Source organism: Centropristis striata, chromosome 17, assembly GCF_030273125.1.
Source record: "Centropristis striata isolate RG_2023a ecotype Rhode Island chromosome 17, C.striata_1.0, whole genome shotgun sequence".
Taxonomy (NCBI): Eukaryota; Metazoa; Chordata; class Actinopteri; order Perciformes; family Serranidae; genus Centropristis; species Centropristis striata.
In genome coordinates this window covers 6673486-6745574 of record NC_081533.1, presented here as the reverse complement: position 1 = coordinate 6745574, position 72089 = coordinate 6673486, and the positions used below count along the sequence as shown (strand labels likewise).

Below are 72089 nucleotides of genomic sequence, written 5' to 3'. Positions count from 1 at the left end.
TTCTCAGGCCTGCTATCCCTTTCCACCTGCTTTGTATCGACCTGTCTGCTCCAAATCTCTGGCTGCCTCCGCTGGGCTTGAGTACGTTGTAGATGTTCCATCCTCGTTGAAGACTTTCAATTTTGCGGGTGCCAGGATATGTGTCTTGATATCTTGTGCTTTCAGATACTCCCGGATCGGTTTATACAGAGCTCTCTGCTGTCTTGTTTTAAAAGTGAAGTCATGATCGAAGTAAATGCGTACTCCCTTAAACAGGACTTCTTTCTTTTCCCACGCCGCTTTGAGCACTCTTTTCTTCGTGTCAAAGTTTAAGAAAGCCACCATAATAGGTCTTGTAAAGTTAGTTTTTTCCTTATGTATGCGATGGGCTCGCATAATGTTGAGCTCGCCCATCACAAAATCTCAGCAATTAACTTTTGGAGGAAGGTTGTCATGTTGCCACCTTCACTTTTTTCCTGGATGTTATAGATGCAGAGATTATTTTGCCTGGATTTACTCTCCAAGTAGTCCATTTGATCTCCAATCTCCTCCAACCGAGTCTCAACATATTTAGCCTTTTTTTGCTACTTATTCTCGGCGTCATCAATCTCACTCACAAGTGTCTCCAATTGATCCACGCGAGTTATTGTTTTCTCCATGTCCTTGCGTAAATCCGCTGTTTGCTGCATAATTGTCTTAATGTCCCGCTCTGTATCTTGGCGGAAGTCATTAAGGTCATCTTTAAGTTCCTTAATTTGTGTAGTGAAGGTGTCCTTCAAGTCCGCAAACAAACGCCGCATCTCATTATTCTCTTCCATGGTGAGGTTCGCCTTTAACGCTTTCTTTTTTGGCTTTACTTCGTCAGACTTGGTTGCTCCAGAGCGCAAATTCATTCCTCTTCAAGCTATTATTTTTACATTTTATTTTCCTTTCCCATTTCCAATTTTAGACCACTTTTTCAGGGTTTGGTGAGGGAGCGAAATCACGTTGCGGCCATTCTCCTCCCCCTGCGTAACGTGCCAACCAAGAAGAGCCTGGAAGAAAACACTTTCAGTCTCCAACCTCGAAAATCCCCTTCTGAGAAGGGAGAACTGACCGCAAACGCCCCGGATCGTCACCGATGGGATTTCCAAGAACGCAATTCAGCTAAATTCATCAGGTGAGCACTGAAATATTGACATTTAAGTTTCCTTTACTTTAAAAATTGTGTTTAAAATTGGCATACCATTTCCGTTTCTCATCTTATCCACAATCAATTTGCTTTTTTTCACTTGTAGCATAACAAAATGAAGTGATTAGGTTTTTTATCACTGGTCCCCTTAATTCGAAGTGACTAGTTTTTTCCTTATGAAATAATCTGCCGCTTGTAACATCAATAAAGTGACTGATTCTTTCCTTACGAAATATCCTGCTTTTTTTCGCTTGTAGCATAAACGAAGCGAAGCAATATAGAGACGTCTGTATTGTTTAATAGTCGTGCGCAGCCTCCATTTGCAACGGGGAGTAAAAATTCCGTTGAGGTTGGACCTCTGGTGGGGTCGATTGTGGATATTATGAGAAGGAAATGTAACAGTACAGAAACAACTCCCTCTTTCATGTGAAAACAATGAAATGCAAATGTCACACACACAAAGAACATCAGACTTGCAGATTTCTTCTCTGTTTCCACAGTTGGCAGCTTTGAAGCTGGATCCAGACCCCCCATTCATCCATCAGCCCCACCACCATACAATGCAGCGCCCCCCGATGGACAAATGGAACTGAAAGTGAATTGGGGTTGTCAGAGAGGGATGGACTCCTGCTGACAAGCGAAACAACCTGTGAGTCCGAAAGGAGGTACTGCACCACACCCACACACATTGGCCCTCATTTATCAAACGAGCGTAGAAACGAGCGCAGATCTCATCGTATATTTCATCTTCCGACAGGGTTCATGTGTGATCTATCAAACATTCGTATCTTTCCAATCACAGCGTAAAAAGGATCGGCTGTTGATAAATGTGGCGGCTGGAAACAAGCGCCATTTAAATACCACGTCCTAATATATATAATATTTATATAATATAAAGCGATTCAGATGGCTCGCCTCCAGAGTTCACGACACCGAAGGGCGTGATACGGTCAAAAAGAGGATTTTTTTCCCCCTAAAGTTGCTTTATTAGCAAAGTGCACCGTTACAAATAACAATAGGGGCAATATAGACATATTAAAGAAATACGCAGAAACAGAGGTTTATGAAATAAAAGTTCTTATAGTTATAAACTCAAATAAGTTCAGTGAATATTTTACATTTGGAGCGTCCAACAGCTGCAACACAACAAACTGGTTTTGTTTGGCAGCATGAAAAGTGAAAAGGAAGGAAATCAGTGGTGCTGTCAGCAAAGTAGCAGTGGAGCATTCAACTCCTGGTGAGGTTTGAGTAATTAATTCATATATTGTGATATATAAAGCCTAATAATCTATGTAATATCTGAATATTGCTATTATTATGATGCAGATATATTGTTCACCTCTTTACATTTACTAATAATGATGTCCCAGTCAGAGGAGCGTGTGGCAGCGCTGATTGGAAATGTTTCTATTGGGTCAGAACCGCTGGTGAAGGAGACGCTGACGTTCCGGTGTCGGAGCTGGATAACAGTAAACAGCAGAAGATTTAACATTTAAGAGACATTCAATATCCTCGACTAGTATTCTGTTTCAAGAATTTCACGATCGTAGGGTGTATTTATTTTTGGATCATGTTTTAATGATAAATGATGTAGTCTAAACATGTTTTGCTTTGTCACCATTAAAAATCAAAACACCACAGAGTTTGATCAGCTCCAGGCCTCGATACTTCACGCTGATTCAGATTTGCGTACACGAGCTGAGAGCAGACTGAGATTTGATCATACCCTCCGGTCACATCCACATTCATAAATGTCGATGCTTGTGTAGAAATGATCGTACGCCCGATTTACGCTCACTTTCTGTCGTACGCTCGTTTGAAAACTGAGGGACATAGTGAGCAGATTAATATACAATCTATTGAGAAATCAGACAATAGAGATTTACTTTAGCACATGTACAGTTCACATCTGATCATTTCAAGAAGTTTTCACAACATAGATCTCCTACAAAACCAAAACTATCACAAACAAAGTTGCAATTTGTATCACAATCGGTACGTTATCTTGATCAAATAATCATTTTAGAAGGCCGCAAATTAGGTCCGGACCGCATCCAGGCAATTCTTAATGTACCAAAACAAACAATAAAAAAACAAAACAAATTACGTGTTTTATAGATTTAGAAGGATATTGCCGTCCATTAATTATTATTTATTTATTTATTGCGGAGATCTCCCAACCCCTGTATGACATCAGACATGGGGAAGACATTTGGCCGTGACTGACTTTTCTTTTTTGACTTGGACCCCTGAGTAGGGTTGTCACGATATTAAAAATTTTCAACTTGATACCGATACTCAGGAAAATATTCGATACCCGATACCATTTTTGATACCACAAGGATAAAAACAAAGACCCCAAAATTTAACAGACATATTTTTATTAACAAGAAAAATGCAACATAAAAATTAACAGAACCACAGGTTAAATATTTATAATAAAAACAGTTCAGTGCAAAAAGAAACTGCAACTATGATAACAAGCTTCAGGTCTGAGGTAGTGCAAAAAATAAATAAATACAATAAACAATAACAATTAGAACAATATTTTGGGCTGTCTGTGTTGCTGTTTGGTTGCAGGTCGGCTTTTCTCTGCTTCATTCTGGGACTTCAAGAGAGAAAGTAACACTTTTCAGTCACCAAAATTTATGTAAACTTATTAACTCTATGCTTATGTATACTGACACTGTGTCAATTAACGTAATATGGGCATACTACATGCCTTATTTATTTATTTATGTTGTTTATAATCATTAACGCCTTTAATTGCTAGCTGCGGCTAATGGCTAAAAATAACACGGCCAACATTAATGCGAGCAACCGGCCATGATAACATCAGTAATAGGTCAGTTTGAAACGAAGGACACTAATCTGTTGAAATTCACTGTAAAGGCCAGGGTGTCGATACTTTTGAAAATGAGTATTGTATCCGGATACAACGTTATAGTATCAATACTTTTTTGAGTATCCATACTTTTGACAACCCTACTCCTGAGGCAGACACTGCTCTCACTGACTTCTGAAGTCTTGCCTACCTCTCTTTGTTTAAGACTTCCAGACCTGACAAAAACCTTTTAACCCTTTTGCTTCACAAAATGATGATTACATTTACTGTTCTTAAAAACCAATCAATTTTGCTTCCTACAGTTTCATGATGAGGACCACAGTCCTGTCTGGAGGTGTTTGACACTGTGTCAAAACCATACAATGATTTCTTTTGACACCCCTTCCTAATTCTGATGTGGATGTTTTGAGCCATGAGGTCCATCCTATGCTACTCCTTGTGTGTACCATGCTGTATAAACACAGTGTAGTTGACAGTGCAAGACTGCCTAACAACCCATCTGCACAGGCAGCTGAATTATCTCCATTAACACTTGCTTTCATTTTAAGAACAGGACAGAACATCACAGTCTTACTGACTCTCAGTATGCTTTCAATGAGTGTCATCACCCTCATGCTTTCTTACTTCTAAGGAAAACCGATCGCTCATAAACCTCTCATCATTAACCTCTTATCTGCATTACTCCTGCCAGCATTTGCTGCAGTGTGTAAATGCAAAGCTCATACAGGTTCCACCAATCCAGTGTCACTTAGGCCGTGTTCAGACTGCAGGCGAATCTGATTCATATCAGATTCCTACTCAAATCCGATTTTTAGGGCTGACTGTCCACATTATTTTTAGCAAGTGTCCAAATTGGATATGGCTCTGTTCAGACTGGGCCACATTATTGACTGATCTGACAGGTTGCTGTAGTAACGGCGTCAGAGCGTCTGACGTCATATAATTGCGGTGGCGACAAGAACAACAAACATGATGGAGGCAGGTCACCTCAGTATATTGGCCTTATCACTGTCCAGTAGAGGTGCAGAACATCTCAGACGCACCAGGGGAGAAACCGGGCGGATGGACGCCCCCGTCAGGCCCGTATGAGTCGGGCGCAGCAGACGGTCAAGACAGTCAAAACCGATCTGAGTGTTTGGAGCGGTTCAGACTGAGACGCATCTGTCCAAATGCGATCTGAAACTACCTCCCGAAGGTGGTTTTGATCCGGTCTGCAAAAATCGTATTTCATGTGATTTGTGACTGTTCAGACTTCAAAAAACCCATCCAGTTCCAATCTGGATGGGACAAAAACCTGATTATGGCTGGCAGTCTGAACGAGGCCATAGAAATTCCACTGCTGATACTGCTGCTAAAGCAGCTGCTTTGTCTCCAGTGTCCCCCATTTTGCAGGTGCCCTTTTTCTGTCCAAAATGATGTTTTTTCCCTAATGATGTTTCCATATTTCAGACAGAAGCTGATGACAAGGCAAAAGAAATGGTGCACACAAATCTCAACTGGAGTCTGAGTGAATGCAGATGGCCTCCCAGTACTTCCACAATCCATTTTTCCTCTTTTTGGCAAAATTGACCCATGGTCATGTGTCAAAACGGGGGATGGTGGATTATTTTTCGAATTTTGCTGAGAAATTTCTTTAAGAAATGTTTGTGAAAGTTTGTGCTACTAATAATATTGGCAGAGGGGTGCAAATGCCTCAGTCAGCAGACCATAAATCTGGAAGACCATTTGAACATTTAATGATGGACTTGAACTAACTGGAACTAACTCCATGTTGAGGTGTTGTTGTGCAATTAACCATGCTCTGCAAGTTTATCTTTCCAAAGATGAAAGCTGCCTTTCCTGAACCGGCGTCTTCACAGTAGCAGCCCCGGTGGAGAGGACCATCAGGTGCTGCTGACGACTCCAACTGCTGTCTGAGGAGCTGACATCAAAACACAAAAGAAAATACAAAAAACACATAAAAAAGACATAAAAACACACAAAAAACATTTTAAAAAAACGGCAAACAACACACAAAAACACATTTGTTTTTTGTTTTTATACAAAAAACACAAAATTTTACACACATATAAAACGGACTAAAACACAACAACTATTTTTTTTTCAAAAGACACAAAAACACACTCAAAACACATACAAAAATACACATAAAAACCCACAAAATATTACACAAAACACATAAAAACACAAAAAATTACAAAAAACACACAAAAACACTTTTTTAAACAGAAAAGACACACAAAACATTTTGGTCTCCAGACTGGTGGAACAGAAGAGGGCGGGCATTTGACGGAGGTGTTTCCCAGCGGGGATTCCCTCTGAGGGAGCTGGTGATGTAAGCTGAGGTCCTGAGACACAGACAGAGAAGAGAGGCGTGCGTGCGTGTTCAGACTCGTGTCATTGAGAGTTAACAGGTCTCAACTTGTTTCAGCAGACAAAATAAAAGTGATCTCAGTGTGTTTTGTTTTTTGTTTATTTGACAAACAGTTAGCCTGGTTACCATGGTTACAGATCAGATATGACTATCCACAGTGGCGAAGTTTAGTCATCACAGCAGCTCCAGACACAGACACACACACATATAGAGACACAATATAATGATGTAAACAATAAGACACATACATTTTATACACATACACACACTTAGAAACATTAACAATATGAACAACTCATCGTTTTTTTTCAGCACAACCTATGTGACCTGATCATTTTTTCATTTTGACTTACTGGATCAACATTTTGAAGACAAATAACACACCAAAAACATGCAAAAAATGACATAAAAACACCAAAAACACCCCAAAAATGACAAAAAAAAAAATCTCACATCAAAACACACACACACAAAAAAGACATAAAACACACAAAAAAACATAAACATAAAAAAAGGTAAACCTCACACAAAAACGCATTTGTTTTTTTTTTTTTTACAAAAAACACAAAAAAATGCAAAAAACACATGAAATATGGACAAAAACACATATAAAACACGCACAAAAACACACAAGAACACACAAAAAACACAAAAACATTTTTTTTTTACAAAAAAAGACATAAAACACACTCAAAACACATACAAAAATACACATAAAAACACACAAAATATTACACAAAACACATAAAAACACACAAAAACACTTTTTTAAACAAAAACACACAGAAAAAGACACAGAAAACATACGAAAACACACAGAAAAACACTTTTTTTTTTACAAAAAACAAAAAATTACAAAAAACACATAAAACACACACAAAAAACACATAAAACACACACAAAACACACAAAATATGACAAAAACACATAAAAACACACACAAAATGCCAAAAAAAACCACATAAAAAACACACAAAAACACATAAAACACACAAAATATGACAACAAACACATAAAAAACACATAAAACACACAAAATATGACAACAAATAAAAAACACAAAATATGACAAAAAACACATAAAACACACAAAAAATGACAAAAACCACACAGAAAAACACACATTAAAAAGACGGAAAAACACAAAAACTGAGGGCAAAGGGTTGTCTTGTTCCACATTCTGATGCTCAGTTATGGGATCACTGAAGGTTATAAGTTATAATGTCAAGGGTCTTAACAGTCCCATTAAGAGGAAGAAATCCTTAATCAATTAAAAAGAGCAAATTGTCAGATAGCCTTCTTGCAAGAAACCCATTTATCAGAAATAGAACATGATAAACTTAAAAAATCTTGGGCAGATAAAACATTTTACTCATCACATCAATCAGGTAGAAAAAGAGGGGTATCCATATTAGTCCATAGACAGGTTCATTTTATAACCTCTAATGTTCATAAGGACTCTGAAGGGAGATTCGTTTTAGTAAATGGATCTATAGATGGCATACAAGTCTCACTGACGAACATATATGCCCCAAATGAGGACAAGCCCAGTTTCATTACTACAATCTTTGCCACAATATTACAACACAGCTCTGGTATTCAACTAATGGGAGGGGATTTTAATTGTGTCATGTTTCAACATATGGATAGACAATCACCATCAAAAACACCTATTTCTCGAATGAGTAAAATACTCAAACACCTGTCAAATGAGTCAGGATTAGCGGACGTTTGGAGAACTAAATTCCCCAAAGGTAGAGATTTTACTTTTTACTCCCATTCATATTCAAGAATTGATCTTTTTTTCACCCCGAAAGCAGAGCTACATAGGGTAGAGGACGTCAAGATTTTGCCAATAACAACATCATGGGACATAGGACGTAGTTTACGGGAATTTACTACTTTCATAATAAATGAAATAACGGACTATCTTGTTATGAACATCTCTCCTGAAATATCCCCCGTCACCCTATGGGACTGTGCTAAGGCATACATTAGAGGCTGCATCATCTCATTTGCAAGTGCAAAAAAAAAGGACAGGATATCAAAGCAGCGTGAACTGGAACATAAAATAATACAATTGGAACGACAACACAAAAGAACTCTAATCCCCAGTTTGCTCAAGGAACTCAAAAAAGCACACAGAGATCTAAACAATCTGACTATGGAAAAGACTGAAGGTAATTTAAGGTTAACTAAGCAGAAATATTAAGAAAACGGCAACAGAGCAAGTAGACTATTGGCTTTACGACTTAAAAAAACAATAATCCTCTAATATAATACACAAATTAAAGTCTAGTAATTTAACAGTCAAAAACGGATTAAATTGCAGGGTCTTTTGCTGAATTTTACAAATCCTTATACACAAATACAGACACCTGCACTGATGATAAAGAACTTGCACAATTTTTGAAAGATATTAACCTAAAACAGCTGTCAGAGCCGGTGGCAAAGGAATTAGATGAACCTATCAAAGAATCGGAAATACTACAGGCCATCTCTACATTAAAAAATGGTAAAAGCCCTGGACCAGACGGTTATATCAATGAATTTTACAAAACATTTAAAATGATAGTGACACCCTTGCTGCTAAAAGCTTACCACTATGCATTCCAATCTGGAACCATGGCCCCCTCTTGGAGGGAAGCGACAATAGTTGTAATACATAAAAGGACAGGACCCTACCAAATATGAATCATATAGGCCAATATCCTTGCTGAATACAGATCTATGCATATTAACATCCATATTAGCAAGGAGAGTTAATAAAATTATAACAAACATTATTCACCCAGATCAGACGGGATTTATTATTGGAAGATACTACGGCGACAATATTAGAAGATTGTCAAACTTGATGACCCATCCAGAGACTAAAGGGAAGGAAGCAATGCTATTATCACTGGATGCCCAGAAAGCGTTCGACAGAGTATCCTGGCAATACCTTTTTCAAACATTGAAACGATTCCAATTCGGCCCTAAATTCATCAAGTGGATACATATTTTATACTCCAATCCACAAGCTGCAGACTAAATGTGAATTTGTATATATATGTTTGTATAAGCTGCAAAAATTGAAATAAAATTTAAGTTTAAAAAACAAACACATAAAAACACACCGAAAAACATATACATTATATACATATACATCTTTTATATAAACCACACAAAAAATGACAAAGAAACACACATAAAAATGCACAATTTTTTTTTACAAAAATACACATAAAAAACACAAAATATTACACAAATCACATATAAAAACACACATAAAACACAAAAAATGACAAAAAATACAAAAACACACAAAAAATGACAAAAAACACATAAAAAACACACAAGAACAAACATAAAAACACAAAAAACAAAATATGACAACAAACACATAAAACACACAAAAAATGACAAAAAACAGATACAAAACACACAAAAAACAGATAAAAAAAACACAAAAAGCACACATAAAAAATACATAAAAACACAAAAAATGACAAAAAACACATAACATAAAAAACACATAAAAACACACAAAACATTTTTTTTTTTTTACAAACATGACAAAAAACACACATAAAGCACACATAAAGACACAAAAAATGACAAAGAAACACACATAAAACTCACAATTTTTGAATACAAAAAACACACAAAAATTGCAAAAAACACACAAAAAACAGAAAAAAAAACAAAAAACACACATAAAAAATACATAAAAACACAAAAAAATGACAAAAAAACACATAAAGCACACAAACAATTACAAAACACACATGAAAACACAAACATTTTTTTACAAAAATGACAAAAAACACAAAAAACACATAAAAAAATACATAAACGTATTTTCAATCAATGAAAAACGCACAATTTATTTTTTTTAACAAAAACAAACACACAAAAAACACGAAATATGACAACACATAAAAAACAAACTATGACAAAAAACACATAAAAACCCATAGCACACAAAAAATGAAAAAAAAAACCCACAAAAATGGCAAAAAAACACACAAAATATGACAACAAACACATAAAAAACACAAAACATGACAAAAAAAACACACAAAAAATTACAAAAACCAGTTAAAAAACACACAAAAAACAGATAAAATACCACAAAAAAAACCCATAAAAAATACATAAAAACACACAAAAACAAAAAGTAACAAAAAAACACATAAAGCACACAAAAAAATTACAAAAAGCACACATAAAAACATAAGGCATAAAAACGCAAAAACACATAAAAAACACACAAAAACATTTTTTTACAAAAATGACAAAAAACATAAAAACACAAAAAAGACAAAGAAACACACAAAAAATTACAAAAAACACACAAAAAAACAGATAAAAAACACATTAAAAAATACATAAACGTATTTTCAATAAATAAAAAACGCACAATTTTTTAAAATAAAAACAGACACAAAAAACACAAAAATAGCAAAAAAACACATAACACACAAAAAATGACAAAAAACACATAAAACACACACAAAAAATACAAAATATGACAACAAACACATAAAAAACACAAAATATGACAAAAAAACACACACAAAAATTACAAAAACCAGTTAAAAAACACACAAAAGACAGATAAAAAAAACACAAAAAACACACATAAAAATACATAAAAACATACAAAAACAACAACAAAAAAAAAACACATAAAGCACACAAAAAATTACAAAAAGCACACATAAAAACGCAAAAACACAAAAAAACACACAAAAACATTTTTTTTTACAAAAATGACAAAAAACACACATAAAAACACAAAAAAGTACAAAAAACAGATAAAATACACACAAAAACACAAAAAACACATTAAAAAATACATAAACGTATTTTCAATAAATAAAAAACGCACAATTTTTTTTTAACAAAAACAAACACACAATAAACACAAAATTTGACAACACATAAAAAACACAAACTATGACAAAAAACACATTAAAAACCCATAGCACAAAAAAAAGAAAAAAAAACACAAAATATGACAACAAACAGATAAAAAAACACAAAATATGACAAAAAACACAAAAAATTACAAAAAAGTTAAAAAACACACAAAAAACAGATAAAAAAACCACAAAAAGCACACATAAAAAATACATAAAAACACACAAAAACAAAAAATAAAACACAAAGCACACAAAAAATTACAAAAAGCACACAAAAAACATAAAGACATAAAAAACACAAAAACATTTTTTTTTAACAAAAATGACAAAAAACACACAAAAAAGCACACATAAAAACACACATAAAAAACATAAAAACACACAAAAATTACAAAAAACACAAAAACTTAAAAAAGACATAAAAACACACAAAAAAAAAAACACTTACTGTGCTCAGTTGGCAGAGCGTTCATCCAGTGACCAGAAGGTTGGTGGTTTGATCCCTGACCGTCACAGCCTACATGTCAAAGTATCCTTGAGCAAGATACTGAACTCCAAATTGCTCCTGATGATGGTGTCTTGATGGCAATGCACAGAGTAGGTTATGCTAACTTTTAGTGACACTTATGTTTTGAAAACATTGTTAATTTTTAGATGACAGCAAAAAAAAGTTAAAAAAAAAAAAATCCCAGCAAGATTTTATTTTATTTTTTTACCAATAATAACTATTGAAAAAAATATTCAGGTTTTACTGCTTTTTTTCTCTTGAAATGAGGCCTTATGTTGTATATTTGACTAAAATTGACCAATAATAATTTTTCAAAAAGATGAAAATTATATATCAATTTGTTGGTCGTGAGTTGCCTTAAAAGGTGAAAAAAAAAGTTGTTAATTATTGTTTTTGACATGTCCTAAAACCAGTCTGATGTCATGGGGTCCTTTCTGGCCCCTGAGGACCATGGGTGCTATAAATATGTATAAAACACGTAAACAAAATGTATGAAGAAAGTTGAAATGTATATTACCTATAAAGGATGCAGAGGGGCACATCTGCTGAAAATGTCCAAGCAATTCTATGAAAGTGAACCTTTCTTAATGGTATGATGAAAATGATTTGGGGTGTAAAAGGAGCCCAGGACCACAGGAGGCTTAAAGTCACTGAGCTGATCCAACAGAGTTCAGCTGCTTGATGCAGCTCTGTCTCACTTCGTGAAATAAAGATCACCAATTAGTGATGCTGCTATAAAACCAGTCCAGTCTCTGGTTCATCACTAGTCCTGCTACAACATGAAGACAACAGGACACTCCTAGCAACTCCCTAGCAACAGTAGGTGGACCTCACACAGTTCACTTAAACCATCATTAAAGAATCAAGCAGTATTCTGCCCTACCAAGACTAACTGCACTAGCTTCATTTTTGGTTAAAATTGAGGTATAACTAAAAATGAACTCCTTAAACCCTCTGGAGTCTCCAAAAGCTCCAAAGCATGACTTCTTTATGACACCCAGACTAAAAAACAAAGCAGCGTGGAGCCCTACTGTAAATTTACCTCTAAAGTTCTGGCTGTAAACTCCATGAGGCCAGTTTCAGTTTGATGAGGATATATCAAGTAAAACTGGAGACAAGCTCAAATATATTTAGTATAAAATGATAGAACTGAATGCAACCCTCATATGTTAGATTTGCAATCTTTGTTCACATTTGCAACATTTAAAATTCTTCATTGAGCATGATAGTGTTTTGAAAGTTAAAAAAAAGATTCAAAATCACATTTTATGTTAGGTATGAAGCCGCTTAAGCTCTCGGAAGGCTGCGTCCGCGTCGGTGGACCAGCGGAATGGCACCTGTGGAGAAGTGAGAGCATGGAGAGGAGCCGCTGTCGCGCTGAAGCCTCTGATAAACCGCCTGTAAAAGTTGGCAAATCCTAAGAATTGCTGCACTTTCTTGCGGCTATCGGGTGTGGGCCACTCAGCTACAGCGCTAACTTTTGCCGGGTCCATCTGAACCCTTCCAGGAGCTATGATAAAGCCCAGGAAGGAGATGGTATCGGCGTGAAATTCGCTCTTTTCGGCCTTTACAAACAACTTATTTTCAAGGAGACGTTGCAGAACAAGTTTGACGTGTCTCTTGTGAGTCTCCAAGTCGGGAGAGTAGATCAGGATGTCATCTAAGTAGACATATACAAAGTGATCTAGAAAGTCTCTCAACACATCATTTATCATAGATTGAAATACTGCTGGAGCGTTTGTGAGGCCGAACGGCATGACTAAATACTCATAATGTCCTGAAGGTGTGTTAAAACCAGTCTTCCACTCATCCCCTTCCCGAATGCGGACGAGGTGATATGCATTACGCAGGTCTAATTTGGTGAAGATCTGCGCCTGTTGAAGTTGGTCGAATACTGAAGTCATGAGGGGAAGGGGATATCTATTCTTTACAGTGATCTCGTTGAGGGGGCTATAGTCAATACAGGGGCGGAGGGTTCCATCCTTTTTTTTTACAAAAAAGAAACCAGCCCCGGCTGGGGACGAGGAGGGTCGAATCAGGCCTGCTTTCAGTGAGGCTTCAATGTAGTCTTTCATGGCCTGCCTTTCAGGCCCAGAAACCGAATAAAGCCGGCCCTTGGGAATGGTGGAGCCCTGCAGGAGCTCGATGGGGCAGTCATAGGAGCGATGTGATGGAAGAGCTGTGGCCTTACTTTTACTAAAAACCTCCGCGAGGTGGTGATAACAGCTTGGTACTGTGGTCAGGTCGATGGTCTCTGGGTCTATGGCAGGGTTAGCAGAAACATTATTCAGAGTGAGAATTTCATTCTGGGGCCGTGGGTCCCGGCAACAGATCTTACAACCCTCCCCCCACCCAATAATGTCCCCGGTCTGCCAATCTATGCGTGGGTTGTGGCGCACCAGCCACGGGAGCCCGAGGATGAGAGAGTGCTGAGGTGAGTTAATCAGGTATAGTCTAATGTGCTCCTCATGATCAGCGATGTGAATGTGTACTGGTTCAGAAATATGTGTAATGTCAAATAGTGCGCGCCCGTTAAGCGCGCTCGCCTTAATAGGCTTACTCAGCGGCTCTACCTGGAGCCCCAGTCTCTGAGCAAACCCCCAGTCAATCAAGCTCCCATCCGCCCCCGAGTCAATCAAAACACCCTGCTCAGTGTCCTTGCCAAGGTGCGTAATCGTTACGGTTGTTAACTTTCGTGGGATGGGGGTGAAGGCTGTGAAATGACTCACCACCAAGGTCGCTTTCACGGGGCAGGCGGCGATGAGGTGGCCCTGTGTGCCACAGTAAAAGCACCTGCCTTCCTGGGATCGCCGCTGCCGCTCCTCCCGAGAAAGCCGGGACCTTCCCAGCTGCATGGGTTCCTCCTCCAGTTCAGCAAAAGGGCGAGGAAGTGGCTCGGGAGGAGATCGACGTGGCACCGTGCGCCAAGGAGCCGCGGAGGGGCCTGGCAAAGTGGCTGGCACCAACCTGGACCCGCGCTGCTGCTTCCTCTCCTGCAGCCGGTTATCCGTGCGGACGGCGAGAGCGATGAGGGAGTCGAGGTCCGGAGGGAGGTCCAGCGGGACCAGAAGATCCTGGATAGGATCTGCGAGCCCTTTCAAAAAAAAATCGTACAAGGCGGCGGTGTTCCACCCGCTCTCCGTAGCCAGGGTGCGGAAGCGGATGGCATAATCACAAACTGAATCAGCTCCCTGCTTCAGCCTGCAGAGTTCCCGAGCCCTCTCCTGATCTGTCGCCACCGGGTCAAAGACGAGTCTGAGAGCTTCGGTGAATCTCCTCTGTGACGCACACACCTCGGAGTCTCTGGCCCACTCCGCGGTGGCCCACGCCCGGGCCCTCCCCGTGAGGTGAGACATCATGAAGGCAACTCTGGATCTCTCAGTGGGAAAATCATGGGGTGAGTGTTCATAATGCATTTCGCATTCCGTGATGAAGGACCTACTTAGTCCGGGGTCCCCGGAGTACCGCTCCGGGAGAGCCAGCCTGGTGCATGCGCCAGAGCGCGTGGATGAGGGAGAGGGCTCCGGAGATGCCGCGGGCGGGTCAGGCGCTGCTGCCGGGTTCTTGGCGAGGATGAGGAGAAGCTGCTCCACCTGGGAGCCGAGGAGAGCCACCTTGGACATCACGGTGGCCTCCTGCTGCGTGAGTTTGGACGCCTGGGAGCGCAGCGCCGCGGTCAGCTGGTCCTGCTCTGCCGAGTCCATGCTTGCCAGTGTGTACTGACACGGAGGGGAAACCCAGGAATAGGACTCGGATGCAGAGTAGTTAAGAAAAACAAGGTCTTTATTTGTGTCCAAGAAATACGGAGCTTCAGGTAACAAAAGGCGCCTCAAAAAACGAGGGATTTACTAAGAGAGAACCAAAACTAAACTGAGGAGATCTCTAAGCAAAAAAGGGGCAAAAGGCCAACAAAAAATCACTCTTTACGAGGGCTAAGGAAAAACAACAAATTAACTAGACTATGACTGTGGCAATACTGTGGTTCAGAGCTAGTGGTACGGACAAAAGACATGACACACTGGCACAGGACAAAGGGGAGACACAGACTATAAGCACATGAGGGTAATGGGGAACAGGTGGACACAATCAGGGAATCAGGGAAGACAATCAGACTGGAGACACATGAGGAAGGGCAAGTGACCTGAAACGAGAGGAGAGTTACTTTTCAAAATAAAACAGGAATTGACAAGACAGAGACAGGACAAAAACGCAACTTGACAAAACACTCACCGCGGTGTGACAAGGTATACTAAAGGACTAAAAAAGACACAAAATGACCAAAAAAGGACACAAAATGACCAAAAAAAACAAACACAAGAAGACATAAAACATCGTGACCAAAATTGTTACACTAAACACAGAAGACATAAATAAAATAGAGTCACACTAGAATAAAAACCAGAGTTGGATGACAGGATCACACACAGTCACAAGATCACATTAACGTTATGTTGGTTTTTCTTTGTTTCTTTTTGGTTCAAAATGTTGATCCAGTAAGTTAGAACAAAAAATCAATTATTGTTAGGTCATATAGGTGAGGTTGTGCTGAAAAAAATATACCAATATGGCATTTAAACATTTTTAGTGGTGTATATAGGCAGGATGAAAAGGATTCAGAAATTGACTAAATAGCCCCAGACTCCATAGAGTTAAACAGTCTGAGTGAATGTAAAATGAGCCCACAGAGACAGAACTGATCCTCTGTGTGTCCAGATGCTCCTTCCAGTCCCATGATCTAAAGCAGAGACTACGTGGAGCTGGGAGAGAACAACACCCTGATCTGTCATGTGACTAGTTTCTATCCTGCTCCTGTCAACTTCTCTTGGAACCGAAGGAACCAGCGTCAACGTTCCCTACTCCAGCAAAGAGGGTTTGTAGAACCTGATAATGTAATAAATTCCCGTTAATGTAATAACCCTGTTAATGTAATAAAAATGTGCACTTGAGTCCATTGAAAATGTAATAAAACCTGATAATGTAATAACTTCTCGATAATGTAATAAAGTGCATTTCCCAATAATGTAATACACTTTTTACCAATAATGTAATAAAGTATTACATTAATGGGAAGTTATTACATTATCAGGTTAGCCTGCATTTCGCAAGTCCTTATAATGTAATAATTCCCCAATATTGTAATAATTTAACAGCAGACCACCCATTACTTGGGTTCAAGTGGTGATACTGTGTAGGCAACTCTAGCTCAAGAGCTCTAGCGCCACCAACAGATCAAAGTTGAATGGTTATTAACTTTTGACCCGTTCATCCGTTTTTCACAAAGGATGTATCACTGGAACCCTTGGGCCAATCAGAGCTCAATGCATCCTCAATGGGGTTTTTCGGACATATTGGATTTTTCCGCCATCTTTGATTTGATCAAAAACCTTTAAAAGGCCTCTCTTATCACAAATTTTGTCTAACCTTCTCTAAACTTGGCCCAGATGATCTTCCGACCGTGACACACAAATGCATTCAACATCTTCTTGAAATTCAAAGGCACTTGGCTGTGACAACCAATCACACTTAATGGCTAAGTCGCCAAACAGGAGGTTAGCCTATTTCTCAGCAACCCTTTAACATATCTTAACCAAACTTGGTATATAGAGTCATGACGTCATCGTGGGAACACCTAAACAATTTGGTGACCTTTGACATCTAGGGGGCGGTGCACTATCGTAAATGTGGTTTAACTCCTATATCTTTACATAATTGGATTGCAAGCTTATTTTTCAATGTCTGGTGATATTGCCAGACCTCTCCAAATAGCTCCAAAACTATTTTACACATCAGAATTTGGCTGCCATTCTGTTCTTTGAGCATCCTGGTGTTAAACTTTAACTCTTATTGACATTAAACCGGCTAAGAACCTAGGAAAAAAACCTGGTCTCAACCAGCCTTGGTGCCATCAACTATACATGCCCCTTCGTCATTGCTTGCAGCTTTTATACGTTTTTGTAATGGATTATTTTGTATTTCAAACTACATGTAACTACTTGTGCCTAGTGCTTTCAGAACATTTTCACATAATCAACAGCAATATTAGGCTACAAAGCACTGCTCAAACAGTGCAGTAACACTTTACTTTTTACTAAGTACATAGGTTGGATACATTGTATTAGGGACCCTGTAAAATAAAGTGTTACCAACTGTGTTCTGAGCTCGTTAAATATCACTGGCAAATTGCAGTGGACTCAAAATGCAACAATTTTGTATTTGTTTATTTATCTAATTTCAACACACAACAAAAGTAACCTATATCCAGAAAAGCCAGTACTATATAGTGTTACCAACAGTGCTCTGAACTTTTTAAATATCATTGGCAAATGGCAGTGGACTCCAAATGCAACAATTTTGTATTTGTTCAGTTAATTTCAACACACAACAAAAGCAACCTATCCAGAAAAGCAACCTCATTTTAGAGCCACCATTTTAGAACTTCTTTATGGTTGATGTCTTCATCATGGCTATTTTGAACATGGATTTGAACTTTCTTTCGGCATCCATATACTGAACTGGTGTATAATCCATAAACCAATAGCAAATAGACAATGTATTATCGTTATTGAATGTGAATATTATATGGAATAACTTCACTAACCAAAGCCTCATTTGCCCTCCATGTTTTAGTAGATAGACTAATTGAAGTAAATATAGAATATAAAATACATTTATAACTAGAAAATTTCCTCTGGGGAAATTTTGAAAGGGCCACGGGGGCTACTGCCGGTGTGTGTACACTATGATGAGACTCTTCAGAGATTTCAAACTATGCCCTTTAACCTCAAAATGTGTGTGTGTGTGTGTGTAGCGAAAATCGCATAAAGTTACGAGTGTGTGTGTGTACACCGAAAATCGCATAAAGTTATGTGTGTGTGTGTGTTTGTGTGTGTGTGTGTGTGATTAAAATCACATAAAGTTACCTGTGTGTGTGTGTGTGTGTGTGTGTGTGTGTGTGTGTGTGTGTGTGTGTGTGTGTGTGTGAGTGAGAGAGAGTGTGAGTGTGTGAGTGTGTGTGAGTGAGAGAGAGAGCACTTACGCGCGTGTGTGTGTATGTATATGTAACTGTAATCACATCAAAGATCAAAGGCAATCAGATCAAAGCAATCAACAGAATTAACTGACAGCAGCCAGAGGTGGACTGGAATTTCTGGCCTCGAACAGAAAGCATTTTTGGCAAAACCATAATACCTAACATTGATCCAACTTCACTTTGAGCGTCCTGAGTTCTTCGAGAACGTCTACATATGTTTTTTTTTTTTAAGAAAAATGAAAAATGGCTTTGTTAGAGCGATCTAAAAAAACTGTTCGATTTCCCTTTTTCCGAAATCTTCCTGCGTTTTTAATATGGGAGCCAATGAGGCTGTTGGTGGCGCATCTATGCGTCCTACACCCAAACTATAACTCTGACAGCTTTACCAGAGGATTGTGAGTGAGAAGACAAATTTTCCTACGTTTCTATGTATAAATTATTTCTGTAGAGTGGAATTTGCGGCCTGGAGCGCAGTTTTCAAATTTATTTTTTGACAATTTCTTCTCTCCCTCTACACTCTGGCGATGATGTCACGCACTGTGACACGAACATTCCGTGCAATACACACCCATTATAATCTCAGAATTTCTCCAAAAATGATCATGGTCATTGAACAGGGATTGATAAAAAACTATATGACCTATCAAAACGTGGATTAATACACCGATACACAAGACTTGTGTCTACTGTTTAAAGTTTAAATGGAGTCTCTAGGTAAAATATTGCCGGAGAAGTAGACGTTTAAAAATCTCAAATTATTGTTCTTTTTCGCTCATTTTTTGTCGGCCGTCCCATTCATTTCAATGCAAAATTTTGGGCAGTTTTCGTAACATTCGTATTCTGTAGAGAAAAGTAATAGCACACCGATCCCGACCAAACCGCACGTTTTGATATATAATTTGTCCTGCAACTCTTCAAGTTGTAGGACTAGTAGCAGGACGAAATTGCGTCCGGAAGAGGAAGAAGAAAAAATCCACAGTATAACTGGTCCCTAAAGCTATTGCTGTATGGGACCAGTGCTCGGTGCGATTGCCCCGAGGCCCTAATAATAAAAGGGACTTTATACACTGGACAGCTATCGATGAGCCTTTGGTACCAGCATGTAGTTAGAAAAACGTAGGTAATGCAATACTTGTAATGTAATGCTATATTTTTGATTATTCGTATTAGTAGTAATAATATATTACTGGAGATGATTAAAGACAATAATAGACAATAATTAATAATAATAACAACTAGAGTGGATGCAATATACTGGCTAAAATGTTGCTATGTTGCTGAGCTCACTGAGCTAGCTGCTTAATTTGAAACATGTGTATCAAGGACATATAAGGAGAGACCTTTGACCTTCATCATCAAATCAATTAATCTTTAATTCCCTACAAACACTCATACAAATTTGCATCACTTGCACCAATACATTCTAGAGATACTGCACTCAAGATTATCATGGCTGTCAGAGAGCTAAATGGTTTTGAATTTGAAAAAGCTGTTTGACACATTTGTTCAACTTGGTCTGAAAATCATATGCCAAGTTTCATGAAAATTGGACAGAATATGTGGCCCCCTAGAGGTCAAAGGTCACCAGATGTTTTGGGTCATATGATGATGTCATGATGTCATATGTACCAAGTTTGGTTAAGGTATGCTAAAGGGTTATTGAGAAATGGGCTTACTTCCTGTTTGGCGACCTCACCATCAAGTTTGATTGGCTGTCACAGCCAAGTGCCTTTGAATTTCAAGAAGATGTTGAATGCATTTGTGTGTCATGTTCGGAAGATTATCTGGGCCAAGTTTAGAGAAGGTTAGACAAAATTTGTGATAAGAGAGGCCTTTTAAAGGTTTTTGATCAAATCAAAGATGGCGGAAAAATCCAATATGGCCGAAAAACCCCATTGAGGATGCATTGAGCTCTGATTGGCCCAAGGGTTCCAGTGATACATCCTTTGTGAAAAACGGATGAACGGGTCAAAAGTTAATAAACATTTGAGGAAAACTGTTGCGACAGACCAGTACATTTATAAGTTAAAGGGCTTTTAGAGGTGCAATTTCGATAGCTGAAGTCGGCAATACTACCTGGTTTGCCAGAGATCATCACACAAAGTACTAATTATTATTATCTCAGCAGACAAGTAGGCCTACCCTTTAATTCAATTAAACACTATAAATCATATTTACTTTAATCAAGTGTCATTAAAGAGCTGTGTCAGAGGTAAAAGCCAACAACATATATTTCACTGACACTTTGTTCCCATTGATGTAGGCAAATGGACCTCTGAATCCTGCTCTCTTCCCCTCCCCGCCTGTTCTGGGCGTCCTTGTCTTCTTGTGTCAGATCTTCCGTTATTCTTATCTTTCTTTCTTTGAGTATGGCAGAAGTTTTAGCATCTTTCCAGATCTTGTCTCTATGGGACCGCAGCAGGAATTGCATGATGATCCGGCGGCTGGAGTTCGCCTCCTCAGAGCGGGGACCCAGCCTGTGAGCGATGTCCACAGAGAGGTTCAGTTGGTCAGCGATGTCAGGGGAAATCTGGCTGAAAAGGTCTATGATGATCCTCTTGATGTTTTCTCCCGGTCGTTCGGGGATTCCAGCGACCCGGAGATTTCCAGCGACCCGGAGATTCCACTTTCTTTTATAAGTGTCCAGGTCGTTGCACTTTCCCCGGAGCACAGTATTTTCTTTCTCCAGAGTTTTGACTCTAGATTGGAGGGTCTCAACTTGTTTGGTGACATCTTCTACCTGTTTCCCCAAAAATGAGTCAGTGACACATTTTAAGGTGTTGCTATTGTCTTTAACTTTTATTTCCACTGATTGGAGCCGTCTGAGCGAGTCTTGTTGCATTTTCTCAATTCTCTCCATGATTGCCAGCAGCAGTGAGTTAGTCACAGGCTGTTTGTTCTGCTCCTCGATATCTGCTTTTGACTTTTTACTTGGTCTCTTTGTAATCTCTGGAGATGATTGTGAGGAGTGTTCTTGATTTAATAAGTCATCCATGACTCCCAGCTGGGTCTCCAAGGCTCCGCGTGCATATGTGTGCATATTATCGCAGCGCTCCATTTTCAGATTCAAAACTTGTCCAGCACACATACAAACAAATCCAACCTCCTGTTCAATCAACTGGCTGTTAGCGCGAGTGTGGTGAGGCTGGAGAAACCACCACTCCGAATCACTCCTTAGCTGTAAATAACTGTTTCAAGCCCTTAGGTGTGTTTAGCAGTTCATTAGTTCAAGGAAAATTCAATAGTGTTCATTTCTGCTCGTCATGTCGCAGAGCTTGCGCTGATGACTCACCCACGGCATGCCATTCATCTCCTAGCCACTCGAGGCTTCCCGGCAGCAATACTAATGTGTGCAGCCAAAGCAACTGACAGCTGATCCTGCTGTGATCTGCTGCCGCCGTCATTAGAAACGGACGTCGCTTCACGTGACGCTTCGGAGGGAAGGACGTCCCATGTCTCTTAAATCGTTTCCCCTCTCCTCGCTTCCCTCACTTGCGTCTCTCCATGCATCCCCGGTGGGCAGGGCTAAGACCAGGCGGCAATCTCCATGCCTGAGCATGGAGGCCAACCAGAAAGTGCATTAAGCCTGCAATTCACTGAAAATTCCAGTAGGGAGTGCTAAGTTTGGCTGCAAAAAAAATCTGCCCATTCATTTCAGTGCAAAATTTGAAAACTTCTCACTTGATTTATTACCTCAGGAAATTTTTTCAGGACAACATTATGGTCTCAATCGCTTGTAAAAAAAATCATCTTCAAGACAATTTCATGTCAATAGTTCTAATAATGGCCCCATTTAGTAGAAAATAGAAGATAAAGAATCGTATGATTTGGGGCGTTGCTACAGGTCACTGACAAGGCGAGCTGTCACCAGGAGAGAAGCAGAGCAATGCGTATCCAAGGCAACTTGTCTATAAAGTTATATATAACGTTATATAGATAGAAAAGAGGACGTTTACCAATTTGGTCTCATAACTTTGACCCTTTCACACTGTTTTTTCACTTAATGACAGTTTATTTGAATGTTTTGTTCAGTAAAAATGTCTTGTTCAGCGTTTGGTTGGACTAACAGACACTCCAAGGAGTCGCTGCTCAGTTTTCTGAGGTAAGAAAACATTTTGTTTTTGTTTTTTTGCTAGCCAAAACTAACTAATGCTCCAGTTAATGCTAACATGAATTAGCAGCGGCTTCTCTCAGTCGGGTTGCCGGTGTAGAGAGGCATGTAGTCAGTGTCGTCAGATCCCTCGCGCTCCGACACAGTCCAAATATGGTCTGCTCCGCGTATCGGAAACAAGATGGCGACGCAAGATGGCGACGAGTATAACGCTGAACTCGAGGCTTTCAACGGGCAGTCCACAAACCAATGGGTGACATCACGGTGACTACGTCCATTATTTATATACAGTCTATGGCTAAGACACAAGTGAACGGCGCAAGTGAGGGATGCAGGGATGCGAAATAGACGACATGGGACGCACCTATAGACGACATGGGACGCACCCAGAGAGTTGTTGCGCCTGTTGCTGTTGTTTGTTTACTCGCGCGCCTGAATCTGCTTCACTCGGTTGCTGAATATGTGCGCGAAGATCAAACAAGTGCGCGTGGCAGTTGAAATCTGCACGCGTGCAGATGTGTTATCGCTCATGCGACTTTTGACTCAAATATGACGACATAGATCTCTGTTTGTTTACAACAAGCACCGGAGTGAGCGGTGTCAGTGGGGTGAAAAGACGAGTGAAAACCTCTAACTCAACAGACATGGCGTTTTTTCAAAAAAAACACAAGACCTTATAACCTGACCATACATTGTCCAATCTGCCTCAAACTTGTCATGCATGATGATATTTCATCATTGACCAGTTCTATCTACATAACAATATTTCATACATTTCTGCCCTTTGTGATAAGCCACGCCCCTTTCATAACTAATAAACAGTTTGTCCTAGAAACTTGTATAAGGTGTCAGATTGCTCTGCATAGAGTTCCTGTTGAAGTGGTGGTTGATTACCCCGCCCCTTTTGATTAGCCACGCCCCCTTTTACTAACTAATGAATCGTTTGTCCTAGAAACTTGTATGAGGTGTCAGATTACTCAGGATAGAGTCCCTGTTTAACTGGTGATTGATGACCCCGCCCCTTTTGATTAACCACGCCCCCTTTTATAATGAATGAACCGCTTGTCCTAGAGACTTATGAGGCAGGGCTGGACTGGCCATCTGGCATACCGGGCAAATGCCCGGTGGGCCGGCAAGACTTTTGGGTGAAACGACTTGAAAAAAAAAAAAAGAATAAATAAATAAATAAATATATATATATATATATATATATATTTTTTTTTTTTTTTTTTTCATATATCTTTTGGGTTGACTGATTGCCCAAAGGCCAATAAAACAGGTAGAGAGAGGGCTGAAGGCCAAGGCCCCCTCCTCCTTGGCCCCTTCTGCTGTCAATCAGCCAGTCACGTCACGGCCCGGCAGTCTCACTGGCCAATGGTCAATAAAAATCAGGTAGAGGGAGGGTCGAGAGTCAGCCTCCTTGGGCCCATTGGCTGATGTTTCTGTCTCCTGATGTTTTTGTCTCCAGGTGTTCCTGATGTTTCTGTCTCCAGGTCTTTCTGATGTTTCTGTATCCTGATGTTTCTGATGTTTTTGTCTCCAGATGTTTCTGATGTTTCTGTCTCCAGATGTTTCTGTCTCCTGATGTTTTTGATGTTTCTGTCTCCAGATGTTTCTGTCTCCTGATGTTTCTGTCTCCTGATGTTTTTGATGTTTCTGTCTAAAGATGTTTCTGATGTTTCTGTCTCCTGATGTTTCTTTCTCCAGATGTTCCTGATGTTTCTGATGTTTTTGTCTCCAGATGTTTCTGATCTTTCTGTCTCCAGATGTTCCTGATGTTTCTGTCTCCTGATGTTTTTGATGTTTCTTTCTCCAGATGTTCCTGATGTTTCTGTCTCCAGATGTTTCTGTTTCCGTCTCCAAATGTTTCTGTCTCCTGATGTTTCTGATCTTTCTGTCTCCAGATGTTTCTGATCTTTCTGTCTCCTGATGTTTCTGATGTTTCTGGCTCCTGATCTTTCTGATGTTTCCTTCTCCTAATGTTTCTGTCTCCAGATTATTCTGTCCCAAGATATTTCTGACTCCAATGTTTCTGATGTTTCTGTCTCCAATGTTTCTGATGTTTCCGTCTCCAGATGTTTCTGTCTCCAGATGTGGAGGCGGAGCCTCATGTCTGTTTTTTCTGTTTCTAGATGTGGAGGTGGAGCTTGATGTTTCTGTCTGTCTCTCACCTGTCTGTCTGTCTGCCTCCTGTCTGTCTCTCTAGTGGCTTTCTCTCACCTGTCTGTCTTTTTCCTGTGTGTCTCTCACCTGCCTGTCTCTCTCCTGTCTGTCTGTGTGTCTGTCTGTCTGTCTGTCTGTCTGTCTCTCTCTCACCTGCCTGTCTCTATCCTGTCTGTCTCTCACCTGTCTGTCTCCCACCTGTCTGTCTCTCTCCCTGTCCGTCTCTCACCTGCCTGTCTCTCTCCTGTCTGTCTGTCTGTCTGTCTGTCTGTCTCTCATCTGTCTGTCTCTCTCCTGTCTGTCCCCAGACCCGTCCATGCCTCTGACAGAAACAATTTCGCCATTGGAGCCTCAGGACTGATCCTGGGTCTGGTCTGATCTCTGGCTGGATTCATCTACTACAAGATGAAGTCCCGAGGTCAGACCAGTACACCTGAACCAGAACCAGATCAGACCTATACACCTGAACCAGAAGCAGTTCAGACCAAACCAGTACACCTGAATCAGAACCAGATCAGACCACTTCAGACCAATACACCTCAACCAGAACAATTTCAGACCAGTTCACCTGAACCAGAACCAGATCAGACAGTACACACTTTAGATTAAGTGTCAGTCTGTATTGAGACCTGTATAGTCTGGACCATCTTTGGACAAGTTCTCAGATGGTTTTGATGGTTAAACATCCTCCTCCTCTCTAAAATGGGCATATCTGGCTTGACTCTGGCCTGGTTTGATTCCTACCTGAAAGGACGCTCATTCAGTGTATCCTGGCATGGACAGTTATCTACTTTGCATTGCCTCTCCACAGGGGTTCCCCAGGGCTCAGTGCTAGGACCCCTGCTATTCACTTTCTACACCACCTCTCTGGGTCAGGTTATCCACTCACTTGGCTTTTCCTATCACTGCTATGCAGATGACACTCAGCTCTATCTGTCATTTCCTCCTGATGACCCCTCGGTCTCACGGGTCTCTGACTGCCTCTCAGACATCAACACATGGATGAAGGTACATCACCTCCAGCTGAACCTTTCAAAAACTGAACTGCTGGTCCTCCCTGCTAAACCAACCAAGAATACACCACGACATCAACATCAAAACTGACTCCCTGTGTCTTGCCCCCGCCAGGGTGGTGAGAAACTTACTTTACCAGTCATGTCGCCTCTGTTGCCCGGTCATGCCGCTTTGCACTTTACAACATCAGAAAAATCAGACCTTACCTAACTCAACATGCCACTCAACTCTTGACACAAGCTGTCGTCATCTCAAAACTTGATTACTGTAACGCCCTCCTGACAGGCCTGCCAGACTGCACAGTGAAACCGCTTCGGATGATCCAGAACGTGGCGGCGCACCTGGTCTACAACCAGCCAAAAAGGTCACATTTCACACCACTGCTCATCGAGCTCCACTGGCTACCTGTTGAAGCATCAAATTCAAATCTCTAATGCTGCCTACAAAGCTGTCCCCGGTACTGACCCAACTGCCTGAACGCCCTGATTCAGGCATATGCTACCTCACCACTGTTGCGCTCTTCCATTGAACGCTGCCTGGTTCTGCCACCTGTTCGTCCAAGCCAATCCAAACTCTTTGCATTTCTTGTTCCCAGTTGGTGGAACCACTACCAGTTCCTACAAGAGCAGGGGCATCCCTCTCTACCTTTAAAAAACTCCTGAAGCCCCAGCTCTTCATAGAGGACCTTCTCTCCTAGCACCACACCACAACTCTACTAGAATCCTCACTAGAACTTATTGCTGCACTCTTAGAGCACTGTACCTTGATTGTTTCCCTTTTTCTGTAAGTGACTTTGGATAAAAGCGTCTGCTTAATGACTCAATGTAAATGTTAATATCAGTGACTTGGCAAAAGGACTTCATTCATAACAATAAAGTTATAACAAAGTAATAATGATATAATAAAATGTTAAAATACAATAAATGTATAATAAAATAATAATATATTATTAGTCTTGTGGTTTATTTTGGCTCTGAGGAGTTTTAGTAACTACGCTAAGGTAACTTATTACTTTTAGTAACTCAAAGTGTACGACCTCGTTAGATACAATCTGAGTATTAATATTATTTTTATTTTTATTAACATTATTAAAATTATTTTTTGACATTTTGAACCCTGCAAACAAACGGCACACCTGTTGAGCTTTTATTTTGAAATAAAATGAAAACAGAAATGATAAGTGCTTCTTCATGATGTCACAGCTGCAGCGTGATGTCACACATCAGGCTCCGCCCCCCAGGTATAACTTCATCACCATATATGGACGTGGAGAACACGTTCTCTGTGGTTCATTTTTTATTAGAAAAAAGTGACAATAAAAACTGATCAATCATCAATAAATATTCAGTCACTATGGTAACCAGCCGATGATGTCACAACAAAAGGATCAGCATGCAGCAGGTTGTCATGGTTACAAGCGTGACCTCTGACCTTCACCTTTTACCCGTCTGTGAACCGATGCTAACAACTAGCTTAGCATTAGTCATAGTGCAACTTAGGCGAACAAACACCTGACCGAGCTAACGGCTAACAGCTAACGAGCAGCTGATTGGTTCAGACCGAGCTTACGGCAAACAGCTAACAAGCAGCTGATTGGTTCAGACCGAGCCAACGATTAAAAGCTAACCAGCAGCTGATTGGTTCAGACTGAGCTTACAGCTAAGCACTAAGGAGCAGATGATTGGTTCAGACCGAGCTAACGGCTAACGAGCTCCTTATTCGTTCAGAACGAGGTAACGGCTAAGGAGCAGCTGATTGGTTCAGACTTTGATCCCTGATCCGTGAAATATATTAAAATTCAATTAAACAATATTTAATCCTGTGGATGGTCACTTTTCTCTTTAATACAAAATTTACCAGAAAAATTTAAAATAATATTAAATCTCAGTAATTTGGCAGAAATTGTAACTGTATTAATTTAATAAAACTGCCGAAATACCTTAAGACTAAAGTTGTATATTTATGACAAAAACATAGATTAAAACAACTAATGATAAATATTATTATAACAAACATTTGTGTAAAATCTGAAACATAGTTTAAACATTTGATCAAAGATTGTCAAAATCAAGTCTAATTAATTAAATAAAACAAATTCTAACTAATAATAATAATGAACATTTATATAACTGGATTAAACAGTTCAAACAAACCTGATTGGTCTGCTTGGTCTGTGGCCCTGCCCACAGCTGCTCAGCTGCCTTCCTATTGGTCAGTTTGGTCTGTGGCCCTGCCCATAGCTGCTCTGCTGCCCTCCTATTGGTCAGCCCGTCTGCCCCACCCACAGCTGCTGTCCTGCCCTACTATTGGTCAGCTGGTCTGCCCCGCACACAGCTGCTCTGCTGCCCTCCTATTGGTCAGAAGTGCTGATTGTCTGAGGTTTTATTGCTCTCACAGTGTTCACGTCGCTGGTTTCATTCAAACGGTTTATAAAGTTTCAAACATTAAAGTTTTTAAAGACTGGAAGACAGCTGTGACATCATCACCCCCCCCCCCCCCCCCCCACCTGTGACCCTGAGATTCACGTTGCTATGACAACCATCCTGCCAACAACACGTCACAACGATAAAAACCAAAACAATGTCATCATCTTCATTATCAATTTCTTCGTCAGCATCTTCATCACAGTAGTGCAGTAAATACAGTGCGTCTGTGTGAGTGTGTCTGTGTAAATGTGTGTCTTTGTGTGTGTCTGTGTAAATGTGTGTATCTGTGTGTGTGTGTGTGTGTGTGTGTGTGTCTGCGTGTGTGTGTGTGTGTGTGTGTGTGTGTGTGTGTGTGTGTGTCAGTGCTCGTTGGGCATGTGTCTGATTGTGTGGAAGATCCAGTCCATCTTGGTGCTCCATCCTCCGTGATGAGCGTCGTTCATCTGTTTGGTGAAATATTCCAATGCCTCCTGCTGACTCTTCTCTGAGAGACAGACAGACAGGAGAGAGACAGACAGATGGAGAGTCAGACAGACAGACAGACAGGTGGAGAGACGGACAGGTGGAAAGACAGACAGACAGGCAGACAAAAAAGAAGTTTTTCAGCAGATTTACGTGCAACGTGCATTTACATTATCTCTCTCCCCACCTGTCTCTCTTTCTCCCCCCACCTGTCTGTCTCTCTCCCCACCTGTCTTTCTCTCTCACCCCACCGGTCTGTCTCTTTCTCCCCCCACCTGTCTGTCTCTTTCTCCCACCACCTGTGTCTCTCTCCCCACCTGTCTGTCTCTTTCTCCCCCCACCTGTCTGTCTCTCTCTCCCCACCTGTCTGTCTCTCTCACCCCCCACCTGTCTGGTCTGTCTCGCTCCCCCCACCTGTCTGTCTATTTCTCCCCCCTCCTGTCTGTCTCTCTCCCCCAACCTGTCTGTCTATTTCTCCGTCCACCTGTCTGTCTCTCTCTCCCCACCTGTCTCTCCCCCACCTGTCTGGTTTGTCTCGCTCCCCCCACCTGTCTGTCTATTTCTCCCCCCTCCTGTCTGTCTCTCTCTCCCCACCTGTCTCTCTCCCCCACCCTGTCTGTTTCTCTTCCCACCTGTCTGTCTCTCCTCCCACCTGTCTCACCCCCCAGTCTGTCTGTCTGTCTTACCCAGGGCCAGGGTCTTCCTCAGGTAGGCAATGTCGTCGAAGCTCTGCAGCTCGGGCATGCCGCAGCCCAGCAGCAGGGAGAAGAGGTTGATGAAGAGGCTGGCGTGCTGCCGGATGGCCAGGTAAGCTTTGTAACACATCTCCTGGAACCTGACACACACAAAAGTAACAGAGAGTGAGACAGGCGGACAGTGAGACAGACAGAGGACCAGTGGCAGTAAGGGGGGCTGAGACCTCTCAAACTCCTTTGTCTTGGTGGACTCCTGGACTCCTTTACTGATGACGATGAGGAAGTCCTGCGTCAGGACGAAGGGGACGCGCTCTCTCTTGTAGCCAAACTTCTTCTTCTTGTGATCCAAGAAGTGACCAAAGTCGATGTGGAACAGCTGGAGGAGGAGGAGAAGAAGAAGAGTGTTGGGGTCACGCGTACACCACAGAGGGATCTCGATCATTTGTCCACCTGGGACTAATTTTATGGAAAAGGCTAAATATTTTTCTTTTTTCAGCCTCTAAAAATGGAGCTTAGATCCCTTTTGTTCTCCATTAAACTCTGTCCCCCAGAATCCCTTGCACCTTGGAATATACCTGATGTTGAACATGAATGAATGATATGAACCTTTTCTATGCAAATAACTCACATTAACTCACAACCATTACTTAATATGAATATGGTAATTTGATGATAATTATGAAGCTAATTTTTAATCAGGGTTCCAAATTGATAGTTTAATGAGACGGATTTAGATGAATTGTCTTGTTTTGCTGAGTGGTGCACCATCGCGAGGAGACTTAGAGTAAATTAAGTCATATCAATTATTATAATTATTAATTGTTTATGATAATCATTAATAATTCTGAAAGCCATTTGAACACACTTTGTGTTGAGCTCACCTGTCCGTTCTCCTTCAGCATGATGTTGGAATTGTGTCGGTCTCCGATTCCCAGAATGAAAGTCGCAACGCAGTAACCTGCACACGACCTGGTGAACAGGTCGATGGCCCGGTCGTACCTGAGAGACAGACAGGCAGACAGACAGACAGGCAGTCAGTCAGACAGGCAGGGAGACAGGCAGGGAGACAGGCAGTGAGACAGGCAGACAGACAGACAGACAGACAGACAGACAGACAGACAGGCAGTCAGATAGGCAGGGAGACTGACAGGCAGACAGACAGACAGGGGGAAGGAGAAAGAGAGAGACAGGCAGACAGGCAGGGAGGGAGGGAGACAGGTATTCAGACAGACAGACAAAAAGGTATTCAGACAGACAGGTATTTAGACAGACAGGTATTTAGACGGACAGGCTGCCAGACATACAGACAGACAGGTATTCAGACAGACAGGAATTCAGACAGGCATTCAGATAGGCTCTCAGACAGACAGACAGGCTGTCAGACAGACAGGAATTCAGACAGACATTCAGATAGGCTGTCAGACAGACAGTTACTGACGCTTCCCCCCGGTTCTTGTCCCTGATCCAGTGGTGCAGTGTGTTGGAGTTGAACTGCAGCGCTCCCTTCAGGCCTCCTTTACACTGAATCTGCATGATGGTGAAACTGTTCTTCACCACCTCGATCAGACCCACACAGTCCCCGATGGACAGGCAGCCGTAGGGCAGCATGCTGCACACACACACACACACACACACACACACACACAGGTTAGCCAGGTGTGCTGCTGCTGATGTCACAACTGATGATGTCACCGTCCTCACCGCAGGTCCAGGCCCTGATTCTGCCAGATGTTCTCCATGATCTTAATAATCTGCAGAGTCAGCATGTCCTGCCTGAGGTCTGCAACACACAACACAAACTACGTTACCCACAAGCCCGAGCACCGCTCTGCTGCTAGCACCGCTAGCATTCTGCATTCAAACCAGTGATGTGGTTAGCACTGAGCTAGCTACCGTCTCCGTTCTTGAAGATGATCTCGTTGTTGGTGAAGAGCAGCTCAGACATGATGTCCGGGTTCTCCCAGTTCAACCACAGGGGGCGCTTTGCCGAGGACATGATCCGGCACTCCTCCAGCCTGCAACCAGAGACGACTTTACTTTACTGGACTCTACTCTACTCTACTCTATTCTACCCTACTCTACAGGGCTCTACTCTAATCTATTCTACTTTACTCTACTCAACCTACTTTACTGGGCTCTACTCTACTCTATTCTACTTTATTCTACTTTTCTCTATTCTACATTACTGGGCTCTACTCTACTCTACTTTACTTTACTCTACTTTACTTTACTTTATTTTGCTGGACTCCACTTTGCCTCACAGTCAGACAGGTGAGTTACCTGAGGTTTCCCAGCTGGTGAACAGGTGAGTTACCTGAGGTTTCCCAACTGGTGGACAGGTGAGTTACCTGAGGTTTCCCAGCTGGTGGACAGGGTTCAGAGGAGAGACAAATCCCTGAAGAGCCTCCATGTAATCAGGACGAGACATGTGTTCAACCAAGAACTTCATCTGAGTCTGACAACCAGTCACAGCACAGCAGCACATGAGTATCAAGCAATCACAGCACAACAGCATGAGTATCAACCAATCACAGCACAGAGTCAGTTTTTGTTTTCATACCTTCTGTGTTTCGTCCTTCTTCTCTTGTTTCAGTGTGTCGGTCAGATTCACCAGTTTATCCATGGCCTCCACCTGCACACACACACACATGATAAACACACATACACACACACACACACACACACACACACACACAGAGTTGTTACTGGCTGCGGTGTGTGTGTTGGTCTGCGGTGTGGGGACATACCTGCCGGTTCAGGTTCTATTTCAGTCTTACTGACCGCCAGAGGCGGTGCTTTAAGCACTGGACATTCCATCTAGCGCATGCGCAGGTCGAGTAGTTATACCAACAGAGTCACCTGTGATCCCTGGATGACCCGGGAACATCTAGAAGTTCTGGTGTCACCAGAGGATCTGTTCTTTCTATATTCTTGCGATTGCTCAAGTGTTGGTGCTTCGGATGTTATTCGTCAACCAGAGGCTGCAACTTGCTGTTTTGGAACGTCAACATCTGCATGATGTAGCCGGCGGTGATGCTGCCGTACTGGCTCGCATGTCCACTGACTGTCAGCACTCGGCCAGGTGTGGTGAGTGCTGCATGTTTGTTTATTGCTCTGACGGCGGGTGTTTTCGCCTAGCTGTGGGTGAGCGTGTGCAAGTAAGTACATGCGATCATAGCCTGTTTGCTAACCTTCATGTAACACGGTTGCTAGCGCTACTCTCCCCACTGTTTGCAGTTGTCTCTCGTACCGTGGCTTCGCAGCGCTCGATTTAGCCTGGTTGAGTAGTTACTCATTTTTTAACCATGTCTATTGTTTTCGCCAGACCGCTTTGTGTTACATTTTTGCCATACGGTGCCGGTTGTACAGCAGCTGTGTGCTGTTCTCTCTCGCACCATGGCTTTGGTGCTCTCACCTTAACCTGGTTGCGCATTTATTCATTTTTGAACCTTATCTAGTGTTTTTGCCAGACAGCTTTGTGTTACAATTTTGTTACATAGTGCCGGTTGTACGTCAGCTGTTCCTCAAGGTTTTCCCTTTCCACAGGCTATGTGTGGCGGACGTCCTCCAGTCTGTAGCACAGGGGACTGGTTTGTGACAATAGACTTGAAAGACACGTGTTTTCATGTCCCCATTGACATGCATCACAGGCGGTTCCTCCGCTTTGCTTTTCTGGGCAAGGTGTTCCAGTTCAGGGTTCTTCCGTTCAGGCTATCCCTGGCCCCATGTACGATGTATGGCGGCAGCCCTGTCACCATTGCAGGTCAGTGGAATGAAGATCCTGCCATACTTGGACGACTGGTTGGTAGTTTCCCCAACTCAGGAGCAGGCAGTCAGAGACACGGCTGTTCTTAGCCATGTGAACCGGCTTGGCCTCACGTCAACTACGCCAAGAGCAACTTTACTCCAGGCCAGGTCGTGTGTTACCTGGGGCTGATACTCGACTCTTTAGCATTGCGAGCCTGCCTCTCCACGTGTGGCAACCATTCTGCAGCTTCAAAGGCATTTCCGACGTGGCACGTTCCTGAAATACAGCCTTTTCCTTCGACTGATAGGTATGCTGACTTAAGCATCCATAGTGGTTCCACTAGGGTTGCTCTCCTTGCGTCCCCTTCAAATCCGGGCAAATGGTCTCCATCTGGACCCCAAGTGGCATATGCAGGCTGGTCAGAGTGTGTGGGCAGTGTCTTCTGGCCCTCAGACCCTGGAGAAAGAGGACATATCTGATCACGGGGATGCCCTTAGGCATCGGGAAGTTGTAACAGATGCCTGCCTTACCGGCTGGGGCGCGGTGTGGCAGCACAGAATGGTCAGAGGCCAGTGGGATGCCCAGCGGAGACTGGAGCATATGAATCATCTGGACCTCCTTGCAGTGTTCCTGGCACTCTTCTAACAGTGTTGAGAGACCGGCACGTTCTCATCCAGACAGTCAGCACCTCTACAGTTTACCAGATAAATCACCAGGGCAACACCAGATCGAGGCAGTGCCTGCGTTTGTTGCAAAGGCTCCTCACATGGGCGTTCCCCCATTTTTTGAGTCTCAGGGCTCTCCATGTTCTTGGTGCCAGAGGCCGCCCCCAGGAGAGTGGAGACTCCATCCGTAGTTGGTAGGCATGATAAGGAACAGGTACGGCAGGGCAGCGGTGGATCTTTTAGCCTCCAAAGAAATGACCCACTGTTGCCTTTGGTTCTCCTTGATGGAAAGGATCAGCCCCCTAGGTCAGGATGTTCTGGCCCATGCTTGGCTAGACAGCCTGCTTTATACATTCCCTCTGATTCCCCTGTTACTGGCGACGCTGGATAGAGTCTGAAAGGGTGGCTACAGCCTACTCTTGGTGGCCCCACATTGGCCAATAAGGCAATGGTTGCCAGCGTAACTCAGGCTCCTCAATGGAGTGCCATGGTGCCTCCCGGAGAGGTTGGACCTCCTGTCATAAGTGGCAGTTGCATATGACATCCGAACCCGGATTGTCTGCGGCTGTGTGTATGGCCCCTGAAAGCCAGGACCCACTCCTGACATCCTCTGACCAGTGAGTAGTCCACGCAATCTTGAGTTAAAGGACACCATCCACTAGGTTGCTTATGCAAACAGGTGGGAGTTGTTTCACAGTGGTGCGAGGCACGCGACGAAGTCCCGGATACTTCTTCAGTGCCAGTGATATTGCTTTTTTTGCAGTCTACATTGGACAGCAGGAGAAGTGTGTTGACCCACTACCTGCTCAAGGAGCTCAAGAAGGAGCCCAGAGGCTTCAACCACCATGGGTCCAGAGGGTACCACCATGGGACTTGCTTATAGTCCTGAGGTCCTTTTGCTTACCATTGTTCGAGCCACTGAATGAGTTGGACTTGAAGTGGCTGTCGTTGGAGACTGCATTTCTCCTTACCATTGTGTCAGCAAAGCGTGTGGGGGGGGGGCTTTGCCTTGTTAGCCAGATGTGTATTGGCATGCGGATGGGCCAGGAGTCGTTCTCTGGCCAAATCAGTCCTTCCTACCTAAGCAGTTATCCCCCCGACATGTAAACCAATCGGTAGAGCTGGCTGCTTTCAGTCCCCTAGGCTCACCAGGGGGAGCAGACATGACATAGGTATATAAGTGGTCTTGCATGCTTATAGAGCACAGAGGCTTCCTGTATGAAGGTTAAGTGCCATTCTGCCAGGAATGTGGCTACATCATGGGCTGTCGTTGAAGGGGGTTCCTCTTCAAGACATCTGTGCTGCTGCTACCTGGTCTTCGTCGTGCACATTTACTCGATTCTACAGAGTAAATATTGCTGCTCCTCATCCTGGGGAGACGGCTGTCCTGTCGACAGCTGCAAGCCCCTAGTTGGTCGTTATCTTCGTGACATTTTTGGTATAAGTCATCCAGTGCTTAAGCACCACCTCTGACGGTCAGTAAGAATGAAATAGAACAAGAGTTACATATGTAACTACAGTTCTGTGAATTCTGGATGACCGCCAGAGTTCTCTGTCACTCGGATCTCTCAGTTCCGCGAGAAGATCCAGTTGGAACAGGTCCTCTAGTAACACCGCAACTAATAGATGTTCCCGGATCATCCAGGGGTCACAGGTGATATGGTTGGTATAACTACTTGATCTGCGCATGCGCAAGATGGAATATCCAGTGCTTAAAGCACTGCCTCTGATGGTCATCCAGAATTCATAGAACCGTAGTTACAAACATAACTCTTGTGATTCAGTGTGCGTATGTGTTGGTCTGCAGTTTGGGGACCTACCTGTCGGTTCAGGTATTCAGTGTGTGTTGGTTGGTCTGCGGTGTGGGGACCTACCTGTCGGTTCAGGTGTTTCAGGTACATGCCACAGGCTCTGCAGAAAGCTTCCAGCAGCAGGCCGAAGCGCCGGGACACCGTCTTGTTGTGCATCTCTGACCTGAGGACACAAGTCAGTCAGTCAGTCTCAATGCTTTAACTCAAGTGACTCGGTGACAAGTCCTCACAGGACACGGAGACAACAGGTCCTCACAAGACTAAGAGACAACAGGTCCTCACTTCAGGTGCCAGAAGAAGAAGTGTCCTATCCTCTGATTGGTCAGAGCCTTCTTGATCAGGAAGCGGGCCAGAGGATTGTCCAGGTACATCTCGTACTTCAACACCTGAGGACACGGCTCAGAACGTCAAGAGCAGGAAGAACCGACACCACCCTCAGTCCTGATCCTGATCCTGATCTGACCCTGGCCTGATTCTGATCCTGATCTGATCTTATCCTGACCTGATGTGATCCTGATTTGATCTGATCCGATCTGATCCTGACCTGAACTGATCCTGATCAGATCCTGATCTGATCTTTTTACTAAGTGAACAGGAATCAGGGTTAAATGCAGAGGTTGAATTTCCCCATTGTGGGATTAATAAAAGTAATTAATCTTAATCTTAATGTGTAACGTTCGGCTTCATGAAACCAGGCAAAGAGATCAGCTACTAACAGTCTCACCTGTCTCCCTGTGTCTTACCTGTCTCCCTGTGACCCACCTGTCTCACCTGTCTCACTTTGACTCAACTGTCGCACTGTGACTCACCTGTACGAGCTGCAGCAGGTACTGGGACAGCTTGTCGTCACTCAGGTTCTGCACCAGGCAGCGCAGAGCAAACTCTCTCACCATCGGGTCCGGGAAGTTACAGTCCAGTAGCTCCAGAGCCGACTCCGGCTCCATCAGGGGCCACTCCTTCAGCAGGCAGTACATCTGCAGAGAAACAGACAGACAGGCAGTCAGGCAGACAGGTATCACATCTGCAGAGAGACAGACAGACAGTACATACGTAGAGAGACAGACAGGCCGTACATCTGCAGAGAGACAGACAGGCAGTCAGACAGACAAGCAGCACATTTGCAGAGAGACAGACAGGCAGAGAGAGAGACAGACAGCTGGTGAGACAAACAGGTAGGCAGACAGACAGACAGACAGACAGACAGAAAGACAGATAGACAGGTTCTGTACCTGGGACACTTCGTCTCTGGAGTTCCATTTGACAGACTGAAGCAGTTTAGGAAGAGACTCTGGGATCTTTACACAGTAATGTCTGGGAGAGAGAGACAGGCGGAGAGGGAGACAGGTAGAGAAAGAAACAGGTAGAGAGGGAGACAGGAAGGGACAAAGGTGGACACAGGCTAAGACATAAAGAAAGACACGTTAAGACTCATCACTACTCCTTGTTAAGCCCCGCCCCTCACATTGGCCTCCATGTTAGGCCCCGCCCTCACCTGTGCCTCCACTTTAAGCTCCGCCCTTACCCGTGCCTCCTTGTTAAGCCCCGCCCCTCACCTGTGCCCCCTTATTAAGCCCTGCCCCTCACCTGTGCCTCCACAGGAAGTCCTTCTCCTGCTCCGACAGCTCGTACAGAGGATCTCTTGAACACATAGAGCGAAGCTGCTCCGCATCTGCTGCTGAAACACTGCTGTCACACGCCAGGCGACTGCTCTGAGGGACAGACAGGTGGGGAGAGGGAGACAGGTGGGGAGAGGGAGACAGGTGGAGGAGAAGAGAGGGACAGGACAGAGAAGTAGCCAGGTGGAGAGAGAGACAGACATGTGGGGAGGGAAAGACAGGTGGAGGGAGAGAAACAGACAGGTGGACAAACAGACAGTTGGGGAGAGAGACAGACAGGTGGAGAAAGGGACAGACATGTGGGGAGAGAGACAGACAGGAAGGGGAGAGAGACAGACAGACAGGTGGAGAAAGGGACAGACAGGTGGGGAGAGAGACAGACAAGTGGAGAGAGACCCAGCATTCGTGTTATGCACGCACTTAAGGCTGTGCAATTGGGCTATAAGTTGAAAGGGGTGTGTTCAAAAATATAGCAGTCTGCCGTTGACAAAAAAAAATAAAATATAGAAATGTATGTATATATATATATATATATATATATGTATATAAATATATGTTACCAGTCTGTGGCAGTAGTTGAAGATGTGTATATTAATGAATATATTAATATTTAGATGTATATAAATATATATGTTACCAGTCAGTGGCAGTAGTTGAAGATGTATATATTAATGAATATATTAATATTTAGATGTATATAAATATACATGTTACCAGTCCGTGGCAGTAATTGTAGCCCAGCTCTCGGCTGATGGTCCAGTTGGCGTGTTCTTCTATCTGCTGCTCGTCAGGAAACACGACCGTCTGATTGAACCAGGAGAACTCCAGCTCCACACAGGGCGTCTCCTGCAGAGGACCATCAGTCAGTTTGTTAGTCCCTAGATCCACCACAATCCTCTGTCAGTCCCTGGATCCACCACAGTCCTCGGTCAGTCAGTCCCTGGATCCACCACAGTCCTAGATCAGTCAGTCCCTGGATCCACCACAGTCCTCGGTCAGTCAGTCCCTGGATCCACCACAGTCCTCGGTCAGTCAGTCCCTAGATCCAACACAGTCCTCGGTCAGTCCCTGGATCCACCACAGTCCTCAGTCAGGTGTGTTTACCTTGTTGGGGTTTGACCCGGCGACCCCGATGGGGTTCAGTAGGTCCTCGAGGCCGTGAGGGACCGGCCACAGACTGAGCGCCACTTTACCAGAAACCAGAATGTCTGTGTAGTCAAACAGGTTCACGTTCCCCCAGGCCAGAGGACAGTGCTCCTGAGAGACACAGGTGGAGAGACAGGTGAGGGACAGACAGGTAGAGAAACAGGTGGAGAGACGGGTGACAGACAGATAGGTAGAGAGACATGTGGAGTGACAGAGAGGTAGAGTGACAGATGGAGAGACAGATGAGGAACAGACAGGTGAGGGACAGACAGTTGGAGAGACAGGTGGAGGGACAGACAGAGAGAGAAAGACAGGTAGAGAGACAGACAGACAGGTGAGGAGACAGACAGGTGAGAGACAGAAAGGGAAAAAGAGACAGACAGACAGACAGTTGGAGAGACAGACAGGTGGAGAGACAGACAGGTTAAATCAGTGGTTCATTATTAACTCCTTCCTGTGTCCTTGTCTCCTGCCTGTCTCACCTCCTTGGCTCCTTTCCTTCCCTTTACAGAGCAGATAGACAGGCAGAGTCTGGCTGAGCGGGGCAGATCTGCCAGGTACAGGTCATAGGCCAGCCACTCGTTCCACCTGGGGGACAGACACAAAGGTGGGGGACAGACAGGTGGGGACAGACAGGTGTGGGGGGGCAGGTGGGGACAGACAGGTGGGGGAGCAGACAGACAGGTCAAGTTAACTGTGTACATTTAGTGCACACTATGTGTGTGTGTGTGTGTGTGTGTGTGTGTTACCTGGGGTTCGAACAGGGGACTCTCTGTGTGTTGACGTTGTCACAGAGCGGCTCTCCACCGTGATAGATACCGGTCCTCACATATATCTACACACACACACACACACACACACACACACACGCATTATTATGTTATGCACCAGGCTTATTCTTATGCTTCTTCCGTTTCTTCCGTGTTTTTTTTTGGTCGACTAGTCCTCCCAGAGTTTTGGTCGCACATACACTAAAAGGGTATCAAATCAACTGGCTTGGCCATCACAAGGGTGCTATGACTTTTCTAAGGGTTTAGACAAACGTTTTTCAAATTATTTGGCAAAAAGACGCAAGAAAATTACTTCCTCCTCTTTTACATTTTGAAAACAGTTGTACAATTGTAACCTAATAATTTATGGGTGAGAATTAGGTCCAGAGGCAAGCACACTCAAAAATTCTTTGGACATTTTCTAGTTGTGTTTACACTAAAAACATTCAGATTAATGGGAACAGATAGGGACAAAGACAGGGGCAGACAGGGACACAGATGGGAACACAGACGGAGGACACAAACAGGGACAGAGTCGGGGACAGTGTTGGACAGACATGGACACACATGGAGGAGACAGACATGGACACAGACAGGGACAGTGTTGGACCGATGTGGACAGACAAATACAGTGTTGGACATACAGAGACAGTGTTGAACAAACTGGGACACAGATGAGTACAGTGTTGGACAAACAGGGACACAGATGAGTACAGTGTTGGACAAACAGGGACACAGATGGGACAGACGGGGACAGACAGGGACAGATGGGGCAGACAGTGACAGACGGGGACAGACACCTTGTCGATGTCTCGGATGTTGACGTTGACGTAGGTGGCGCAGAGCAGGCGGACCCTCAGTAGCGTGTTGAAGGCCCACAGAGAGCGAGGAGGAGAACCGTCCCCTCCTCCAGGACATGGAGACGGCTGAGGAGTCCGACGGCTGAAAGACAGACAGCAAACGTCTCTCACCTAGACACAGGACACCTGGACACAGGACACCTAGACACAGGACACATGTACGAGCTGCTGACAGCTGCCAGGCCTCTGATTGGCTGCCTTACCTGTATGAGGGCGTCACGAAGCCGGATGCGGGAAGCTGAGAGTACAGACTGTCTTTGGAGACCAGCATCAGGTGAGGAAGACGACCCACAATGATACAGGATCGGATATACTGCAGAAAGACAGGTGGTAGACAGACAGGTGAGACAGGCAGAAACAGTGAGACAGGTTGGGTTCTTGAGGGTTTTCAGATTGAAGCTGGTACCTTATACTGACTGAGAGGATACTTCTCCAACAGGTACTCATCACAGCCACACACCTGAAGAGACAGACAGGTAGACAGACAGGTGAGTCAGACAGACAGCTGGGACGAACAGACAGGTAAGACAGACAAACAGGTGTACCTTAAGGATGTACTGTCCCTGGTACTCCTGGACACAGAGGCGGAGCTGTTGGGGGGACAGGTGCATGGATCGGCTCTTCTTCCTGATGGACTCTGCTATCAGCTGCTCAGGTAAACTGTCGTGACTCACCTGTGCACAGAGACATACCTTTAGACTCCCCTCGCCCGAGACTGCCTCACACTGAAACTGACTCAAACAGCTTCAGTTACCTTTAGGGTATATTTTTGTTTGGAGTTGGACGGAGACACAATCACCCAGATGGTCACAATCAGTCTCCCTGCAGACAGACAGGTACACAGAGAAAGAGACAGGGAGGGATACAGAGTTAGGGAGAGCATCTGCTCACTTTAATTTTGTTTTTATCCCTGCAAACTGAAGATCCTGCAGGGGGATGGGGTCAGGTGCAAGGGAATGGTGCAGGGGGATGGGTACATGGTGCAGAGGGATAGGAACAAGGTTTAGGGGTGTGTGGGCAGGGGGATGGGTGCAGGTGCATGGATGCAGGGTGCAGGAGGGTGGTTGCAGGATGCAGGGGCAGGGGCATGAATGTAGGGTGCAGGGGACAGGGGGATGGATCCAGGGTGCAGGGGGGATGGATGCAGGATGCAGGGGATAGGGAAATGTGGACGGGGATAGAGGGATGGATGCAGAATGCAGGAGGATGATTGCAGGGTGCAGGGGACAGGGGGATGGTTGCACGGGACAGGGGGATGGATCCAGGGTACAGGGGATAGGGAGATGTGCAAGATGAAGGGTGCAGGGGACAGCCCCTGCACCACCCCTCTGTCTGGGCATGGATGCAGGGTGCAGTGGACAGGGGGATGGATCCAGAGTGCAGGGGGATGAATGCAGGCTGCAGGGGACAGGGTGATGGTGCAGGGGACAGGGGGGTGGATGCAGGGTGCAGGGGATAGGTGGATGGTGCAGGGGACAGGGGGATGGGTGCAGGGGATAGGGAGATGTGGACAGGGGACAGGGGGTGGTTGCAGGGTGCAGGGGGATGTGTGCAGGGGGATGGGGTCAGGTGCAAGGGAATGGTGCAGGGGGATGGGTACAGGGTGCAGAGGGATAGGAACAAGGTTTAGGGGTGTGTGGGCAGGGGAATGGGTGCAGGGGCATGGATGCAGGGTGCAGGAGGGTGGTTGCAGGGTACAGGGGGATGGATCCAGGGTGCAGGGGGGTGGATGCAGGCTGCAGGGGACAGGGGGATGGTTGAAGGGTGCAGGGGGATGGATGCAGGGTGCAGGGGATAGGTGGATGGTGCAGGGGACAGGGGGATGGATGCAGGGTGCAGGGGATAGGGAGATGTTGACAGGGGACAGGGGGTGGATGCAGGGTGCAGGGGGATGGATCCAGGGTGCAGGAGGATGATTTATTTTGCTTAGAGACATGAGGTCTGTGTCCATGTCACAGATGAGCACCTTTGTCCAGCTTGCTGTAGATGTGCTGGGGCAGCTGGGGGCTGGACTCCACGTTGGGGGGGTAAACATACAGCGCCTGGCTGTGGGCCCCACCCCCCTCCCTCTCCTCCATAGCCTCTCTGCACACGCTCAGTATGGAGCGGCGGAAGTCCTGAACCTCCGGGTCCTTCATCATCTCAAACTCACAGACCGGCATCCCGATGGCAAACCCTGCACACAGGACAGAGTGAGGCAGAGTGGGGACTCTGGGAGGCGGAGTCTGAGACAGGACTGCATCATTGGCTGAACAATGTTTGAACACTGACCAATAGCTGCACAGATATTTGGTCTGTGATGATGACAGGTGATGACAGGTGTTACAGGTGATGTCAGGTGATGACAGGTGATGCCAGGTGGTTAAAAGTGTTACAGGTGTTACAGATGATACCAGGTGTTACAGGTGATGCCAGGTGATGAGCTGATGACAGTTGATGAGAGGTGGTTACAGATTTTACATGCGATGTCAGGTGGTTACTGCTCATGACAGGTGGTTATAGGTGTGTTACAGGTGTTTCGGGTGTGATACGGATGTGTTACAGGGTGTTACAGCTGATGACAGGTGATCACACTTGGTTACAGGTGTGTTACAGGAGTGGTACAGGTGTGTTTCAAGTGTTACAGGTGTGGTACAGGTGTTAGGGGTGTGTAACAGGTATCTGTAGTAAGATGCTGCAGATGTTTTATCAGTCTGTGGTGGTAGTGTGTTGTTTTATGCTGCAGTCTGCAGGGGAGGCAGCATCAGACACAGAGATGCAAGGCGGTTGGACAGACTGGTCTAAAGAGCTGGTTCTGTGGTTGGAGCCAGGTTGGACACACTGGAGGGGGTGGTGGAGAGATGACCTGTCAAGATGTTGGAGGCCATCCTGAAATACCCAGATCATCCGCTACACAAAACCTTTATGGACCAAAAAAACAGCAGTGGACGGCTCCTCTCTCTCCGTTGCAGGACGGAGAGATTCAAAAGCTCCTAAAGCCATCAGGCTGTCTCATTCTAACAGAGATTCTACCAGACTAACTGAATTTCCCCTCGGGGATAAATTAAGTAATTTTGATTGATTGATTTGGTTTCATTGATACAGGTGTTACAGGTGTGTTACGGATGTGTTACAGGTATGTTGCAGGTATGACAGGTATGTTAGGGTGTGTTACAGGTGTGTTACAGGTGTATTACAAGTGTTAAAGGTGAGTTACAGGTATGTTATAGGTGTTACAGGTGTGCTACAGGTTTCTTATAGGTGTTACAGTTGTGTTATATGTGTTACAGCTGTGTTTTAGGTGTTACAGGTGCATTACAGGTGTGTTATAGGTGTTACATGTGTGTGACAAGTGTTACAGGTGTTTTGTAAGTGTTACAGGTGTGTTACAGGTGTGTTATAGGTGTGTTACAGGTGTGTTACATGTGTGTTGTAAGTGTTACAGGTGTTACAGGTGTGTTACAGGTGTGTAATATGTGTTACTGGTGTTACAGGTGGTACAGGTGCGTTATAGGTGTTACAGGTGTGTTACAGGTGTGTAATATGTGTTACTGGTGTTACTGGTGTTACAGGTGGTACAGGTGCGTTACAGGTGTGTTACAGGTGTGTTACAGGTGTGTTACAGGTGTGTTAGAGGTGTTTTATATGTGCTACCGGTGTGTTACTGGTGTTACATGTGTGTTAAAGGTGTGTTACAGGTGTTAAAGGTGTGTTACCTATCTCTCGGTTCAGGATTTTCTCCTCCCGGTTGCCGAGCGGCTCAATGACCTTCAGGATCGGATGAAACAGTCGGAGGTCACACAGCCGCCGCGTCTCGTCGTAGAACTCCTCCCTCTCCGCCTCCTGGGTCACGCCCACAAAGATGTAGCACGACTCCTCCTGGCCAATCAGAGGCCAGAGAATATTACCACCGGCTGCGTTCCAATACTCATACTACATATGTACTGTGTGTACTCTGTGTGTACTCTGAGTGTACTTTGTGTACTGTGTGTGTACTGTGTGTATTCTGTGTGTACTGTGTGTACCTGCAGCAGGTGGTACAGCGGGTACTTCTTAGCTTCAGTAAAAAGTTGCTGCTTGATGCTAATGAGAGGAGTTTCTCTGAGACACTCGAGACTCACCATCATCCCTGGACACAGAAGCAGACAGCGTAGAACCAGACAGAGTAGAACCAGATACGGTAGAACCAGACACGGTAGAACCAGACAGAGTAGAACCAGATAGGATAGAACCAGACAGAGTAGAACCAGGCAGAGTAGAACCAGACAGGGTAGAACCAGACAGGATAAAACCAGACAGAGAAGAACCAGACAGGGTAGAACCAGACTGAGTAGAACCAGACAGAGTAGAACCAGACAGTGTAGAATCAGACAGAGTAGAACCAGACAGGGTAGAACCAGAAAGAGTAGAACCAGACAGAGTAGAACCAGAGTAGAAAATATGTTCTAGTCTTTTCTAGAAAACAAAAAAAGATATTAGAATAGAACAGATCCAGTTTCCAACAGGAACAGAGAACCAGTCCGTAGCCTAGGTTAGATCCCTGAGATCTCCCTGGGAGAAGCACGCAATCAGCTCCAGAGGACGACTTCTCGCCACGGCACGGGACCGGTAGCTCCAGGTCGACCTCGAGATCCCAGGAGACACTGAACCACGTCACTCCGCCCAGACTCGGAGTTACATCATCAAAGCAGCTGTCCTGATGGAACTTACCGTCCCCGGGGAAGACGGGATCGAAGACGACGCGGACACAAGATGGCAATGTGCACAGACAGCTGCAGAACCCGCTGTGAACCAGAACATTTACCCTGCTGGAGACCAAAACTCCTCCGAGGAAAGAACTGAAGCATCCGGGGGACTGACCCCCACCAACCGGGAGAGGAGCACAAAGTAGAGTAGTGTCGAGTAAAATGAAGTAGATAAGGGTAAAGTAGAGTAAAGTTGAGCAGAGCAGAGTAGAGTAAATTAGAGTTGAGTAAATAGAAAATAGTAAAGTAGAAGGGAGAGTAGAGTTGAGTAGAGTAGAACACACAGAGACGAACCGTTGGGCAGGCAGCAGTCCACCAGGATGCGGGGGGGCATCAGGTGGAGCCCCCACAGTTCCCCTGACGACGGCCTGGGCACCATGGCAACTACCAATCACAAGCTGTCTCACCTCAGAGCTACCTGGAGAGACAGACAGGCAGAGAGACAGGTGAAACAGACAGACAGACAGACAGACAGACAGACAGACAGACAGACTCTTTTGTCCAGACTAATGATGTAAATAATACGTTTTTGGAGTTTTAATTGTTTATGAAGTTTTTATTAAATAACAGTAAAAAATAAAACGTGAAAGTGCTTGTTGTTATTAGTAAAGTGTTTATTTATTTATATTTCTCTCTCTTGGTTTTGAGTTTATTTAATTTATTCCTCTCCAAGAATTGCCACCTTACCGCGGTGGAGGGGTTTATGTGCCCCAGTGATCCTGGGAGCTGTGTTGATGGGAGCAGTAGCTCCTGGTAGGGTCTCCCGAGGCAAAATGGTCCCAGGGGAGGGGCCAGACTAAGAGCGATTCAAAGAGCCTTATGAAGCGGGAACACGGTCGTCAGTGTACCTCGCCTGGCACGGGTAACCGGGGCCCCCTCCTGGAGCTAGACCCGGGAGAGGAGCACGCATTATCAGCTCTCTGCCGGAAAACTGTGGACTGCCCCCTCTGGGTGAGGAGAGAGGTGCTGCCTCAAGCGAAGGAGTTCAAGTATCTCGGGGTCTTGTTCACGAGTGAGGGTAGAACGGAGCGTGAGATGACACAGGTGGTTTGGTGCGACGTCAGCAGTGATGCGGGCGTTGTACTGGACCGTCGTGGTGAAGAAGGAGCTGAGCCTGAAGGCAAAGCTCTTGATTTACTGGTCCATCTATGTTCCAACCCTCACCTGAGGTCCTGATCTTTGGGTAGTGACCGAAAGAACAAGATCGCGGATACAAGCGGCTGAAATGAGGTTCCTCTGTTGGGTGGCTGGGCTCAGCCTTAGAGATAGGGGGAGGAGCTCAGACATCCGGAGGGAGCACGGAGTAGAGCCTCTGTGGCTCTCCTTCGCGTCAAAAGGAGCCAGCTGAGGTGGTTTGGGCATCTGGTAAGGATCCTCTCAGGCGCCTCCCGTTAGAGGTGTTCTGGGCACGTCCAACCGGTAGACCCAGAACACGGTGGAGGGATCTCTCTCCTGGCCTAGGAATGCCTCGGAGTCCCCCAGGAGGAGCTGGACATTGTGGCGGGGGAGAGCCCTGCTTAGCCTGCTGCCCCTGTGACCCGGCCCCAGATAAGAGGACAAGAATGGATGGATGGATGGATAAAAACATGAAACTGTTTGTTGTTATTAGTAAAATGTTCTTCTCATTGTCTCATTGTGTTTAGTCTATTTAATGAATTCACTTTGTGTCTATAAAAAGTTTTCTATTATTATTTTCTTTTAATCTAATAATATATCTAAACTTCTGTCAGCTCTGATCGTCTCTTTGTGTTTTCAACGACGCGTCAAACAAAGAGCAGAAAGTAGGACACACACACACACACACACACACAGACACACACAGACACACACACAGGGACGACTGCTTTTGTCTGTCCGTGTGTGTGTGTGTGTGTTTCCTGTCAGGACTTCCTCTCTGCTGACTTAAAGCTGCAGAACAGAAAATAAACTAAGGATTTCAGTTTGTTTACAACAAAGAAATAAAGTTAACAAAACTATTTATTTTCTGTTTTTCTGAAATTATGATTTAAAGAGCAGAAACCTTCAGATGTCTGTTATAATAATAATAATAATAATAATACAAGTTATTTGGAAGAAAAACTTGAACTTGTAAATTAATCAACTTTAATAGTAATATTTTGAGGTCAATGTTTTAACTTTTCTGTTATATTTTTACAATTATTTATTTTTCTAATAAAATAAACCTTGATTGTTGTTGTTGTCACCAGTAAACAAACACAGTGAAGCTCTGTGCTGACCTCCCACAGCAGGTAAACAGGAAGATGACGACATAACTTAACAATAAATAATAAATCCTGACGTCACCCCCCCCCACCCGTGACGTCAGACTGTGATATGGTTGCCATGACAGCGGAGCATCAGTCTTTGTTCTGTCACTCACCTGAGCTCGTGCCTGTCGCTCCAGCAGCGCGTGCCTCCGCGCATAGCGTCTATCTGTCTCTCCGCCTGTGTGTCTCTCCTGCAGCCTGTCTGTCTCTGTGACCGCCTGTCTGTCTCTCTGACAGCCTGTCTGTCTCTCTGACCGCCTGTCTGTCTGTCTGTCTCTCTCTCTCTGGCGGTCTTTGTCTCCGGTCTGCCGGTGGATCTTCAGGCTCCGCAGCTTCTGTCACACAAAGACTCGACACACACCGGAGACCTGTCTGTCCGTCTGTCTGTCTGACAGCCGGTCTGTGTGTGTGTGTGTGAGCAGAGGAAGCAGAACAATGTGCTGAGGAGGAGGGTCATCCTCTTCCTCTTAAAGGGACCGCAGCCTCACACGCTCTGTGTGTGTGTGTGTGTGTGTGGGGGGGGGGGGGGGGGGGGGGGGGGGGGGTCCGGGTAACGTGTTACGTGTGACAGCCAATAAGAGAGCAGGATTAAATTAATCCTCAGCCTGTTTTTATTTTACACATTTTTTGTTTACCATCAGCGTGTGTGACTGAGTGTGTTGTGTGTGTGACTGACTGAGTGTGTGTACGTGTGTCTGTCTGTGACTGAGTGTGTGTGTGTGTGTGTGTGTGTGTGTGGTGAGGACGTGAAGACAAACAACAAAGAATCAAACCGTAAAGACTTTGAATTGTTTTTAATGAAATATATTTTATTTGTAACATTCATTTGTTCGTTAGCTTGACCGTGATCAGCAGTTAAACTAGTGAAACCGCTACATCATTTATATTGTGATAAGTTTATTATCAAACAATAAAATATGTTAAAAGCTGTCACATTATTTTATTATCACAAAATAAAGTTTGTTTCCTGAGATAACAGAATTATTTTCTGGATATGTTTCAGACAAAATTAAACTGTTTTTCTGAAGAAAGAAAATTATTTATAGAAAGTGTGATGACTGGTTCACCAACATGTCACAATAAAGAGATTTATCTGATTTAATGTGAATAAACAGATCTAAAGGAGCTGAAATAACCACAACATGGTGCTGAACTGATGCTGTTAAAACCATGGTTTTCTGGATGGAGTCTGGTTCAGCAGAGACTCACAATAAGTCACACAAACCAACTGAAACATGTTAATTATTAATAATTATTATTATATTCATCATTAATAAACTGAGGTCTCCTCATAAATACAGATTTATATCTGATATAAAACAATTAATGCATCGACTTAGTGTCGCAGCTTCTTGGTATTTGTTTTTATGTGTTGTGTACTGTGTGTGTTTTGTGTTGTGTACTGTGTGTACAATGTGTGTTATGTGTTGTGTAGAGTGTGTACAGTGTGTTATGTGTTGTGTACTGTGTACAGTGTGTGTTATGTGTGTTGTAGAGTTTGTAAAGTGTCTGTTATGTGTTGTATGTTGTGTAGAGTGTGTGTTGTGTACTGCGTGTAGAGTGTGTGTTATGTGTTATGTGTCGTGGAGAGTGTGTGTTATGTGTTGTGTAGAGTGTGTGTTGTGTTGTGTAGAGTGTGTGTTACGTGTTGCGTAGAGTGTGTGTTATGTGTTGTGTAGTGTGTAGAGTGTGTGTTGTGTTGTGTAGAGTGTGTGTTACGTGTTGCGTAGAGTGTGTGTTACGTGTTGCGTAGAGTGTAGAGTGTGTTATGTGTTGTGTAGAGTGTGTGTTATGTGTTGTATAGTGTGTGTTATGTGTTATGTACTATGTGTACAGTGTGTGTTATGTGTTGTGTAGAGTGTGTGTTATGTGTTGTGTAGAGTGTGTGATACCCCTAAATTCCACTGAATGCGTAACGGCTGGAGATCCGTCGTCGGAGCCGTTACGCGCTCATAATCAATGTGTGAGATTCCACCGACTCCAGATCCACTGTGTAGTGAGTCCGATGTCGCATGGCCATCCGTCAGCCCTCGCAACACTTGCGCAGAGCTTCTATTTTTGTTGGATGACGGAGCACGGCACATCAATTTAGCACAGAGCAGATCGTTCGGGGCAGGAAGTCGTGCACAGACACAAAATAAAACATCCGGTATATTTTCAAAATAAAATACCTCGCGTTCACGGTGGCAGACACTGTGCACTGTGCACAGAGTGTCCGGTGCTTGTTGTAAACAAACAGATATCTATAAGTGAACACCTCCTGCAGCAGCAGCACATACACACTGTACTGCAACAGAGCTAACTGTAGCTAACTGCCGCTAATGAGGTCGGCTGGCTTGTTAACAAGAGGCTCTTGTTAACAAGCCGGCCGATCGTTAGTGCTCGTTAAGACCGAGTCGCTGGATTTGTCTCCAGTCATTGATGAGGACATGTTGATTCTCTCCCGGTTATATCACTTGATTACGCATGAATTTGCGAGGTCTCGTCCTCGGGACTCCGCTGACCGCAACAGCTCGACACAGACGGATCCGGTGTGTGTTGAAACCGTTGCGGACGGACCCGTTGCGGACGGACCCGTTTCGGAGTCGTATTGCATCCAGTGGAATCCCGGTGTTATGTGTTATGTACTGTGTGTAGAGTGTGTGTTATGTGTTGTGTAGAGTGTGTGTTATGTGTTATGTACTGTGTGTAGAGTGTGTGTTATGTGTTGTGTAGACTGTGTGTTATGTGTTATGTACTGTGTGTAGAGTGTGTGTTATGTGTTGTGTAGACTGTGTGTTATGTGTTATGTACTGTGTGTAGAGGGTGTGTTATGTGTTGTGTAATGTGTGTACAGTGTGTGTGAGGGCTCTGAGGATGTGGTTCTCTCTCTGCAGCTGCTCGTTCTTCTCCTGCAGCTCTCTGATCTGATCCCTCAGCAGCTCCACCTCCTCCCTCACCGCCAGCATCAGGTGGCTCTTCACCAGGTCCTACACACACACACACACACACACACATACACACACGCACACACACACACACACGCACGCACCATAGACTGTATATAAATAATGGACGTAGTCACCGTGACGTCACCCATTGGTTTGTGGACTGCCCATTGGAAGCCTCGAGTTCAGCGTTACACTCATCGCCATCTTGTTTCCAATACGCGGAGCAGACCATAATTGGACTGTGGCGGAGCGCGAGGGATCTGACGACACTGACTACAGCCTCTCTACACCGGCAACCCGACTGAGAGAAGCCACTGCTAATTCATGTTAGCATTACCTGGAGCATTAACTGGGAAGTTAGTTTTGGCTAGCAAAAAAACAAAAACAACATGTATCTTTCTTACCTCAGAAAACTGAGCAGCGACTCCTTGGAGTGTCTGCTAGTCCAGCCAAACACTGAACAAGACATTTTTACTGAACAAAACTTTCATATAAACTGTCATTAAGTGAAAATACAGTGTGAAAGGGAGACCAAATTGGTAAACGTCCTCTTTTCTATCTATATAACGTTATATATAACTTTATTGACACTTTGCCGTGGATACGCATTGCTCTGCTTCTCTCCTGGTTGTCAGTGACCTGTCAATCAAAGCTAGAAACGCCCCAAATCATACGATTCTTTATCTTCTATTTTCTTCTAAATGGGGCCATTATTAGAACTATTGACATCAAATTGTCTTGAAGAAGATTTTTTACTAGCGATTGAGACCATAATGTTGTCCCTGAAAAATTTTTCTGAGGTAATAAATCAAGTGAGAAGTTTTCAAATTTAGCACTGAAATGAATGGGCAGATTTCTTTTGCAGCCAAACTTAGCACCCCCTACTGGAATTTTCGGTGAATTGCAGGCTTTATGCACTTCCTGGTGGCTTCCATGCTCAGGCACAGAGATTGCCACCTGGCACGCACCCACATACGCACACACATATCTCTGTATTAATGAGTACCAAAGGTGTAGCACCAGTGGAGCTGAGGTAAACTCACCATGGCCTGCTCTATCTTGTTGTCGATGGCGATCAGACTGTTACTGGAACTACTGTAAGACACAGAGAGACAGACAGGTGAGAGACAGACAGACAGACAATAAGACAGACAGTTTTCAGCTTGGATCTGATCACGGACTGTCTGTGGAGCGATCAGCCGGTGTTCTCACCTGGTTGCATATGGTTAGCTGGTTGCTATGGTCAACTGGTTGCTATGGTTACCTGTGGCAGAACAGCAGCAGTGACATCATGGCAGCATCGGAGCCCCGCCCCCTGGGTGGAGCTCTAACGGGGACTGACCAATGAGGGTGAGGCGCAGTAGGGAGCAGGCTCAGTGACCTCTGACCCCCCTTGGCGCCAGGCCAGGACTCCCTGGCACCCGACAGGCGACCTTTGACCTTCCTCCGAAACACCACAGATTCTGGTTGCTTAGCAACGAGCTGAAGGCTCCTAAGGGGGAGGGGCGGGGTGGTGGGGGGACGCCGCTGAGGGCGAGGACAGGGGGCGTTGTCAGAGACACCTCCAAACATCTCCAACCAAACAGCTCTCCGTCACACAGGACCGACCAATCACAGCCCTCCGTCTGTCAGGACCAACCAATTACAGCCCTCCTGTCCCCTGTCCCTCGTGAGGGTCTCCTGTTCCTTGTTAAGGTCTCCTGGCCCCTGTTAAGGTCTCCTGCCCCTCGTTAAGATCTCCTGTCCCTCGTTAAGATTTCCTGTCCTTGTTAAGGTCTCCTGTCCCTCATTACGGTCTCCTGTCCCCTGTTAAGGTCTCCTGTCCTCGTTAGGGTCTCCTGTCCCTCTTTAAGGTCTCCTGTCCTCGTTAAGGTCTCCTGTCCCTCGTTAAGGTCTCCTGTCCTCGTTAAGGTCTCCTGTCCCTCGTTTAGGTCTCCTGTCCTCGTTAAGGTCTCCTGTCCCCGTTAAGGTCTCCTGTCCCTCGTTAGGGTCTCCTGTTCCTCATTAAGGTCTCCTGTCCCCGTTAAGGTCTCCTGTCCCTCGTTAGGGTCTCCTGTTCCTCATTAAGGTCTCCTGTCCCTTCTTAAGGTCTCCAGTCCCTCGTTAAGGTCTCCTGTCCCTTGTTAAGGTCTCCTGTCCCTCGTGAGGGTCTCCTGTTCCTTGTTAAGGTCTCCTGTCCTTGTTAAGGTCTCCTGTCCCTCGTCAAGGTCTCCTGTCCCCCGTTAGGGTCTCCTGTCCCCCGTTAGGGTCTCCTTTCCTTGTTAAGGTCTCCTGTCCCTCGTTAAGGTCTCCTGTCTCTCGTTAAGGTCTCCTGTCCTCGTTAAGGTCTCCTGTCCCTCGTTTAGGTCTCCTGTCCTCGTTAAGCTCTCCTGTCCCTCGTTAGGGTCTCCTGTTCCTCATTAAGGTCTCCTGTCCCTCGTTAGGGTCTCCTGTTCCTCGTTAAGGTCTCCTGTCCCTCGTTAGGGTCTCCTGTTCCTTGTTAAGGTCTCCTGTCCCTCGTTAAGGTCTCAGTTCCGTCATTTTTCATTGTTTTTTCACACAGTAAAGTCTTCTCTTCCCTGTCTCTGACTGGCTGGTCCTCTGTGAGGTCACAGGTCCCTGATGAGGGTCTTGTCCAATCAGCAGCTATCTCAGGACATCCAGGTGACTCGTTAACTCTCAGACTGTGAGTGTCTCTGGGTGTCTCTGAGTGTCTCAGACTGTCTCTGAGTGTCTCTGGGTGTCTCTGAGCGTCTCTGAGGGTCTCTGAGTGTCCTCTCACCAGCTGAGAGACAATAAGCCACCCACACACTCACTCCCTGCTCTCTGATTGGCTGCTCTCTCCTTCCAGCCCCAGCCCACGCAGAGCCAGAGCCAATAGGAACGCAGCAGCAGATTCTCTCCCGCCCACTCAGAGACACAGAGCTTCATTCTTCACTTTCTACATTTCTACTGACATCAGAAATATGCTTCATATACAGACAGGAGTTATTAAAGATGTTGATGATGATGTTGTGGGGGTGCAGATGGGCTCGCTGACTGTGGTGTTGGAAAGGAAGATGCTGTCTAAGATGCAGGCCATCTTGGACAATGACTCCCAGCCACTCCATGAGGTGCTGGACAGACTCAGGAGCACCTTCAGTTAGAGACTACTGCTCCACAGAGACCCAGGAAGTCTTTCCTACCTGTGAGCATCAGTCTCTCCAAGTCCTCCCTCAAAATATCAGACACTCCAAATCAGGTCCAATAGCTTCCAATCTTGTTTGTGCAATAAATACGTACAGTTCCCTCACATGCATACTGCACTTTAAACAATCAGTGTCTTTGCTCTGTACAGTCTCCCATAAACACAAACTCTCTTGGAAGGTTTTAGATTTTTATGATGAATTTTTTTTCATTTAACAGTTACTTGTTTTTTTAGATTAAGGTTACTTGGTCTTTATTTTACTGTCACTGGTATTTATACTGATATTTATACCCCATGTATATAGTTTTAAAAGTGTATCGTGTTAATGTTTTTTTCTCTTTTGATGTGACCATATGTGTGGTGTTCAAATGTTTTTCTCTTCTCTTGCCATTTCTGTCTGACGTGTCGTTTGGGAGCTGCTGTGACAAACACAATTTCCCTGGTGGGATTAATAAAGTATTTCTATTCTATTCTCCTGGTCCCCTCAGACCCCCTCCTGGTCCCCACAGACCCCCTCCTGGTCCCCACAGACCCCCATCTGGTCCCCTCAGACCTCCTCCTGGTCCCCACAGACCACCTCCTGGTCCTCACAAACCCCCTCCTGGTCCCTCCTGGTCCCCACAGACCCCCTCCTGGTCCTATCAGACCTCCTCCTGGTCCCCACAGACCCCCTCCTGGTCCCCTCAGACCCCCTCCTGGTCCTTCCTGGTCCCCACAGACCCCCTCCTGGTCCTCACAGACCCCCTCCTGGTCCCCTCAGACCCCCTCCTGGTCCTCACAGACCCCCTTCTGGTCTCTCTTGGTCCCCACAGACCCCCTCCTGGTCCCTCTTGGTCCCCACAGACCCCCTCCTGGTCCACTCAGACCCCCTCCTGGTCCTCACAGACCTCCTTTTGGTCCTGAAGCCATTGTTTCTAACAGTTGAGTTCTCACAACAACGGTCCTCTGTTCGTCTTAATCCAACACACACACACACACACACACACAAACACACACACACACACACACACAGCTGACCTGGTGTGTCAGCTTTAACTCTGAAGCTCTTTAAAACCAGCAGTTAGTTAATTAATTATCCAATGAATGAATTGATGATTATTAGCGATCACTTTCATTTGTTTTGAAAGAGGAAAGAAACAAATTATTGACTCATGGTGGATAATATATTACTAATAATATATTATTAATAATTATCATGGAGTTCTTGCAGCTCAAATTTCTCGTTGAACTATTTGAAACCTTCCTGAACTTTGATGTTTCAGACATGAAACTGGTTCAGTCTCTGATCAGACTGATCAATGATCTCTGACTGGATCAATCCAATATTCTTCACATTATTTCACACAGACTGACTGGATTATTCTCACAGAGATTCAACTCAACAACCAGCTTCATAAACAGCTGACGGCGATGATTCCGTCCTTTGAAAATAAGTGAAAATTAATAACAAACATAAACAACAACAGCCCTGCAGACTGAGAGACCCACCTGGCGTCCCCCGGCAGCTCGAACATGGTCTGGTCCAGACTGAAGGCTGCTGGGGTCTGGACCGGTGTCAGACTGGGGTGGTACGGTCTGCCTGGGGGGGAGCCCGACTGAGAGTGAGACAGCCTGAGGACAGACTGACAGAGAGACAGACAGGTCAGAGGAGAGCAAGACAGCCTGAGGACAGAATGACAGAAAGACAGACAGGTCAGCTAAGAGTGAAACAGCCTGAGGACAGACCCACAGAGACAGACAGGTCTGTGGGGTGAGACAGCCTGAGGACAGACTGACAGAGAGACAGACAGGTCAGTGGGCAGGGCCACTGAGCTTTGTGCAATAGAAACGTGTCGTACCCGTCCTGCAGCGTCGACATCCAATCGGAGAGGAGGAGGGATGGTCCGTGGGCGGGGCGAGGGGGGCGGAGGGGCGGAGTCAGAACCCAGGGCTCCCATTGGCTCCTGCTGGTCTGGGAGCCGGATGCTGATTGGTTGTTGGGGGCTGGGGGAGGACAGGCCGCTGCGCGCCACCAGCCCCAACTCCCGGCCTCTGATTGGCTGAGCCAGCAGGTGGGCGGTGTCCTGCGAGTGGACTCCACCCCTGTCCATGTCCCGACCAATCATCTCCAGGGACTCCAGCGAGTGGGCGTGTCTCATGGTGTCCATCACCCGCCTGAGCCCCGCCCCTTCCTGTCGCTCCAGAAAGTCAGTGCAGGTCCAGCGGCCACGGCAGTACGGCTCACCGCGGCCGCCGGCCCCGCCCACCGCCAGACGCACCACCCGGAACCTGGAGGAGCAGCCCAGCCCTGCGGCCTCATGGGACACATATCTCCTCTTCAGGGAGGGCGTGGTTGGCTGGGAGGAGCTTCCCTGGGCGCTGCGGGGCGAGGCGCCTGATTGGACGACGGTCGGGACCGCGCCGGGAGCTGATTGGTTCAACTCGGAGGTAACACTGGTGATCTGGAAACCACTCCTCTTCTTACCCCCACTCATCCTCACTCACACACACACACACACACACACACACACACTACGGCCTCACTGCAATACACAAAGAGAAACCCGTTAATGTGACTTCAGAGGACGTTTCAGTTGCAATGACAGAAACGCTTTTCCTAACTCTTAAGGGTGAATCTTACTGATGTTTTTTTTTTAGGTTTTATTTTATTTGAATTTAGAATTACATATAATGACAAAGATAACATATAATGTAAAGTGCAGGGAGAGGCAGAAAACCCAAATGGGCTTATTTAAAGCCTCCACCCAAAATTTCATAGTTATTAGAAAGTAATAAACTGATAATAGAAAAAACAAATGTATAACATCAACAAGTTATAATGACAATAACAAAAACAATTAAAAACAAAAATGAACATGTTAAAAAAGTGTATTTGTGTGTGAACTGGAATTACAAAACAGCAGTTAAATGAGCTTTCAGACATCTTTTGAAACATTTCACAGAGATGGGGTCCCTTGCCAGATGGGAAAAGGTATTCCATAATTTGGTCCCCCTAAATTGAACAATAAATTGACCTCTGCATGTCAGAAATCTTGGAGGATGAAGATCTAAAGATTGACGCGTTGAATGATCTGAATATACCTTAAAAATAAAAACACATATTTGAGAAATATTGATGTCATGAACAGTAAGTATTTGGAGTTTCTGAAAGAGGGGTACAGATGAGGCATGTGACTCAAATCGGGTTGCCATCCTAACAAAACGTTTCTGAAGAACCAAAATTCTATGGAGTGTAGTAGGAAAGGTGCTTGCCCAAACAATATTACAATATGAAAGATATGGATAAATTAAACTATAATAAAGTGTAGGAAGACAGTTTGTAGTTACCAAATTACTAATCCTCTTAATTATACCAATAGATTTACTTATTGTTTGCTAACCCAGTGTATTTGTGCTTTCCAACTCAAACTCTCATCAACAAAGATTCCCAGGAATCTTGCTGTTGACACTTGAGGCATCTCAACAGACTGAATTATGACTTTACAAGAGTCTCTAGAGTATGTTTTTTTGCCACAAAATATTATATTGTTAGATTTTTTTATATTCAGAGATAATTTAATTTGAACCATGTAGTATATGAAGTCAAACAAACATTAACATTTTAATCAGAGAACTAACATTTGAGTGAGAATGAACTAGAGTTGTATCATCTGCAAACATTATTGGATAAAGAATATTTGAGACATTTGATACATCATTAATATAAATAAGAAATAATAATGGTCCAAGAATGGATCCCTGTGGGACCCCACAAAGTAATGTAGCTTTTGTTGGAGTAGCATCCATAAATACAAACAAACAAGTCTTCTGTTTGAGACATAGTTTTTTAACCATTCAAATGTAACATCATGAAAACCATATCTAAGCAGTTTTTTCAATAAAATATGATGGTTGACTGTATCAAAAGCTTTTGACCAGTCAATGAATACTACAGACAAATTCATTATTTTCTAATGCAGAGGTAACTTTATCAATCAAATGAAGCAAAGCCATATGAGTGGAATGATTTTTCCGGAAACCATACTGATGTTTGTAAAGAATTGAATTAGAATCTATATGAGAAAGGATCCTTCTGTATGTGATTTTTTCTAACATTTTTGAAAAAAATGGCAAAATAGAAATGGGTCTATAATTATTAAAACAACATGGATTGTCCGCTTTAAACAGAGGAATAACTTTGGCAACTTTTAAATCCTCTGGTACAACGGCTGTTGACATAGACAGAGGAAAAAATGTAAGCCAGTGGCTGCAAAACTGACGGCTTGACCTGTTTAACAAGCGATGCAGAAATGTCATCATGGCCAGCTGATGATGTTTTTAGTTCATCAATAATGTCACTTATTTCTTGAACATCAGGAGGCTTAAAGGAAGAAATAGAAGGATAGTTTCCTGTAATGAAATCCAGTGGATTACCACAGCTAGCAGGAACTTTACTAGCTAATTCATATCCAATGTTAACAAAAAAATCATTTAATTTTTGAGCTATATCAAATTAATTATTAAAAGAATTGTCACCATCTAAAAAGATTGAAGGTAACTCTGGGTAGGTCTTTTTTTCTCTATGCAGCAACTGATTTATAACTTTCCATGTGGTTTTAGTGTCGTTTGAACACCTCTTAAATTTTTCACAAAAAATATTTCTTTTATGCAGATCTAATGGAGTGAGTACATTTATTCATTTATTAGGGCCCGAGCAGGCAACGACCTGCGAGGTCCCTATTGTATTTCCAATGATTATTTATTAGGGGCCGAGCACTAACGGTGCGAGGACCCTATTGTAATTGGTCCGTTGATTAGGGACCGAGCACTAATGGTGCGAGGACCCTATTGAAAATGGTCCGTTTATTATTAGGGACCGAGCACTAACGGTGCGAGGACCCTATTGAAATTGGTCTGTTTTTTTCTTATTAGGGACCGAGCACTAACGGTGCGAGGACCCTATTGTAATTGGTCTGTTTTTTATTAGGGCCCGAGCAGGCAACGACCTGCGAGGTCCCTATTGTATTTCTAATGATTATTCTTTTTTTTTTTTTTTTTATTCTTCTTCCCAAATGATCGCATATTTCACTGTCTGAACATACCCCAAAACTCATGAAACTTGAAATATAAGTCACACCTGGCGAAAAATGTTATAATCTATTGTCGTCCTGAATTTCCACCACTAGGTGGCGCTATAACAAAGGAAAGTGCGTTTAGGCTAATAACTCCCACATACTTCATCGCACATTCCAAAAACTTATATCCACGCGTTCACTGAGTTGTGCTGAATCTTGTGATATAAGCCACTCCCATTTTCGCCTACCGTTTTTTTTCGCAAATTCGCGAAATGTCGCAAACATACTTTTTCGAACTCCTCCTAGGCAATTTCATCGTTTTGCACCAAACTTTGCACACAGCATCTATGGACCCTCATGACAAAATGTTATTAAAAGAATTTTGATTACCCAAAGAATACTCAAGTTATTACATAACAACTTCCTGCAGGTTGCACTATTTTCAACAAAAAACACAAAGTGTTGCATATCTCCACATTGGTGTGTCTGAATGACATGAAACTCAGGTTACTACTTTCCCATGAGCCCCTGAGGCTTGCTGCAAAATTTTGGACGATTACCACTAGGTGGCGCTCTTTAAATTTAAGTATTTTATATCTCCAAATCGGTTGGGTGGATTAACACCAAACTTGGTATACTTATTGTCAATACCCTCCTGAGGATAACCCTTAAAGATTTAATTGATCGGCCCCTAGGTGGCGCTCTGGCGGCAGTTTAATTTAATGAGTGCCAATGTGCCCAGACCATAAGACTTAAGGCAATGAAATTCATAGGGGTGGTATAGCCTGGCCCCTGTAACGCACAAACCCCGACGGCAGCATGCCCCGACACGCGTGTACTGCGAGGGCCCGTTCAGTACTGCACGCAGTCCTAGTTATTCTTTGTCTTCCGGATTATGAATCGCCTTTTTGGGGGCTTTATCATATTCAAAAACTCGACATTTTTGGAATATACATAAATCCCCACTGAAATGTACGTATTCTAGTGGTCACGGGAATGGGCGTGGCAAAATGACTCAACAGTGCCCCCTTGAAAGTCAAGAAAATTAAGCCCCTCGCACAGGAATGTCTTAGAGACACGAAATTTGGTACATACATGTATCATGACAAGACGCACCAAAAAGTCTCAAGAACCCATACCCTAAAACGTACAGGAAGTCGGCCATCTTGGATCGAAAATGGCGTTTCCTGCTGTTTTTGCCCATTTCCATGCCGCATACTTTAACGAACTCCTCCTACAGATTTCATCCAGTTCTCTTCAAACTTGGTCAGTAGCCTCACAAAGCCTTTGGGATCAAAAGTTGTATAAATCTTTACCGCCGGTTACACTATGTGGGCGTGGCATGGCGGCAAAATATGGCGTCTCGCCATAACACACGAGACTGCATAACTTGACCATACATTGTCCAATCTGTCCCAAATTTCAAACACGTGATTAGGGTCCAGCCCGGGACACACCCACGTGTCAATAGTGACACACTGTCATAGCGCCCCCTGCTGGCTAAAGCAAGTATTATGTTTTACACCTACCCCGAGCACAGTGGTAGGAGACACGCCATTTGGGACGCATAGGGACTGAGCCCACATCGCCACGCCCGACGTGGCCTCCCTCGACGTGCCCTCCCCCGACGGCTCCACTCTGCTCAGTCCCGTTCAGTCCTGCTCGCAGGCCTAGTTATTATTAGGGACCGAGCACTAACGGTGCGAGGACCCTATTGAAATTGGTCCGTTTTTTATTACCGAAATGAATTGCCTTTTTGGGGGCTTTATCATATTCAAAAACTTGCCAAATTTGGAATATACATAAATCTCACGTGAAATTTACGTATTCTGGTATTCGCGGGAATGGACCTTGCAAAATGACTCACTAGCGCCCCCTTGAAAATTTCAAAAGAGCTGCACAATATAGGATATTTTCACCTACACACACGAAATACGTGTATCATGGGAAGACGCACCAAAAAGTCTCAAGAACTCATACCCGAAAACGAACAGGAAGTCGGCCATCTTGGATTGAATATCGCACTTTTCATCGTTTTTGGCCATTTCCAGGTCACATACTTTAACTAACTCCTCCTACAGATTTCACCCGATTGACTTCAAACTCACTCAGTACCATCACAAGGCCTTTGGGATCAAAATCTGTATAAATCTTTACCGACGGTCACACTATGTGGGCGTGGCATGGCGCCAAAATATGGCGTCTCGCCAAAAAACACGAGATCATTATAACTTCTCCATTCTTTGTCACATCTGGTCCAAACTTCTCATGCTTCATCAGAGTCCAGCCCTTCACACTTCTAAAGAACAATATTTCATAAAACCCCGCCCCTTATGCTACATCCACGCCCCCTTTCATCACATGACCACCTTGCATACTTTACATAACTCCTCCAACAGATTTCATCCCATTGACTTCAAACTTGGTCAGTACCATCATAAGGCCTTTGGGATCAAAAGTTGTATAAATCTTTACCGCCGGTCACACTATGTGGGCGTGGCATGGCGGCAAAATATGGCGTCTAGCCATAACACACGAGACTGTATAACTTGACCATACATTGTCCCAACGGGTCCAAACTTCTCATGCTTCATCAGAGTCCAGCCCTTAACACTTCTACATCACAATATTTCATAAAGCCCCGCCCCTTATGCTTTATCCACGCCCCCTTTCATAAAATGACCAAGTTGCATACTTTACATAACTCCTCCAATAGATTTCACCCCATGGACTTCAAACTTGGTCAGTACCATCACAAAGCCTTTCGGATCAAAACTTGTATAAAGCTTTACCGATGGTCACACTATGTGGGCGTGGCATGGCGGCAAAATATGGCGTCTCGCCATCTAACACCAGACTGGATAACTTGAACATACATTGTCCAATCTGTCCCAAATTTCACACACTTGATTAGGGTCCAGCCCTGAACACACCCATGTGTCAATATTGACACACAGTCATAGCGCCCCCTGCCTGCAATCAACACCCCTCCTCCCTCCCTTCACTGGTTACCAGTGGCTGATACGCTTCAAGACTCTAGCTCTGGTCTACTCCGCTGCTAATGGTTCAGGTCCTACTTACATCCAGGTCCTAGTCAAACTCTACACCCCTGCTCGCCCTCTCCGCTCTGCATCAGCCAAACAGCTGGAGACTCCCACCCTTTGTGAGGCGACTCGCCTCAAAACCACCTCCAGAATTTCTCTGTCCTGGCAACCAAATGGTGGAACGAGCTCCCCACCGACATCAGGACCTCAGACAGCCTGTACATCTTCCACCGCAGGCTCAAGACCTACTTCTTCAACAATACCTCGGTTAAGTCATGGTCGTCTAACTATATATAACTAAATAAAAACACTCTTCTCTTCTTCTTCAGCTTATATCACCGATGTAGCGGTTCCAGTTGGCTCTTAAAGTTCTGTTCTGACTTGGTTCCTGTGGTCTGAGGCTAGAACCATCAGGTTGAATCACTTATTGTCAGCTAAATGACATGTAATGTAATGTGATGTGACTCAAAGTCCTCAGTCTGTCTCACAGGGCACGTCCTCACAGAGTCTATATGTCCCAGTAATGTCTCAAAGTACTCAGTGTGTCTGCAGACTGAAAGTTACATTTAACCTGTCTCACCACACATCCTGTCTCTCTCTCTGGTCAGGGTCTCTCTCTGTCTCTCTCTCTGGTCAGGGTCGGTGTCTCTCGCTATGCAGCTTTCGTCTCACACTCATTTTCTTCTTCTGTTTCCTGTTTCTGACTCACTCTGCTCAGCTGGTTGCACAACCTGGATTAACGTCTCTGTGTGTGTCTGTGGTTTTATGTGTGTGTGTGTGTGTGTGTGTGTGTGTGTGTTACTGTGGCTTTATGCGTGTGTGTGTGTGTGTGTGTGTGTGTGTGTGTTACTGTGGTTTTGTTTGTGTGTGTGTGTGTGTGTGTGTTCACTTCAGGTTCTGCAGGATCTTACAGTTGAAACACAGTCTTAACCTTTACTGTTCAACTGAGTAATCAGATAAAAAGTAACCAGATTACTTGTAAAAGAACAAACAACAAACTTTAAACACAAACAAATAAAAACTAAAACGAACCAACTTTGAGCTGAAACTTTAACAACAGCCCTCTGACGTCACGGGTGTAAACAAACTCACGTTCATGTGTTCCGCTGAGGCGCGCTCTCGACACTCCTGGTTGTGATTTGGCTCAGCGGCCGCGCGCCCCACTCCCGCGGTGACGTCACCGCCGGTCCCGGTAAGACAATCGGTCCATTTAACGCCGCTGCAGCCAAACACAGTGAGCATGCGCACTGCAGCCTCAGGCCGTGGGAGCGCGCTCAGAGTTCAGGGAGGAGGAAAAGTTTGAACGGGAAGTCCTCCGAGTTCTTCTTCTTCTTCTTCTGCTGCTGCTGCTGCTGCTGAGAGGGTTAATGCTGCTGCTGCTGTTGTTGTTGTTGTTGTTGTTGTTGCTGTTGTCCATCACAGGGCCGAGCCGCGGCCGGAAGTCACACACACACTCTTCTCTCCGTCTCTCTCTCCATCCTCTGCCACGGCGCGTGACCGAGCTGAGGGCGAGCACAGCGCGCGCCCTTTCGACAGAGGCGCATGCGCAGTGACGGAGGGGGTGATTGTTTATTGTTTATTTATATAACAAACTGTGATAAGTGTTTAAATATATTTTAAAGTTTCAGACTTTTTTTCAGGCTGTTGAGTCTCTAAAGGGTTAAAGGGTCCTGGTGTGTCCTGGTCTGTCCTGGTCTGTCCAGGTGGGTCGAAGTGGGTCCTGGTGGGTCCTGGTGGGTCCTGGTCTGTCCTGGACTCCATCAGGACCCTGTAGAGCTCTGAGTCGCTCCTTCATATTGGAGCATCTCAATAAATCAGAATATGATATACATTTTATTTATGTCAGTAATTCAATTCAAAAAGGTGAAATAACACATGATATAGATCCATTACACACAGAATGAAAAATGTCATGTCTTCATTTATTTAATTTGTTCTAATTATAATGAATATGGCTTACATTTGATGAAGACCTGAAATTCAGTGTCTCATAAAAAATTGAATATTATAAAAGACCAATTTTAAAAGTCTGTTTAATATGTAAATGTTGTCTTCTGAACAGTTTGTCATCTATATGACTCAATACTTGGTTGACTTTAACAAGTGGAAATTTACTTTCATCAAACTCTGATTTATTGAGATGATCCTGTACATATCTATCATATTTATCGTCATATTCATATCTGCAGTCAGACTGACCAACAGCAGCTCCACATCACACAGCACTGTTCATAGCAGCAGCTCACTTTATTTATCTGTTTACACGTGAACACATCAGACCTGATGTGTGTTTTTCACATTGTGAGGATGTCCAGCTCTAACAGCGTTAACACTATGGAGTTTTGGGCTATTTAGTCCATTTTTGACTCCTTTTCATCCTGCCTGTATACACCACTTAAAAAATATTTAAATGCCATGTCGCTATATTTATTTTTACCTATGACCTAATAATAATTGATTTTTTGTTCTGACTTACTGGATCAACACAGAAACAAAGAAAAACCAACATAAATGTGATCTTGTGATTGTTTGTGATCCTGTCATCCAACTCTGGTTTTTAATTCCAGTGGGGCTCTATTTTATTTGGGTCTTATGTGTTTAGCCGAACAAATTTGGTCATTTTGTGTCTTTTTTAGTCATTTTGTGTCTTTTTTGCTCATTTTGTGTATTTTTTAGTCATTTTGTGTCTTCTGTGTTCTTTTGGTAATTTTGTGTCTTTTTTGTCATTTTTTTGTCTTTTTGTGTATTTTTTGGCCATTTTATTTATTTATTTTTTAGTAATTTTGTGTCCTTTTTTGTCATTTTGTGTCTTTTTTGGTTATTTTGTTTCTTTTTTAGACATTTTGTGTCTTTTACATTCCATTACATGTCATTTAGCTGAGGCTTTTGTCCAAAGCGACTTACAATAAGTGCATTCAACCTGATGGTACTAGACATAGACCACAGGAATGAAGTAAGTACATAACTTTAAGAGCCAACTGTCATTGCTACAGGAGTGCTATATGTTAAAGAAGAAAAGAAGAGAAAAAAAAGAAGAGAAGAGCATTTAAAAAAATAAAAATATATATATATATTTATATATATATGCTAGGTGACCATGACTTAATTGAGGTATTGTTTTTTTAGTCATTTTGTGTCTTCTGTGTGTTATGTCACGCAAAGTTTGTTAATTCTGTTGAGCACTTTCATGTCAAGTTAAATCACTCATGTCTAGTCTTGTCGTTCACTTCCTGTTTTATTTTGTACTCACCTGTTCCCATCTTGTTTCAGGCACTTCACTTCCTCCCTTTGTGTGAGTTTTCCCTCCACTGTGATCGTCTCCTCGTTACCTGATTCATCTCACCTGGGCTCCCCTCCCTCATGTATATATAGACCCTGTCTCCCTTTGTCTCGTGTCAGTTCGTCGTGTCTACTATGCATGTTCCACGTCCAGGAAAACCAGGTTTTGGGTCTCGTTTCTGTTTTCCGTATTAGTGAGCCTTTTGTAGTAACCTCCTGTGTGAGCGCTTTATGTTGTATTTTTGCAGCCTCCTTGAGAGCGTTTTTTGTTCTGCCTTTCATTCAAGTAAAGACTTTTTGTTATACTTCCTGCTTCTGAGTTTTTGCTTTTGAGTCTTCCGTTGAAGTCAAAGTCCCTGATAGAACGAACTGACCAGAGATGGACTCAGCAGACTCTGAAGCTGTGAAGGCAGCCCTGCGAGCCCAGGGTGCTCGTCTGCATGAGCACGAGGGACACCTGTCCACCATACAACAAGGTCTCCGGGATCTCACTGAGCAACAGGGGGGTTTCCAGTCCTCGGTCACCAACCAAGTGACCCTCCTGACAACGCAGCTGAATCTTCTCATCAACCACCTCAAGGCTGATCCCTCGGAGCCCCCACCTGCCACGACACACACACCCGCTGCTGGAAACGCTGCTGCTTTGGACCAGGCCCAGTCTCCACCTTCTGGACTTCGGCTGGCCGCCCCAGATAAGTTTTCTGGAGACTCAGGAAACTGTAGGCCATTTTTGGTGCTATGTGACTTACATTTTAAACACAACCCGGCTGCCTTTGTTTCTGATCAGGCTAAAATTGCTTTTATTATGTCCCATTTGACGGGTAGAGCAGCAGCTTGGGCCACTGCTGAATGGTCCAGAGACTCAACCGTTTGCCAAACACTCCCCATGTTCACCAATACTATGAGCCGGGTTTTTGATCACTCCTCCCCAGCAAGGGAGGCGTCCAGGGTGCTTATGCAGATCAAACAGCACAATCGCCGAGTCACAGACTACGCCATCGAGTTCCGGACTTTGGCAGCAGACAGTGGGTGGAACACACCTGCGTTAATCGACGCTTTCATGAACGGACTTACAGACTCTATCAAAGACCAGTTGGCACCCCTAGAGCTTCCCACCGATCTGGACACAATAATCTCCATGGCCTCTCGCATAGACCACCGTCTTCAAGAGAGACGCAGAGAAAGACTGCGCACGTCTGCCCCGGTTCCCAGGACAGCCTGGACATCAAAGCCCCAGCCGCAACCTTCTCCAGAGAGACCAGCGTTCGCTACCGTTCCCGAGGAGCCCATGCAGTTGGGCAGGGCCAAGGTCACACCCGAGGAGCGACAGCGTCGTAAACAGGAGGGCTGCTGTTTCTACTGTGGCCATCCAGGTCATCAGTTGTCATCCTGCCCGGCAAAAGGACAGGCTCGCCAGTGAGGAGGAGGGCGCTGGCGAGCCGACCCTCTGTCCTCAACTTCCCTTCTCGTACCCTGACTGAGGTCCAGGTAATTATTCGTGACCAGACTGTTACTCTGGGGGGGTTGGTTGACTCGGGGGCAGATGCAGATCTCCTGGACTGGGGGATGGTTCAAAAACTTGACATTAAGACTGAGATCCTGCCTAAACCCATTACTGCCAGGGCGCTAGATGGAAAAATCTTATTCAACGTCACCCATGCCACAGAACCCATCACACTTACATTTGACGATAAACACACGGAGAGCATAAGATTCCATTTATTCAACTCTGCACAGCACCCACTCGTATTAGGCTTCCCATGGCTGACCAGACATAACCCACATATAGACTGGAGATCTGGCAGGATCAAGGAGTGGGGATTAGATTGCCGCAAAGTGTGTTTCAAAAAGACCAGTACTGGTAAGAGAGACCAGATCCACACGACCGACGCCAGTCTCGCTATCAAGACCGAACTAGTGGAGCATGACAGGGACTCTGACTTCCCAGACTTGACCAATGTACCGCCATGTTACCTTGACCTCAAGGAGGCGTTCAACAAGACTAAGGCCTCATCACTTCCCCCACATAGACCCTATGACTGTGCCATAGACTTGATCCCTGGGGCTCCCATTCCCAGAGGCAGACTGTACTCTCTCTCAGGTCCTGAGAGAGAGGCCATGACTGACTACATTAACTCCTCGTTGAAGGCTGGATTGATTCGGCCTTCCTCCTCACCGGCTGGGGCTGGATTCTTCTTTGTAGGGAAGAAAGATGGGTCTCTCAGGCCCTGTATCGATTATGCCCCATTGAACGACATCACAGTTAAAAACAGGTACCCCCTCCCACTCATCTCCTCTGCTTTTGAACTCCTACAGGATACCAAGATTTTCACTAAGCTAGATCTCCGTAATGCTTACCATTTGGTTCGAATTAGGGAGGGGGATGAATGGAAGACTGGTTTTAACACACCTCATGGACATTATGAGTATCTGGTGATGCCTTTTGGTTTAACTAATGCGCCTGCAGTTTTCCAAGCTTTTGTCAATGATGTGCTCAGAGACTATTTAAACAGGTTTGTGTTTGTATACCTGGATGACATTTTAATTTTCTCTCCTGATGAGAAGACTCATGTCCAGCACGTCCGACAGGTCCTCCAGAAGCTTCTGGAGAACAACTTGTTTGTGAAAGCTGAGAAGTGCGAATTTCACGTAAATACTACCTCATTCCTAGGGTTCATTGTCTCAGCCAACCAGATCCAGATGGACCCTAGCAAGGTCAGTGCCGTTGTCAATTGGCCCACACCAACCAGCCGCAAAAAACTGCAACAGTTCCTAGGGTTCGCTAATTTTTACCGGAGGTTTGTGAGAAGTTTCAGTAACATAGCGGCCCCTATGCATGCTCTCACCTCTTCCAATGTTCCATTTGTGTGGAATCCTCAGGCTGAGCGAGCTTTTCAGCTGCTGAAGGAGAAGTTCACCACGGCTCCCATACTCACGGTTCCTGATCCTCAGCGGCAGTTTGTGGTGGAGGTGGATGCTTCAAATGTCGGCCTTGGAGCCATCCTGTCGCAGAAGTCGGCCAAGGACAACAAACTCCACCCTTGTGCCTTCTTCTCACGTAAGTTGACTCCAGCGGAGAAGAATTATGATATTGGCAACAAAGAACTTCTAGCAGTCAAAGTGGCATTAGAAGAGTGGAGGCACTGGCTGGAGGGAGCTGAGCAGCCCTTTTTGGTATGGACAGACCATAAAAATCTTGAATACCTAAAGAATGCCAAGAGGCTGAACTCTCGCCAGGCCAGGTGGTCCCTCTTTTTCAATCGGTTTAACTTCTCGCTTTCCTACAGACCGGGTTCTCAGAATTCCAAGCCTGATGCCCTGTCCCGTCTGTATGACCCTGAGCCTGCTGCCAAGGAACCTGAACTTATCCTACCACTTAACCATGTGGTAGGAGGGGTTACCTGGCAAATAGAATCAGAGGTGAAGCGCGCTAATGAGGTGAGCCCAGCACCCAGTGGTTGCCCACGAAACCGTTTGTTTGTCCCTGTGTCCCTCCGTCCACAGGTAATCCACTGGGCTCACACGTCGGTGCTCACCTGTCATCCAGGGGTAAGGAGAACAGTGTTCTTCATTAAGCAGAGGTTTTGGTGGCCGGCCATGGAAAAGGCAGTCAAGGAGTACGTGGGGGCTTGTCCGGTCTGTGCACAAAACAAGTCTTCCTCCAGGGCCCCGATGGGACTGCTCCAGCCCCTCCCTGTCCCGCAACGCCCCTGGTCAGATATCTCCATGGACTTTGTCACCGGTCTCCCCTACTCTGAAGGTAACACCACTGTGCTGACGGTGGTGGACAGATTTTCTAAAATGGCTCACTTCATTGCTCTACCCAAGCTCCCCTCGGCCAAAGAAACAGCAGACATCATGATGAACCATGTTTTCAGGCTCCATGGGTTCCCCAGAGACATCGTCTCAGATCGCGGACCGCAGTTTATTTCCAAGTTTTGGAAGGAGTTCTGCCATCTCCTAGGAGCCTCTGTCAGTCTCACTTCTGGTTATCATCCTCAGTCTAATGGCCAGACTGAGAGGCTTAACCAGGAGCTGGAGACCTGTCTCCGCTGCTTAGTCTCCCAGAATCAGGCCTCCTGGAGTAAGCACCTCACGTGGGTAGAATATGCCCACAACACTCTTCCTACCTCTGCTACAGGCCTCTCACCTTTTCAATGTGCATATGGATATCAGCCCCCATTATTTCCAGAGTCGGAGAGCGAAATCACGGTCCCCTCTGCCCATGCCTTGGTCCGCCGCTGCCACCGCATCTGGGCTGCAGCTCGCAAGGCCCTGCTGCGAAGCGCCACGAGGATGAAGAAGGTTGCGGATCGGCAGCGACGCCCTGCTCCCTGCTACAGGCCAGGTCAGAAAGTCTGGCTGGCCACCAAGGACTTACCTCTCCGTGTCATGTCACGTAAGCTAGCGCCCAAGTTTATTGGTCCATTTTCAGTATCCAACTTGGTTAATCCTGTGTCTGTGAGATTAAAACTCCCTAGGTCTCTGAAAGTACATCCCACATTCCATGTGAGCAAGGTCAAACCACTCACCGAGAGCACCTTGGTTCCCGCCTCCAAGCCCCCACCACCCCCCCGGATTGTGGATGGTGGCCCAACATACACGGTCAAAAAGCTTTTGGCTGTCCGTAGGAGAGGACGAGGGAGACAGTTCCTGGTGGATTGGGAGGGTTATGGCCCGGAGGAGAGGTCTTGGATCCCATCCAGTTTCGTGCTGGATCGGACCTTAATTGATGACTTTTACAGACACCAGCCTAAGGTGCCTGGGACGTCAGGAGCCGTCCTTAGAAGGGGGGGTACTGTTATGTCACGCAAAGTTTGTTAATTCTGTTGAGCACTTTCATGTCAAGTTAAATCACTCATGTCTAGTCTTGTCGTTCACTTCCTGTTTTATTTTGTACTCACCTGTTCCCATCTTGTTTCAGGCACTTCACTTCCTCCCTTTGTGTGAGTTTTCCCTCCACTGTGATCGTCTCCTCGTTACCTGATTCATCTCACCTGGGCTCCCCTCCCTCATGTATATATAGACCCTGTCTCCCTTTGTCTCGTGTCAGTTCGTCGTGTCTACTATGCATGTTCCACGTCCAGGAAAACCAGGTTTTGGGTCTCGTTTCTGTTTTCCGTATTAGTGAGCCTTTTGTAGTAACCTCCTGTGTGAGCGCTTTATGTTGTATTTTTGCAGCCTCCTTGAGAGCGTTTTTTGTTCTGCCTTTCATTCAAGTAAAGACTTTTTGTTATACTTCCTGCTTCTGAGTTTTTGCTTTTGAGTCTTCCGTTGAAGTCAAAGTCCCTGATACTGTGTTCTTTTGGTATTGGGATTTTGTCTTTTTTGTCATTTTTTTTTGTCTTTTTGTGTATTTTTTTGTGATTTTGTGTCCTTTTTTGTCATTTTGTGTCTTTTTTTTGTCATTTTGTGTCTTTTTTTGGTCATTTTGTGTCTTTTTGTGTCTTTTTTAGTCATTTTGTGTCTTCTGTGTTCTTTTGGTATTGGGATTTTGTCTTTTTTGTCATTTTTTTTGTATTTTTGTGTCTTTTTTTGTCATTTTGTTTCTTCTGTGTTCTTTTGGTAATTTTGTGCCTTTTTTGTCATTTTTTTCTTTTTGTGTATTTTTTGGCCATTTTATGTCTTTTTTTTATTAATTTTGTGTCCTTTTTTGTCATTTTGTGCAATTTTGTGTCCTTTTTTGTCATTTTGTGTCTTATTTGGTAATTTTGTGTCTTTTTTGTCATTTTTTGTCTTTTTGGTCATTTTGTGTCTTTTTTTAGTCATTTTGTGTCTTTTTTTTTAGTCATTTTGTGTCTTTTGTGTCTTTTTGGTCATTTTGTGTCTTTTTAGTCACTTTGTGTCTTTTTTTAGTCGTTTTGTGTCATTTTAGGTTTTTTTGGTAATCTTGTGTCTTTTTTAGTAATTTTGTGTCTTTATGTTATTTTGTTTCTTTTTTAGTCATTTTGTGTCATTTTGTGTCTTTTACATTACATTCCATTACATGTCATTTAGCTGACGCTTTTGTCCAAATCGACTTACAATAAGTGCATTCAACCTGATGGTACTAGACGTAGACCACAGGAATGAAGTAAGTACATAACTTTAAGAGCTTTAATATATATATATATATATATATATATATATATATATATATATATATATATATATATATATGTATATATATATGTATATATATATGGGTGACCATGACTTAATTGAGGTATTGTTGGAAGAGGTAGGTCTTGAGCCTGTGGCGGAAGATGTACAGGCTGTCTGAGGTCCTGATGTCGGTGGGGAGCTCGTTCCACCATTTGGGTGCCATGACAGAGAAAAGTCTGGAGGAGGTTTTGAGGCGAGTTGACCCACGCAGGGTGGGAGTCGCCAGCTGTTTGGCTGATGCAGAGCGGAGAGGACAGGCAGGGGTGTAGAGTTTGACAAGGTTGACAAGGATGTAAGTAGGACCTGAACCATTAGCAGCGGAGTACGCCAGAGCTAGAGTCTTGAAACGTTTCCGTGCAGCCACCGGTTGCCAATGAAGGGAGTGGAGGAGGGGTGTTGTGTGTGAAAATTTGGGAAGATTGAAGACCAATCGAGCAGCTGCATTCTGGATGAGTTGCAGAGGTCGGATGGCTTTGGCAGTCAGACCTGCCATGAGGGAGTTGCAGTAGTCCAGGCATGAGATGACCAGCGCCTGGACCAGGACCTGAGCTGCCTTCCGAGTGAGAAACGGGCGGATTCTCCTGATGTTATGCAGCAAGAATCTGCAAGATCTGGTTGTGGCGGTGATGTTTGTGGAGAGGGACAGTCTGTTGTCAAGAGTCACGCCAAGGTTTTTGGCGGTTTCTGTGGAGACAACCACTGTGTTCTGGACAGTGATGTGGAGGTCAGTGGTGGGGGAGCGCTTCCCTGGGAGGTAAAGTAGCTCAGTCTTTCCCAGGTTGAGTTTGAGGTGGTGCGAGGACATCCACTGGGAGATGTCGCCAGACATGCAGAGATACGTGCTGCTGCCTGTGTTTCAGACTGGGGAAATGAGAGGATTAGCTGGGTGTCGTCGGCATAGCTATGATAGGAGAAGCCATGCGAGTGGATGAGGGAGCCAAGGGAGTTGGTGTATACCGAGAAAAGGAGTGGACCAAGGACAGAGGCTTGAGGGACCCCGGTGGTGAGTGGACAGGGTTCTGAAACACAACCCCTCCAAGTTACACGAAAGGTGCAGTCCTTGAGATAGGATTTGAGCAGAGACAGGGCAGAGCCCGATACTCCCAGGTAGTGAAGGGTGGAGATGAGGATCTGATGATCAACAGTATCGAAAGCTGCAGAAAGGTCCAGTAGAACC

General features: G+C 44.5%; 2 protein-coding genes across 2 annotated transcripts; both read right to left on the bottom strand.

The window, feature by feature from the left end:
- Nucleotides 1–27309: 27309 nt before the first annotated feature.
- zgc:158659 (uncharacterized protein LOC791141 homolog) lies at nt 27310–47659 on the bottom strand. The gene is made up of 28 exons (XM_059355203.1): nt 47409–47659; nt 45323–45446; nt 44309–44412; nt 44000–44162; nt 42271–42480; nt 41059–41126; nt 40850–40978; nt 40711–40764; nt 40508–40617; nt 40245–40386; nt 39424–39509; nt 39157–39262; nt 38633–38785; nt 38243–38374; nt 37497–37621; nt 37142–37223; nt 36722–36886; nt 36195–36298; nt 35976–36075; nt 32249–32320; nt 32037–32143; nt 31582–31703; nt 31390–31468; nt 31127–31297; nt 30570–30687; nt 29913–30064; nt 29680–29828; nt 27310–29015 (listed from the first exon to the last, which is right to left on the bottom strand). The coding sequence occupies exons 2-28, from the start codon at nt 45405–45407 to the stop codon at nt 28891–28893; spliced, it is 3213 nt and encodes a 1070-aa protein (XP_059211186.1). The 5' UTR covers nt 45408–45446; nt 47409–47659; the 3' UTR covers nt 27310–28890.
- Nucleotides 47660–48083: 424 nt separating this feature from the next.
- On the bottom strand, nt 48084–62975 carry zgc:153012 (uncharacterized protein LOC777626 homolog). Its single transcript, XM_059355395.1, has 5 exons — nt 62582–62975; nt 55230–55913; nt 54880–55013; nt 51269–51320; nt 48084–50264 (listed from the first exon to the last, which is right to left on the bottom strand). Exons 2-5 carry the CDS (start codon nt 55863–55865, stop codon nt 50106–50108), a joined length of 981 nt encoding a protein of 326 aa, XP_059211378.1. The 5' UTR covers nt 55866–55913; nt 62582–62975; the 3' UTR covers nt 48084–50105.
- Between the last annotated feature and the right edge of the window lie 9114 nt (nt 62976–72089).

Bases quoted from the DNA above. Each gene is read 5' to 3' on its own strand.
- zgc:158659 (XM_059355203.1), bottom strand. From the start codon at position 45,407: ATGGTGCCCAGGCCGTCGTCAGGGGAACTGTGGGGGCTCCACCTGATG. The intron at 37,224-37,496 runs GTGAGGGGCAGG...TCTCTCTCCCAG, and splicing joins GACTTCCTGTGGAGGCACAG to ACATTACTGTGTAAAGATCC. The intron at 36,299-36,721 runs GTGAGTCACAGT...CCGTGTCCTCAG, and splicing joins ACCTGCTGCAGCTCGTACAG to GTGTTGAAGTACGAGATGTA.
- zgc:153012 (XM_059355395.1), bottom strand. From the start codon at position 55,865: ATGAGTGGGGGTAAGAAGAGGAGTGGTTTCCAGATCACCAGTGTTACC. The intron at 55,014-55,229 runs GTACGACACGTT...TCTCTCTGTCAG, and splicing joins ATGTCGACGCTGCAGGACGG to TCTGTCCTCAGGCTGTCTCA. The intron at 50,265-51,268 runs GTGAGTTTACCT...GTGTGTGTGTAG, and splicing joins ACAAGATAGAGCAGGCCATG to GACCTGGTGAAGAGCCACCT.